The sequence below is a fragment of the Zea mays genome, chromosome 7 (genome assembly GCF_902167145.1).
Source record: "Zea mays cultivar B73 chromosome 7, Zm-B73-REFERENCE-NAM-5.0, whole genome shotgun sequence".
NCBI classification, from domain to species: Eukaryota; Viridiplantae; Streptophyta; class Magnoliopsida; order Poales; family Poaceae; genus Zea; species Zea mays.
The window spans coordinates 76,200,777-76,272,363 of record NC_050102.1 but is presented as its reverse complement, the minus strand read 5'-3'; the positions used below and the strand labels follow the sequence as shown (position 1 = coordinate 76,272,363).

The window sequence follows — 71,587 nt, the reverse complement described above, 5'->3', positions numbered from 1 at the left end:
CCACCGGATGCATAAACCTACAAAACAAATTTAGGTCTTGTTCTTAGGTACCCAAACGGTCATGGGTCCTTTGACATTAGAAACAAGCACCTTGGATACCCAAACACAAGTCTTGGGACTCTTGTGTTTGCCCTCAACATATTTGGCAACTACTCTGCCTGATTTGTTAGTTAGCACATAAGAAGCATCAAAAGTTTTAAATGAAATGTTATGCTCATTTGATGCATTAAGAATTTTCTTCTTAGGCATTTTAATATGAGTGGTATGCCTAGAACTAGAAGCCTCATTTCTATACATAAAAGCATGATGAGAAACAATATGAGGTTTTCTAGCATGAATTTTCCTAATTTTATGTTCAGGATAGTTTGCAGGATACAAAATATAGCATTCTCTATCTTGAACCATGGGAGCCTTACCCTTAACAAAATTTGACAATTTTTTGGGGGCATTAAGCCTGGTGTTGTTTTGGTTCCCCTGTTGGAAACCAATACCATCCTTAATGCCAGGGTGTCTTCCATTATAGAGCATGCTTCTAGCAAATTTAAATTTTTCGTTTTCTAGCTCATGCTCGGCAATTTTTGCATCTAATGTAGCTATGTGATCATTTGTTGTTTAATCATGGCAAGGTGATCATCAATAACTTCAACATTAACATCTCTACATCTAGTGCAAATGGTAACATTTTCAACAGAAGATGTAGAGGGTTTGCAAACATTCAATTCATCAACCTTAGCATTTAAACTAGCATTCTCATTTCTAAGACATGAAATTGAATCATTGCACATGCAAAGTTCCCTAGATAAATTTTCACATTTTTCTACTTCTAAAGCATAAGCATTTTTCAATTTAATAATTTTTTTGTTTTCCTTAACGAGCAAGTCCTCTTGGCATTCCAAGAGATCATCCTTCTCGTTAATGGTTTCTATTAATTCATTCAATTTTTTCTTTTAGTCCATGTTAAGGTTGGCAAAGAGAGAAATTAAATCATCTTCATTATCACTAGAACTACCCTCATCATCAGATGTAGTATATTTGGGGTGGCTCTAGAGTGTACCTTCTTCTTTTTGTCGTCCTTAGCCATGAGACACTTGTGGCTGACGTTGGGGAAGAGGAGGCCTTTGTTGATGGCGATGTTGGTGGCGTCCTCGTCGAAGGAGGAGTCGGTGGAGCTCTTGTCGGAGTCCCATTCCCGCCCCATGTGTGCCTCGCCACCCTTCTTCTTGTAGTACCTCTTCTTCTCCATTTTCTTCTTCCCCTTCTTGTCGTTGTCCCTGTCACTTTCACTAGTATATGGGCATTTAGCTATAAAGTGACCGGACTTACCACACCGGTAGCACACCCTTTTGGAGCGGGGCTTGTAGTCTTTCCCCCTCCTTTGCTTGAGGATTTGGCGAAAGCTCTTAATGATGAGAGCCATCTCCTCGTTGTCGAGCTTGGAGGCATCAATTGAAAGTCTGCTTGGTGTAGACTCCTTCTTTTCTTTTGTTGCTTTGAATGCAACGGGTTGCACCTCGGGTGTGGAGGTGGCGCCTTGCTCCAAGTTAACAATATGTTTGGAGTCTTTGATCATAAGTTCAAAGCTCACAAACTTGCTAATAACCTCCTTGGGAGACATTTGTTTATATCTAGGGTCTCCACGGATTAGTTGCACTTGGGTGGGATTACGAAAAACAAGTGATCTAATAATAACCTTGACCATCTCATGGTCATCCCACTTGGTGCTCCCGAGGTTGCGCACTTGGTTCACCATTGTCTTGAGCCGGTTGTACATAGCTTGCGGCTCTTCCCCTTTGTTGAGGACGAATCGACCGAGCTCTCCCTCAATCGTCTCGCGCTTGGTGATCTTGGTCACCTCGTCCCCTTTGTGCGCTGTTTTGAGGACGTCCCAAATTTCTTTGGCATTCTTTAACCCTTGCACCTTGTTATACTCCTCTCGACATAAAGATGCGAGGAGTATAGAAGTTGCTTCGGAGTTAAAGTGCCTAATTTGGGCGGCCTCGTCCGAGTCATAGTCCTCGTCCCCTACCTGTGGTGCCTGTGCTCCAAATTCAACAATGTCACATATGCTTCCGTGGAGTGAGGTTAGATGATGCCTCATTTTATCACTCTACACACAATAATCTTCACCATCAAAATATGGTGGTTTGTCTAAGGGAACAGAAAGTAGAGGAGCGCGCTTGGAAATACGGGGATAGCGTAGGGGAATCTTACTATACTTCTTGTGCTCAAGGCGCTTAGAAGTAGTGGACGACTCGGTGCCGGATGTGGAGGGTGTTGAAGAGTCGGTCTCGTAGTAGACCACCTTTTTCATCTTCTTTTTCTTCTTGTCATCCCTCCTATGTGACTTGATGGAGGAAGAGGATTCCTCCTTATACTTGTTGCCAGACTCCCTTCAGAGAGTCTTCCTCGAGCCCGTGGGCTTGTCACCGGTCACGATCTCCCTCTTGGCGTGATCTCCAGACATCACTTCGAGTTTGTTAGACTCTTAATGAAGCATTGGCTCTGATACCAATTGAAAGTCGCCTAGAGGGGGGTGAATAGGCGAAACCTAAAATTTATAAATTTAAATACACACTAAGGTTGGGGTTAGTGTTAGAATTAAATCCGAGGCTGAAGATTGTTTCTCTTGCCACGAGTTGCTCAAATAATGCGGATGACGTTTGGGAGCAAACTCAAATCAATATTGGCAAGGAAACTTTAGAGAGAGGAAAGAGGGCAAACAAATCAAATGGAAATCAACACAAGTGGACACGGTGATTTGTTTTACCGAGGGTCGGTTCCAAAGAACCTAATCCCCGTTGAGGAGGCCATAAAGGTCGGGTCTATTTCAACCCTTTCCCTCTCTCTCAAACGGTCACTTAGAACGAGTGAGCCTTCTCCTTAGTCGAACGGGTCACTAAGACCCCGCAAGGACCACCACACACTTAGGTGTCTCTTGCAAGCTTTACAATCACTTAGAAAAAGAATGAGGAAGGAGGGAAGGCAATCCAAGCAACAAGAGCGCAAATGAACACAAGAACTCTCTCACTCAAGTCACTAAGCGTTGGAGTTGATTTTGGGACTTGGAGAGGATTTTGATCTATTGAATGTGTCTTGGAGTGTAGTCTTTTTCTCTTGTATTGAATGTTGAATTTATAATACTTGGATGGATTTGAATGAGGTGGTTGGGGGTATTTATAGCCACCAACCACTTCCTAGCCATTAGCTGACTTTGCTATCGATGGGCGCACCGGACAGTCTGGTGGTGCACCAGACAGTCACTGTTAACTGTCTGGTGCGCGCCACGTCAATGCGCTCGTTAGGGTTTGGAGTTGTTCACCGTTGGAGCCCTTTGTCTTTTTGCTGCACCGGACAGTCCGGTGCCACACCGGATAGTCTGGTGACCTCTGACTTCTGCCCTCTGACTTCTGCGTGCACTGTTTGGCACTGTACACTTTTGAAGTCGACCATTGGCGCACAGGTAGTCGTTGCTCCGCTGGCTCACCGGACAGTCCGGTGCACACCGGACAGTCCGGTGAATTATAGCGGAACGTGCCCATTGAATTCCCAAGAGTGCCTGGTTTGTTGCGCGCGGGCCTGGTGCACCGGGCACTGTCTGGTGCGCCAAAGGCAACACACTGTAAGTCCTTTTGCTCCAATTTTGATTGTCTCCCCAACTGAATTTCTTTCTTGGTTTATGTTGAACCTTATACACCTGAGATAAATGATATCTAGACAAACTAGTTAGTCCACGTGGTTTGTGTTGGACGTCAACCACCAAAATCTATTTTAGGAAATGATTAGGTCCATTTCCCTTTCATGTGGTCTCCCATGATAGCTATGGTGGGTGCAAGTGCAGTCACTGCACGGTGGTAGCCAGGGTCAATGGGGCATTGCATGCAAAGGCGGTGGGCCCTGACCATGAACGAGGGATCGATGAGGACGATTGTCGTGTGTGGAGACGAAGTGCCCCTACATGTCCTGTGTTTAGGTTTACCTTGCGAGGTTAAAACTCGATTTGAATAATCTACTTCTCATAGCTAATGAGACTGTTTGACCCATTGTACTACATCGAGTAAGAAGTGGAGGAGTTTTCATGAGATAAAGTGTTGATTGCATTAAATGCTTGTTACCATGTATCCTTAGAAGGGGACAACCCTAGTTTAAGGAATATCATAGAACTTGAAAACGTGTAAACTTGATTTAGACTTAGCTAGTGCTTTTGGCAAACTAAACCCTTCAACCAAACAACATCATGGTCTAGAGGTAGAGGAGTAGACTCCTCACATCGGGTAAGTCTAGATGAGTATTAGTGTACTTAGCTTTGCTTATGACATAATTTTACAAGTCTCTTGCAAGAAATGGTTGATGGTGTGACTTGGCCTTCCACCCTGCCACCGGACTGGACGGTTGAGTGAGATGCTGCCTCTACAGGAGAGGACCAGGAGGAGTAGTGGGCCAGGCTTCCCCTACTCCCCAGTTATCATCGTTAGTTAATATTCGCTGCACTAAAAACAATGTTTCTTACTATTGAACTCTGATTCATGTAATAACTCAAGTACTTTATTAATATGTGGTTTCTTACTAAAAACAAGTGTTTTTTGATGGGCTTGGGTGTGGAGTTCAGGGTCATGTGGTGCGTGCGACGGAGCTAGAGTGCAAAGTTGATGTTTGGACTGTGGGTTAAATTTGAAAGAAGTATTTTTTCAAAAGAGACTACAATGAAAACTATAAAATTTGGTGCTTTAAAGTAGAAAAATTAGAGAATAGAAGAGATGTATGTTATGTTTTAGATATTATTTTTTGACCGTCTTTGTTCTCTTTAAAAGTGTGTCCACTCTTTTGATTTTCTTCATTATGTATACCACTATATAATCTACTAGCTTTAACTTTACACCCATCCAACCAAATTACCCTAAACTCATAACCTCCACTAAATTTACTGAACAGATTGCACCAAAACTTAACACACTATTAAAACATCAGTCCAGATCGCTAGATAACCCCTCTCTCTTACTCAAATCCAATAATGCTTAATTTGGATACCGATATTGGAGGGCATGGAATTGAATTGAGTTCAATAACAAATCAACCATATTATTCAAAATGAGATGTAATTTTAATTTTATTTTTTCAATGTCACTGATTTGGAGTTTAAAATTGTGCGTCTAATTCTACACAATTCAAAGGAGCGACACTCTGTATTGGGAGAGTAAGTTTTTAGTTATAGTCCAATTCCAGAGAATTAGGTCTCTCATTCCAAATCTCAATTTCACGTGCAACAAAACAATAAAATCTAGGAAAGCTTATTCTAATTTCTAATTCTGTGCTGCAATATCTACATCCAAACGGGATATAAATAAGGGGGTGTTTGGATCCCTTAATTTTAGAGGAATTAGAATTCACTCAATAAAATAACTTATTTAGTTTGAATTTTGACATTCCACCACTTTACAAAGTTTAGATATAAGTCTATCTCAAATTTATAGGGTGGAGGATGAGAAATGATTTTATGCATTAGTAGAATTTGTTTCTACTCTGTAACTTACATGACACTCTTCGTCTCACTCATCTATAGTAAAAATGTAGCACATAAATATCTCCGACATCTTGCTAATAATAGTATTGTCGGGGACCATAATTAGGGGTACCCCCAAGACTCCTAATCTCAGCTGGTAACCCCCATCAGCACAAAGCTGCAAAGGCCTGATGGGTGCGATTAAGTCAAGGCTCAGTCCACTCAAGGGACACGATCTCGCATCGCCCGAGCCTAGCCTCGGGCAAGGGCAGCCGACCCCGAAGGATTCACGTCTCGCCCGAGGGCCCCTCAAGCGACGAACACACCTTCGGCTCGCCCGAGGCCCAGTCTTCGCCGAGAAGCAACCTTGGCCAGATCACCACGACGACCAACCGTATCGCAGGAGCATTTAATGCAAGGATCGCCTGACACCTTATCCTGACGAGCGCTCTTCAGTCGACAGAGCCGAAGTGACCACAGTCACTTCGCCGCTCCACTGACCGACCTGACAAGAAGACAGTGCCGCCTACATCGCTCCGACTGTTGTGCCACTCGACAAAGTGAGGCTGACAGCAGCCAAGTCCGGCCTCGGGCGCCATAGGGAGCTCCGCCTCGCCCGACCCCAGGGCTTGGCCCCCGTCTCGGCCTCGGACAATGGACTCCGCCTCGCCCGACCCTAGGGCTCGGACTCAGCCTCGACTCCAGAAGACGATGGACTCCGCCTCGCCCGACTCCAGGGCTCGAACTCAGCCTTGGCTCCGGAAGACGATGGACTCCGCCTCGCCCGACCCCAGGGCTCGGACTCAGCCTCGGCTCCGGAAGACGACGAACTCCGCCTCGCCCGACCCGAGGGCTCGGACTCAGCCTTGGCCTCGGACGACGGTCTCCGCCTCGCCCGACCCGGGGCTCGGACTTGACCTCGACCTCGGAAGACAGACTCGACCTCGACCTCGGAGGAGCCTCCGCCTCGCCCGACCCAGGGCTCGGACCGACCATGTCACAGGAGGGGCCATCGTTACCCTACCCCTAGCTCGCTCAGGCTACGGGGGACAAGACCGGCGTCCCATCTGGCTCGCCCCGGTAAACAAATAATGATGGCGCCCCACGTGCTCCATGACGACGACGGCTCTCAGCCCCTTACGGAAGCAAGGAGACGTCAGCAAGGACTCGACAGCCCCGACAGCTATCCTTCCGCAAGGCTCCAGCGCTCCTCCGACGACCACGACATCACATGAACAGGGTGCCAAAACCTCTCTGACTGCCACGACGGCATGTACTTAGGGCTCTAGCTCCTCTCTGCTAGACACGTTAGCACACTGCTACATCCCCCATTGTACACCTGGGCCCTCTCCTTACGCCTATAAAAGGAAGGCCCAGGGCTCTCGTACGAGAAGGTCGGCCGCGCGGGAGGACGGGCCGGCGCGTAAGCCTCTCGCTCTCTCTCTCTCCCACGCGGACGCTTGTAACCCCCTACTGCAAGCGCACCCAACCTGGGCGCGGGGCAACACGAAGGCCGCGGGATTCCCCTTTCGCCTGCTCTCTTCCCCCCTCCGTGCTCCGTCTCGCGCCGACCCATTTGGGCTGGGACACGCGGCGACAATTTACTCGTCGGTCCAGGGACCCCCCGGGGTCGAAACGCCGACAGTTGGCGCGCCAGGTAGGGGCCTGCTGCGTGTTGACGAACAGCTTCCCGTCAAGCTCCAGATGGGTAGTCTCCAGCAACCTTTCCAACCCGGGACGATTCTCCGTTTCGGGAGTCTTGAGTTCATGTCCCTCGACGACGGCTACGACATGATACTCCTTCCTCCGCCGCGCGACAGCGACAATGGCGGCCGACAGCCCGCCTGCCGGCGGTGGAATCAACGACGTCTTCCTCACGTGGCGGAAGAACAACATTCGGGTTTATCCCGTCGCCTCCCCCGCCAACGGAGGAGGAGGCGGGGCAACCATGGCCAAGCAGGAGGCGACACCTCGTCGGCTGTCGAGCGAGTCGACGGCGCCGGCGCCCCAACGGGGGACACGTCGGGCGTCGACCTCGCGTCTGAGACGAAGACGAGCGATGTTTCCCCACAACACGCCAACTCCAAGCGAACGAGCGACACCAGCACGCTCGCGAGGGACTTGCTGGGCGTCACCCTCCTACCTGAGACGACGGTGCAGTCCGCCCCTGACGTGACTTCGTCACTGCCTGTCGACCAAGAGGTACCGACCGATTCCCATCTCGTGCCTTTTGGATTCAGCTGTGACCCACCGAGCGACCCCGCTTTGGTGGACGCTTTTATAAAGGAATGTTCAAACCCTCCGGGGTATCATATGCGGTCACCCTGGGACCGGCTGACAGCCGTCTCGACCTACGGACCCTCGGGTTCCGAGGAAGATGACGAGCCCGACTTTTGTTAGGATTTCTCTAGGCTCGGTAACCCTAGTGCCATGCGGGACTTCATTACCGCATGTGACTACTGCCTCTTCGATTGTTCCGATGGTAGCCGCAGCTTCAGCGACGAGGACTGCGTCCCAAGTCGTGAATGTTTCCACGTCGATCTAGGGGGTCCCGGTGAAGGCGACCATCTTGGTATGCCGGAAAACGGCGATCCCCCTAGGCCTACGCCTCGTGTTGACATCCTTCGGGAGCTAGCTGTGGTCCTAGTCCCTGCGGGGGGTTAGGACGCATAGCTCGAGCAAATCCGCGAGGTGCGGGCCAGGCTCGACGAGGGAGCAGGAACACTTGAGCGGTTCCGGCGGAATATCGGGCAGGAATGGGCAGACCGAGCTCCGGTCGGAGAAGCGCGTCATCTGCCCCAGGGCATCCAGCTCCGCATTGCCGATGACGTCAGGGCAAGGCCGCCACCGGCTTCCAGTGGGGTCGGCCAGAACCTGGCTGCGGCAGCAATACTACTCCGCGCGATGCCGGAACCATCGACCACCGAAGGGCGGCGTATCCAGGGAGAGCTCAAGAATCTCCTGGAGGATGCCGCGGTCCGACGGGCCGAAAGCTCTGCCTCCCAAAGGCAGGGGTACCCCTCGGAGCATCGCGCCGCGACTTCCCGATTCATGCGGGAAGCCTCGGTCCACACCGGGCGCACGCGCAACACAGCGCCTGCGGCCCCAAGTCGCCTCGGCAACGAGCACCACCACCGCAACCGTCGAGCCCACCTCGACGAGAGGGTGCGCTGAGGCTACCACCCCAGGCGTGGGGGACGCTACGACAACGGGGAGGATCGGAGTCCCTCGCTCGAACCACCCGGTCCGCAGGCTTTCAGCCGGGCCATACGACGGGTGCCGTTCCCGACCCTGTTCCAAACCCCGACTACCATCACAAAGTACTCGGGGGAGACGAGGCCGGAACTGTGGCTCGCGGACTACCGACTGGCCTGCCAGCTGGGTGGAACGGACGATGACAACCACATCATCCGTAACCTCCCTATGTTCCTCTCCAACACCGCTCGAGCCTGGCTGGAGCATCTGCCTCCGGGGCAGATCTCCAACTGGGACGACCTGGTCCAAGCCTTCGCCGGCAACTTCCAGGGCACGTACGTGCACCCTGGGAACTCCTGGCATCTCTGAAGCTGCCGCCAGCAGCCGGGAGAGTCTCTCCGGGACTACATCCGGCGATTCTCGAAGCAGCGCACCGAGCTGCCCAACGTCACCGACTCGAATGTCATCGGCACGTTCCTCGCCGGCACCACCTGCCGCGACCTGGTGAGCAAGCTGGGTCGCAAGACCCCCACCAGAGCAAGCGAGCTGATGGACATCGCCACCAAGTTCGCCTCTGGCTAGGAGGCGGTTGAGGCCATCTTCCGGAAGGACAAGCAGCCCCAGGGCTGCCAGCCCGGAAGATGTCCCCGAGGCGTCCACTCAGCGCGGCACCAAGAAGAAGGGCAAGAGGAAGTCGCAAGCGAAACGAGACGCCACCGACGCGGACCTTGTCGCCGCCGCTGAGTACAAGAACCCTCGGAAACCTCCCGGAGGCGCCAATCTCTTCGACAAGATGCTTAAGGAGCCGTGCCCCTATCATCAGGGGCCCGTCAAGCACACCCTGGAGGAGTGTGTCATGCTTCGGCGCCACTTTCACAAGGCCGGGCCACCTGCGGAAGGTGGCAGGGCCCACAACAACGACAAGAAGGAGGATCACAAGGCAGAGAAGTTCCCCGAGGTCCACGACTGCTTCATGATCTACGGTGGGCCAGTGGCAAACGCCTCGGCTCGGCACCGCAAGCAAGAGCGTCGGGAGGTCTGCTCGGTAAAGGTGGCGGCGCCAGTCTACCTAGACTGGTCCGACAAGCCCATCACATTCGACCAGGGTGACCACCTCGACCGCGTGCCGAGCCCGAGGAAATATCCGCTCGTTGTCGACCCCGTCATCGGCAACGTCAGGCTCACCAAGGTCCTCATGGACGGAGGCAGCAGCCTCAACATCATCTACGCCGAGACCCTCGGGCTCCTGCGGATCGATCTGTCCTCGGTCCGGGCAGGCGCGGCGCCTTTTCACGGGATCATCCCCAGAAAACGCGTCCAACCCCTCGGACAACTCGATCTGCCCGTCTGCTTCGGGACTCCCTCCAACTTCCGAAGGGAAACCTTCACGTTCGAGGTGGTTGGTTTCCGAGGAACCTACCACGTAGTGCTGGGGAGGTCGTGCTACGCCAAGTTCATGGTCGTCCCCAACTACACCTACCTCAAGCTCAAGATGTTGGGCCCCAACGGGGTCATCAGCGTCGGCCCCACGTACCGACACGCGTACGAATGCGACGTGGAGTGCGTGGAGTACGCCGAGGCCCTCGCCGAATACGAGGCCCTCATCGCCGACCTGGAGAGCCTCTCCAAGGAGGCGCCAGACGTGAAGCGCCATGCCGGCAACTTCGAGCCAGCAGAGACGGTTAAGTCCGTCCCTCTCGACCCCAGCAACGACACCTCCAAGCAGATACGGATCGGCTCCGAGCTCGACCCAAAATAGGAAGCAGTGCTCGTCGACTTTCTCCGCGCGAACGCTGAAGTCTTTGCGTGGAGTCCCTCGGACATGCCTGGCATACCGAGGGATGTCGTCGAGCACTCGCTGGATATCCGAGCTGGAGCCCGACCCGTGAAGCAGCCTCTGCGCCGATTCGACGAAGAAAAGTGCAGAGCCATAGGCGAGGAGATCCACAAGCTGATGGTTGTAGGGTTCATCAAAGAGGTATTCCATCCCGAATGGCTTGCCAACCCTGTGCTTGTGAGAAAGAAAGGAGGGAAATGGCGGATGTGTGTAGACTACACTGGTCTAAACAAAGCATGTCCGAAGGTTCCCTACCCTCTGCCTCGCATCGATCAAATCGTGGATTCCACTGCTGGGTGCGAAACCCTGTCTTTCCTCGATGCCTGCTCAGGGTATCACCAAATCAGGATGAAAGAGTCCGACCAGCTCGCGACTTTTTTCATCACACCTTTTGGCATGTACTGCTACGTTACTATGCCATTTGGTTTGAGGAATGCGGGTGCGACGTACCAAAGGTGCATGAACCACGTGTTCGGAGAGCACATTGGTCGAACGGTCGAGGCTTACGTCGATGACATCGTAGTCAAGACGAGGAAAGCCTCCGACCTCCTCTCCGACATTGAAATAACATTCCGGTGTCTCAAGGCGAAGGGCGTGAAACTAGATCCCGAGAAGTGTGTCTTCGGGGTCCCCCGAGGCATGCTCTTGGGGTTCATCGTCTCCGAGCAGGGCATCAAGGCCAACCCGGAGAAAATCGCGGCCATCACCAACATGGGGCTCATCAAGGACTTGAAAGGCGTACAGAGGGTCATGGGATGCCTTGCGGCTCTGAGCCGTTTCATCTCGCGCCTCGGCGAAAGAGGCCTACCTCTGTACTGCCTCTTAAGAAAGGCCGAGTGCTGCACTTGGACCCCTGAGGCCGAGGAAGCCCTAGGGAGCCTGAAGGTGCTCCTCACGAACGCGCCCATCTTGGTGCCCCCCGCTGCCGGAGAAGCCCTCTTGATCTACGTCGCCGCTACCACTCAGGTGGTCAGCGCCGCGATCGTGGTTGAGAGACAAGAAGAGGGGCATGCATTGCCCGTCCAGAGGCCGGTCTACTTCGTCAGTGAGGTACTGTCCGAGACCATGATCCGCTACCCACAAATTCAGAAGCTGTTGTACGCGGTGATTCTGATGCGGCGGAAGTTGCGACACTACTTCGAGTCTCATCCAGTGACTGTGGTGTCATCCTTCCCCCTGGGGGAGATCATCCAGTGCTGAGAGGCCTCGGGTAGGATTGCAAAGTGGGCGATGGAGATCATGGGCGAAACGATCTTGTTCGCCCCTCGGAAGGCCATCAAGTCCTAAGTCTTGGCGGACTTTGTGGCTGAATGGGTCGACACCCAGCTTCCAGCAGCTCCGATCCAACCGGAACTCTGGACCATGTTTTTCGACGGGTCGGTGATGAAAATAGGGGTAGGCGCGGGCCTGCTCTTCATCTCGCCCCTCGAGAAGCACCTCCGCTACGTGTTGCGCCTCCATTTCCCAGCGTCCAACAACGTGGCTTAGTACGAGGCTCTGGTCAACGGGTTGCGCATCGCCATCGAGCTAGGGATCCGACGCCTCGACGCTCGCGGTGACTCGCAGCTTGTCATCGACCAAGTCATGAAGAACTCCCACTGTCGCGACCCGAAGATGGAAGCCTACTGCGACGAGGTTCGGCGTCTGGAAGACAAGTTCTACGGGCTCGAACTCAACCACGTCGCCCGATGATACAACGAGATTGCGGACGAGCTGGCTAAGATAGCCTCGGGGCGAACAACGGTTCCCCCGGACGTATTCTCCCGAGACCTACATCAACCCTTAGTCAAGACCGACGACACGCCCGAGCCCGAGAAGGCCTCGGCCCAGTCCGAGGCGCCCTCGGCCCAGCCCGAGGCACCCACGACCCCCGAGGGTGAGGCACTGCGCGTCGAGGAAGAGCGGAATGGGGTCCCGCCTAATCGAGACTAGCAGACCCCGTACCTGCAATATCTCCACCGAGGAGAGCTACCCCTCGACCGAGCCGAAGCTCGGCGACTGGCGCGGCGCGCCAAGTCGTTCGTCTTGCTGGGGGGCGGGAAGGAGCTCTACCACCGCAGCCCCTCCGGCATCCTCCAGCGATGTATATCCATCGCCGAAGGCCAGGAGCTCTTACAAGAAATACACTCGGGGGCTTGCGGTCATCACGCAGCGCCTCGAGCCCTTGTTGGAAACGCTTTCCGACAAGGTTTCTACTGGCCGACCGCGGTGGCCGACGCCACTAGAATTGTCCGCACCTGCCAAGGGTGTCAATTCTACACGAGGCAGACCCACCTACCCGCTCAGGCTCTGCAGACAATACCCATCACCTGGTCGTTTGCTGTGTGGGGTCTGGACCTCGTCGGTCCCTTGCAGAAGGCACCCGGGGGCTACACGCACCTGCTGGTCGCCATCGACAAATTCTCCAAGTGGATCGAGGTCCGACCCCTAAACAGCATCAGGTCCGAACAGGCGGTGGCATTCTTCACCAACATCATCCATCACTTTGGGGTCCCAAACTCCATCATCACCGACAACGACACCCAGTTCACCGGCAGAAAGTTCCTGGACTTCTGCGAGGATCACCACATCCGGGTGGACTGGGCCGTCGTGGCTCACCCCATGACGAATGGGCAGGTAGAACGTGCTAAGGGCATGATTCTGCAAGGACTCAAGCCGAGGATCTACAACGACCTCAACAAGTTCGGCAAGCGATGGATGAAGGAACTCCCATCGGTGGTCTGGAGTCTGAGGACAACGCCGAGCCGAGCCACGGGCTTCACACCGTTCTTTCTAGTCTATGGGGCCGAGGCCATCTTGCCCACAGACTTAGAATACGGTTCCCCGAAGACGAGGGTGTACGACGACCAAAGCAATCGAACAAATCGAGAAGACTCACTGGACCAGCTGGAAGAGGCTCGGGACATGGCCTTACTACACTCGACGCGGTATCAGTAGTCCCTGCGATGCTACCACGCCCGAGGGGTTCGGTCCCGAGACCTCCAGGTGGGCGACTTGGTGCTTCGGCTACGACAAGACGCCCGAGGGCGGCACAAGCTCACGCCTCCTTGGGAAGGGCCATTCGTCATCGCCAAGGCCCTGAAGCCCGGGACATACAAGCTGGCCAACAGTCAAGGCGTGGTCTACAGCAACGCTTGGAACATCCGACAGCTACGTCGCTTCTACCCTTAAGATGCTTTCAAGTTGTTCGTACACCTCGTTCACATACAAAGTCTAACCATTAAGGAAGGGTCAGCCTTGCCTCGGCAAAGCCCGACCCTCCCTCGGGGGCTAGAAGGGGCGAACCCCCTCTGCGTCAAAATTTTCCTCGGAAAAGGTCTTTCTGCCAGAACGTCTTTCGTGCTTTTCGACTACTTCGAAAGTGGGATCCTGAAAACGACGGAGTACACGTAAGCAGCCAAGGTCGACCGAGCCGAGGGACTCCTACGCCTCCGGGATACAGATACCTCACTCATCACCTTCTGCGATAAGTAACTCACGCTCGGATAAGCGATTCCGCTGACCGAACAAGTCTTAATGCTCGGAAACTTTTCTGCCGAAACGATTTTTCGGGCCTTCTCGACTATATCGATAACAGAATCCTACGGTCGAGTAAGAGTACACGTAAGCGGCAAGGCCGACCGAGCCGAGGGACTCCTACGCCTCTGGGATACGGATACCTCACTCATCACCTTCCGTGAAAAGTAACTCTCGCTCGAACAAACAATTCTGTTACCGACAAATAAGTCTTGATATTCAAAACAAGAGGAAAAGAAACGCGGCTTTACAACACAACGACAGTATGTTTGGGCCTCGGCGGCCGCAGAAAACATACGCACACTACAAGATAAACCGATCCTGCAGGCTCGGACCTTGACGGAGGGGGAGCAGCAGCACCCTCGGCATCAACTCCACCTTTGGCGAAGTTCGACCGAGCCTCAGACGGCAACACGGGCGAAGGATCTTCGCTCCCAAGGACGACGTCAGCGCCACGCCCGGGCTATCGCCGCCAGGGTCTCCTCCAAGAATCCGGCCCGAGCAGGCAGCTCGGCCGGCCGCCACGAAGCCTCAGCCAGCTGTCCCTCGAGGACATCAGCCCGGCTCATGGCCTCGGCAACCCGACTCCGGCGCTGGTCCCGCCAGTGGACGGCCCGGCCAGGCTCCGGCCGACGAAGTCTTCTTTTCGAGCCAACTCTGCCTCTGTCCACACTGACACCGCTGCCTCTGGCTCTGGCTCATCGAAGAGCGACCGAAGGTTCCTTTAACTAAGCAAGAGAAGCCTCGGGCGGCAAGGCCGACCGAGCCGAGGGACTCCTACGCCTCCGGGATACGGATACCTCACTCGTCACCTTCTCACGAGGCAACTCACACTTGGTTAAGCGGTTCAGTTAGCCAACAGGCGAGTCCTTGTGCTCGAAATGAGGAAAAAACACGGCTCCGTGCCAAAAATACATACATGTTCAGGCCCCGACAGCCACAATGAACAGACACCGACATTCAAGGTGCCATTACAAACGGAACTCCGGTTCCGCCCCCGCGGGTATGAACAACCTCCACACCGGAGAGCCTGCGAGGCGACAAGCTCCAGGCGACTCGCCAGCGACCTCTGCAGCAGCAGCGATGGTCCCAGGACGGACGCTGCAGCTGGAAGGCTCTCGTTCGCGTCCACACTCAAGGGACGCGAACCAGACATTAAAGCCAAAGAGCCAGAGGTCGGTCCGCGGGTAGCGCTGACGGGCTTGTCGGCGGAGAAGCTTTCTCCAGCTGCCACCACGTCAGCACCGACGACGACGTCCACCTGTCCACCAGCGCCGCACCAGCGAGCGTCGGCCGCCCCAAAGCGCACCGGCAGGTCCTCACTCCCGTCCTCACCACAAAAGCGAGGACAGAGGACGGAATGTTGCATCCTAGTTGGGCAGCAACAGTTTGCCTTCCCCGGTATGGCTGGAGGACGCCTCCTCCGCAGAGCTGGAGGATGGTTTCCACCCCCAGAAGCTGGAAGAAGAGGTGGCCAGCCGACCCGTGCGGGAGGTAGAGCTCCGGCTCACCTCGCTCTCCGCCCTAGCAAGGATGATGAAGATCCTTGAAGCTGAGGGCGGGGCACAGGCCGCAGCCCGGCTCGCTTCTCCCCACCATCAAACTGGTGGTCACCGTCTTGGGTGACCACCGGCGAGGGGATGCAGTCGGGCTGTCTGATGAAAATCCTTGAAGCCGAACGATGGCTGAAAGGTACCAACTTCCGCGAAGTTGCGTTCCTCCAACGACGACAAGGCGGAAGAACCGCGGACGCTCCCCATCCGGGGGCTAGGAAGGTGGAAGGACGCGATGCATGAAGGGAGTGCGAAGACATGGTTGCCTTCCAAGGGGGTCACCCTCCTTTTAAAGGCAACTCTCCCCACTTGCGTCCTCAGCCGGCGTGAACCGATTCTTCTCCAACACGCTCCAAGGTCCTCCCCCTACGGCACGGGGCTAGGTCCCACGCGTCATGCAAGCTGGCCCAAGGCGGAAGAAGCCAAAACCGCCGCGCGCGGTGCGCCTAACTGCCCAGCGGTTACAAGTGCTTCTCCACTTTCGCCCAGACCAGCAGGTGAAAGAGCGGACCGCCATGCAGGCGGTATGCAACCGCACCAAGGGGGCGCACCCTTTCGACCTCGACGCGTCCAGCATGGAGGCCCAGGCCCACACGTCATGTAACCGGCGCGCCGGTTACTACGTGCGACAAAACTGCACCGCCACTCGCGCCACTACCGTGCCTTCTCGACTGCGGAACCGGTACCGCGACTCGAGGCGACCCTGCGCATGACCCAACAGTGCCAGCCAGGCACATCGGTCATGGGACAGTCAGCCACGGGAGAAGGTGCGACGGTCGATACGGCCAGAAATGGACCAGCAGTAATGGCGGTGGCAGGCGGGCGGAAGCAGCGGTCAAGTCGTCAGCAAGCTCACGTCCCCTCCTGGGACAACGAGAGAGCCCTCTCCCACGGCATGAAGACGACGTGCCTGTGTTCCGTTCCTCGAACGGCTCGCGCACGCGCAACGGCTGCCCCGCAAACCACTTGTCCCGTCGCATTAACTCTGCGGCAGGACAGGCGGCACCTTTGGCAGGCGAAGCAGGCGACGCTTCACCTCCGCCATAATGACCGCGACAAAAAAGGTGCGCCACATCGTTTGATTTGGTATCCTTTTCCTCTTCCTCTTTCTCTCTCTTACAACAGGGACCGGGAAAGGGGATACTCCGAAAGGGATCCTTCTCCGCGAAGGAAATGGGCCCCGAGCCCCCCTACTGATCAGAGGTTCGAAAGCTGGCCCCTCGGAAGGGTTCAACAGCCGCCTCAAAGCACTCGGGCTCCGCGCCCACTACTGGTCAGAGGTTCGAAGGCTGGCCCCTCGGAAGGGTTCAACAGCCGCCTCAGGCCACTCGGGCTCCGCGCCCACTACTGATCAGGGGTTCGTAGGCTGGCCCCCGAAGGGTTCGACAGTCGCCTCAGACGCAGAGCGAGGGATGACCCTGGGTACGTTCGATACATAACCAAGGCTCGGGCTACGCTCCCGAGGTACCCTAGGACATTTCCGAGACCAACGGGAACGATTTTGTAACGGAATCCCACCAGAGGGAGGCATCGAGCCCTCGGACCCCGTCAAAAGGGGACCGGGTCCGGCAAATCACCCGCAGGTACTTTTGGAGCGCGCCTTCGGGCCACTAGCCGACCCCTAACGAACGGGGCACGGGCGTCCACTCGGATTACCCGTTAGCAACTCACTGGAGACACCATGTTCGGCGCCCTCCGAGGGCAACATGGCGCTTTCCCCCCTCCTCCTTGCGGAAAGGCGACGCAGGAGCGTATGTAAAAAGCCGAGTCTGTCCCTGACCATCCTTTCGCTCTATGCGGAGGCTCGGGGGCTGCTCTCGCAAACCCGGCTCCGGACAAACCGTTGACAGCGTCAACATACCAGCCCGAGAACTTGGGACTCGACTATGCACCCGGGCTACGACCAGTTCGCATGAGGGAACAACCAGACCGGCCGAAGCATCACGAAACGCGCTAAGACCTCGAAGGAGTCAAACCACTCCTCCGAGGCCTCGGGGGCTACACCCGGCGGGTGCGCTCGCGCGCACCCACTGGAACGAAACGCAACCGAGAAAGGCCAGTCCCCTTGCAAAAAAGTGCGACAAAAGCCTCCAAGCGAGTATCAACACTCGCTTCGAGGCTCGGGGGCTACTGTTGGGGACCATAATTAGGGGTACCCCCAAGACTCCTAATCTCAGCTGGTAACCCCCATCAGCACAAAGCTGCAAAGGCCTGATGAGTGCGATTAAGTCAAGGCTCAGTCCACTCAAGGGACACGATCTCGCCTCGCCCGAGCCCAACCTCGGGCAAGGGCAGCCGACCCCGGAGGATTCACGTCTCGCCCGAGGGCCCCCTCGAGCGACGAACACACCTTCGGCTCGCCCGAGGCCCAGTCTTCGCCGAGAAGCAACCTTGGCCAGATCGCCACGACGATCGACCGTATCGCAGGAGCATTTAATGCAAGGATCGCCTGACACCTTATCCTGACGAGCGCTCTTCAGTCGACAGAGCCGAAGTGCCCGCAGTCACTTCGCCGCTCCACTGACCGACCTGACAAGAAGACAGCGCCGCCTGCGTCGCTCCGACTGCTGTGCCACTCGACAGAGTGAGGCTGACAGCAGCCAAGTCTGGCCTCGGGCGCCATAGGGAGCTCCGCCTCGCCCGACCCCAGGGCTCGGCCCCCGTCTCGGCCTCGGACGATGGACTCCGCCTCGTCCGACTCAGGGCTCGGACTCAGCCTCGGCTCTGGAAGACGATGGACTCCGCCTCGCCCGACCCCAGGGCTCGGACTCAGCCTCGGCTCCGAAAGACGACGAACTCCGCCTCGCCCGACCCCAGGGCTCGGACTCAGCCTTGGCCTCGGACGACGGTCTCCGCCTCGCCCGACCCGGGGCTTGGACTCGACCTCGACCTCGGAAGACAGACTCGACCTCGACCTCGGAGGAGCCTCCGCCTCGCCCGACCCAGGGCTCGGACCGACCACGTCACAGGAGGGGCCATCATTACCCTACCCCTAGCTCGCTCAGGCTACGGGGGACAAGACCGACGTCCCATCTAGCTCGCCCCGGTAAACAAATAATGATGGCGCCCCGCGTGCTCCATGACGACGACGACTCTCAGCCCCTTAAGGAAGCAAGGAGACATCAGCAAGGACTCGACAGCCCCGACAGCTGTCCTTCCGCAAGGCTCCAGCGCGCCTCCGGCGGCCACGACATCACATGAACAGGGTGCCAAAACCTCTCCGGCTGCCACGACGGCATGTACTTAGGGCTCTAGCTCCTCTCTGCTAGACACGTTAGCACACTGCTACATCCCCCATTGTACACCTGGGCCTTCTCCTTACGCCTATAAAAGGAAGGCCCAGGGCTCTCGTACGAGAAGGTCGGCCGCGCGGGAGGACGGGCCGACGCGTAAGCCTCTCGCTCTCTCTCTCCCACGCGGACGCTTGTAACCCCCTACTGCAAGCGCACCCGACCTGGGCGCGGGGCAACACGAAGGCCGCGAGATTCCCCTTTCGCCTGCTCTCTTCCCCTCTCCGTGCTTCGTCTCGCGTCGACCCATCTGGGCTGGGACACGCGGCGACAATTTACTCGTCGGTCCAGGGACCCCCGGGTCGAAACGCCGACAAGTATACAAATATATTTTGCATAAACCCGAATTAGCTTAATTGATATATGTCAAAATTACTATTATTATAATGGAATTCAATTCCAACGATCCAAACAGGGTGTAATATTATTTGTATCATCCCTCGTTTCTTCACTTCTCATGCCTCATGACCTCGACGCTCTCCGGCCCCCTCCCCGAATCCCTAGAAGGGCTAAAATATCAATTTTTTCTTTCTTTTTGGGAATTTGCTATTTCGTCACTCTCAGTTGTGGACTTCTATATTTTACCACCAAACCCACAAATCATAGACATAAATGGTCCCACAAGTCATAGATAGAGGGTCCCACGTTAGAAGGGCTAAAATATCAATTTTTTCTTTCTTTTTTTGTGTCGTTGTCATTGCCGTTAAGGCTGTCTCCAGCAACGTCCCCTAAATTTCGTCCCCTAAAGGAATATTCCCTGTACTTTACAGAACACTCTAAAAGATTCTGTCCCCTATATATTCTGTGTCTCCAGCAACGTCCCCTAAATTCGGTCCCCTAAAGCTACAGTGTTAACAGAATTCCTTTTTCCATTTCTTTTTTTGTTTTCTTTGATTTGTACCCATTTCATCAAATTGTAAGGATGATAAAAAAAATGTATTCAATATTTTTACAAATAATAATATAAAAAATGGTTCATTCATACTTTCGAATTGTAACAAAAAATAACATTCCATTTTTTGATTTCTGTAATTTTTGTTCAAAAACGTGTCATATTCTTTAAATTGTACGGAAAATTTGTTTATAAAATGTCATGCTTCCACCGTAAGCCACGACACTTATTCAAGAAGCCATCGACTAGCTTCGGCTGCACGACAAGAGTATGGCTTCTCTCCGAAGCGTATCCCTTCTATAAATACTCACAACCTCAACACATCACTCACACTTCGCATACACTGCTCCACAACAATGAACCCGTTCATAGATTCCAATATTTTTGTTCGCATGGTGCAAGACATGGAAGATGAAGACCATGACCTCGAGGTTGCGACGTACCAACATCGTAGGCGTCGTGCACTTAACGAGCGTCGGTATGCTGGTTCCATTCCCGGGCGTGTTCGCATCCATCGTGACCATATCAGCGGTGATGCAAGAATCCGAGCCGACTACTTTTGCGCGCAACCGGTGTACACGGATGCACAATTTCGGAGGAGGTATGTTTTTTGTTACGCACATCTATTCACGTCCATAGTACGTACTTCACACTTGTACTGAAATATAGGTTTATCCAATATAGGTTTCGCATGCGTCGTCATGTGTTCGAGCGGCTCGTTCTTGCGGTGCAACAAGTGGATCCCTACTTCGTTCAATGTCCAAACTGTGCAGGTGAGCTTGGTCTATCTGCCCTTCAGAAAGTTGTTGCTGCCGTACGTATACTTGCATATGGTGTTCCTGCGGATGCCGTTGACGAATACGTACGCATTGGTGAATCTACGGCACATGAGGCTTTGAAACACTTTTGCACAGCCATCCAAACCGCTTTTGGGGGGTACTATCTCAGGAAACCAACTCGTGCTGATATCGCTAGGCTTCTCCAAGTTGGAGAGGCACGCGGCTTCCCCGGTATGCTAGGTAGTGTCGATTGCATGCATTGGGAGTGGCGTAACTGCCCAACTGCATGGAAGGGGATGTTTACTGGTCGGGGTAAACACCCTACAATGATCCTCGAAGCTGTTGCCTCATATGACCTATGGATTTGGCATGCATACTTCGGCATGCCCGGTAGCTGTAACGACATCAATGTTCTTCAACGTTCTAACCTGTTTGATTCGCATCTTACCGGTGATAGTCCACCAGTCACTTTCTCTGTCAATGGACACACGTACAACATGGGATATTACCTAGCAGATGGTATTTATCCGGACTGGCCAGCGTTTGTCAAGACAATCCGTCACCCGTATGATGTCAGGACACAACACTTTGCCACTATTCAAGAGTCCGCTAGAAAAGACATTGAAAGAACATTTGGAGTACTACAGAAGCGATGGGCCATAGTTCGTGGTCCTGCATATGGTTGGTCTCCACAACACATTGGAGACATCATGAAAACTTGCATCATCTTGCACAACATGATCGTAGAAGATGAAGGTCCTTCGTCTTTGAACACAAGCTTCGACAACATCGGAGTTTTGGCCGACACCTCTCATGGTTCCATGTCCGAGCGCAATGAGTTCATAAACAATAGGTACGACCAACTACATGATGCAGTTAAATATAATCAGTTGCAGGTTGATCTAATCCACCACCACTGGGCGCGGCTTGGATCGGGAGCTACTTAAGTATGTAGTTTATGTTAGTACCATCAATAAAATGTCGTAGTGTCATGTGTAATGTCGTATGTTCTGTTTGTCTGAAGGTAGTATGCAGTAATGTCCTAGGTTATGTTTGTCCCAAGCTATTATGTGTAATGGTGGAATGCAACTACTGCAATATGATGAAGCAAGTCTACTATTATTATGCAACAACATTATTGTACAACCCCTACAATGCACAAGTGCAGAAACATAAACTTGTTCTTCATTCTCAGAAAAATGACAAGTGCAGAAACATAAACTTGTTCTCGAAACCATGACACAACAGGAAAATGTCAAGTGCACAAGTGCTGTAAATAAACTTGTTTTCGAAAACAACTAACATTACTTCCTCAAACACTACAATGTCTTCATGAACATTCACTTGCTTGACGACGAGCTTCCAGTCACCCTTGCCAAAATCTCCTGTTGTTTCGCCTCATAGTACTGTCGAAGGAGGGGGTTACATTTTGTCAAATCCATGCTCAATATCAGTACCTCCTGTTCCGTCTCCTCCTTCACCTTTTGTCGTTCCATCTTCATCTTCTCTAGATTAAGCTTCTTCCTCTCTAATATGAGTTTCTGCCTCTCCTGTTTCTTCATGAACTCCAACTTCTTCTCCTCAGTTGAAGCTACTGATTTGTACACAGATAACCGTTCCAAAGAAAGCTCACCCATCCGTGTTAGGTACTCCGAATCAGTGGATGATGTGTTCTCTGATCTTTGCTTCTTTGCCTTTTCCTTGTCTGAATCACGACCAAGCGGTCTCTTCGAAGTAAAACTTGATGGAGCTGAGTCTTCACCACCATCTAAGTCAATAGTATTGGATTGGGTTCCAATAGGGTTCGGTGGAGGAATCTGGTTACCCATGTGCTGGTCCATCCATTTTGGTTGATCCTTCAATATGGACCAACAATGTAAGAAATGGAAGGGCTTCTTTTCAACAGCAGCAAACCGAGTAGCCGCAAGAGATGTCTGCAAAACATATAATGCATTTACTCAAACCGCTGGGATGTAGTAAAGTACATTGATGAAGAACATATGCATAATACAACATACACTTACCTTATCTGCATCAGTCATGCCACTTGGGTTTTGTCGAAGCACAGCCATCATGTATCCAGCAAATGTAGAACATTGAGTTTTGATACTGTCCCACCTGTTCATGAGAGATTTTGTAGACCTCTCTGGCATTGATCCTCTGCGAGAGTTGTATGCCTCTGTAATCCGATTCCAAAATCCTTGACGCTTCTGACCAGTGTTGACAATGGGATCACAACTCACAGCCAACCAAGCTTGACAAACCCTCATATCCTCTTCAGACGTGAAATTTGCTAGCTTTGTGCGTTGAGGAGCCTTCTTCACAGGAGGTGGTGCTGGTGATCCCTGGGCTGGTATCTCAGGCGTAGGAGCAAATGCAGTGTTCTGAAACTGAGTGGCATCATCCTCGGAGAGGTAACTTCCATATTGTGCCATAACTTGGTTCCAGTCGGTACCCATGCTGTACAATGAAGGTACTCGCACAAAAATAGAACATATTTAACTAAATAAGTGTACTACATTTCAGGCAACCATATGAAATGAATACAAACCATGACACTGTTATCAGTCTCATGCACAACAAAGTCAGTAGTGGCGAGGACTACATATATTGCAAAGTTCATAACATTAAGCATTACCAAAGATAGGTATGGACAAACATAACCAGCATATGAACTAAAGCAGGTTCTTGTGGCACACATCAGTTGTGTTCACATACAAAAGACTAGTACGACATACATAAACCTAGCACATACACCTAATCTAGTAGGGATAGGTGTCGTCGGTGGAGTAGTCACGGCCGTCGTCGTAGCCGACGATATCGTCATTGTTTAACTCTGAATCATAATCAATCAGAAGCTCATCCTCTGTTTGTGATGATTCAGCAATTGGTGTAGGGGTCATGTGCTCCATCTCCCAGTCTTTTCCAGTGCAAGCTGATCAAGGTCGTTGGCGAGGTCCTCGATCTGAACTAATGCACGATTCATTTCATTCAAGACTGGTCCGCTAACTGGTTGGAAGGCACCGTGGACGACATCGACGATGTCGGCACAACGCTCCTCCACTACTCTGATTAAATGAGCGAGTGCTCTTCGGAGCTTTGCGTTCTCCGAATCCATGGTCTACATAAAAGATATGGTTCTGTTAATATCTGTAGGTCAAAATTTTATGTAAACCGTGGCCTAGTTCATAATTTATAATGCTAGAGAGTGTATACAAATGGATTGTGAATACCAGTCCATATGTTTTTGTCAATACACACCGCATTCAAATGTTGTGACTGTCAAAATCAATAATGAAGACACAACCTAGTGCTGATCATTCTGTGTGTCGAAACCCTAAACCTAGTGATGATGATTTAGTGTGTCAAAACCTATCGCCAAGTATTTGTGAATACACATCGATTCGCACAACAACAAGTATTTGTAGCACATTCAATTTTTGTCACTGTCAATAGCAATAATCAAAACTATACCAACTGGTCAATGAACCCTACAAGCATGGAATGTGTGTTGGCGTAACCATAAACCCTAGATCTGGACGAGTTCTACAAAATCAACTACTTGAATCATACAAACGACAATGGATCTGCAATGGATACCTTTTTCTCTTCGGATGTGGAGCACCGGAGCTAGTGGAAGCCGATGAAGATGGCGGCGACGAGATGCGCTTGCGTTTCTGCGCACCTTCCTTCGTCGGCGCCGTGGATCTTCTCAGCTTCTTCGCGATGGCGGTTCGACGGCGACGAACACCGACGGTTGCACCGGACCCTTGGATCTCGGTCTCCTCGCGGGCCACCTCCTTGCCTGCAACCACCGAGAGCGGTCCGCCGCCGGACCCGCTCGAGCACGGCCGCTTTGAGCCCAGCTTGCCCGGCTCCGTCGACGAGCCGCGCCGTGAGGCCCCCTCGCCGAGATGAATCGAAGTCGCCAGCGACGGGACTACAACGCGCTCGGATTTTTCACCCCCGCGCGAGCCCGACGACTCGCCCGGATAGCGCACGTCTCCAAGTCTCCACATCTAGGGTGCGTGCGACGTCCTCTAAAATTTAGAGTGTCATTTAGAGGACCTTGCTGGGCGCCTAGAGGAGGCTTCTGAACTCTAAATTTAGAGTACAGAACGCTTTACAGTGCGTTGTTGGAGCTAGCCTAACTAATCCCCTTACATGGTAGTCGTCGATCTTTTACTATTTTTTTTAACATTGTAGTGTTAGCAAGAGCTATACGATATTAAAAAAATGAATTCGTTTCTGTTCTATAGAATCGTCCCATCATGACCCAAGTCAGGCGCGTATAGCAGCGTCCTCCGGCGGGAAACGGTAAATAAAAAGAGATGGGATTTGAGGGCCCCAAAACTTCCCTCCCCAAATCCCCCAAACCCCATCACCATTGTCACCATTGCTCGCCGAACCCTAGAGAGGGCGCGGGGGCGGATACCTTAGCTAGCCATGGTCATCGCCGTTGAGGGCAACGGCTTCGTCCACGACGACGAGGAGGACGACGGAGACCGCCCCATCCGCTACCTTCCCCTCGGCCATATCTACTCCTCTTCCACCCCCGCCCCCGCACCGCGCCCGCCGGCCCAGAAGAAGCCCCGCTTCGACGACGGCAGACCCCCCATGAAAGTATATTACCGCCGCCGTCGCAAGAAGCTGCGGGTCGATGAATCGCTGTCGCCGCCCTCGCCAACGACGGCCCCACTCGCGCCGCCCGAGAGGGACGAGAAGGCTGGGCCCTCGCGCCGGAAAGACTCCCTCAAGCACGAGCTGCTCAGCCTGGGCCCCGCCTCACCTGCATTGGATGGGGAGGAGCCGGAACGGCGTCTAGGACGAACGAGGCGCTGCGGAGGGGCTGAAAAGACGGTTTGCTTCTCAGAACCTGAGAGGCGGCGGCAGCCGGCCAGGCCCAAGGGGTCGGTCGGGAGGAGATGGGTCGAGTGAGTTGGATACGCGCATGCATTTTGCTTGATGGCTTCAGCTGAAATAAATCCGCTTTTAATTAAAAATCGAGCAGTATTGATGCTGGTTCTGGCACAGGTTGGATATTCAGACTGCGGATCCTAATGCCTTTGTCGGATTGGTGTGCAAGGTGTGAAATCTTGACAATTTTGTCTTCTCTTGGAAATGCTGGGATATTGTGATTGGAGTTTTGAATTGTCAGTGTAGGTTTTCTGGCCGCTGGATGATGATTGGTACAAGGGCTCCATCGCATGGTACAATGAGGCAACCAAGAAGCATTCAGTATGTTCTCTGTTCTTGGCGGTGTAAATGCTTTTGCTTCCTGCATGTTAAAATTATTATATTAGTTGCAAGGACCCTCAAATGTTTGCTGAGTTAATTGGATGAAAGGCTTGCTTATGTTTGTATTCCTTCTGTATGTTCATAAACATTCTTTATTTTTATGGTATCAGATGCTAGATACAGCTGATATTTAATTGTTTGCCACTCAATTTGGCATCCATTGTCTGAGTTAGAAATGTGCTATCCTAGATATCAATAACTGTGTCTACATTACTGCAGGTAAAGTATGATGATGGTGAAGCAGAGGACCTTAGCCTTGCAGATGAAAGGATAAAGTTTTTCATCTCCTCTGAAGAGATGAAGTCTTTGAATCTGAAACTTGGAATTTCCAATCAGGATAAGAAGGGGCATGATGAGTTGCTTGCACTTGCTGTTAGCTTTCATGACTATCAGGGTCTCGACCCAGGTGACCTTGTGTGGGCAAAAATTACAGGTAGTCTGGACACTTGAGTTCTCTATTGCTGAACATTGGTGTTATCATCTAATTAACTTGAATTCAATGGTGATGCTTTTTAGTTTGTCTTAGGTATCATTCCGTCAAAACTTCAATTCTATTCAAATATACCAGGATACAGTTGTGTGGTGCTTCACATATCTGGTGTTGGGTGATTTTTAATTATATTCCCAACACAGTTGTCTTTTGAGCTCCATGACATGTGCTAGATGATTTCACTGAGTCTTTCATAGAAAATGTTTTCAATTAGAGTATTCTGTATGGCCTTCATAGCTTTGCCTTTTAGGGTATTTTTTGATTTCCTGAAATGTTATTGTCTTGGTCACTTTCTACTTTAAATTGGAGTTTTATTCTCGACTTACCTCATAGTTTCCCTTCCTTTTGAATTATGGACTCATGTGTACGCACTTGCCTTTCTCAAGGGCTTACATTCATGATCTTTGATCTATTGATTTATTTTGTTTCATCTGTGGCAATTTCCATTTTTTATTGGTTAGTGGTGTGCTGGCTTTCTCAGTCACCCAAAATTATTTGGTCTTCTCAAATGTGGCCTGGTGTGCTTGAACAGGTCATGCAATGTGGCCGGCGGTTGTGGTGGATGAGTCAAATGTACCTGCAACTCGAGCTTTGAAGTCAATTCGGTTGGACCAATCAATATTGGTCCAATTCTTTGGCACTCACGATTTTGCAAGGTTGGTCCTTTATATTCAATTCTGACATCATTTAACTTCTTTTTCTTGGAACTACCCATTGTGAATTATCCTCAGGATTAAATTGAAGCAAGCTGTGCCGTTTCTGAATGGTCTTGTTTCTTCTTTGCATCTCAAATGCAAGCAAGCAAGTTTCAGTCGGAGCTTAGAAGAAGCAAAAGAGTATGTATCCCTAATCGACTTACAAAAGGAAATCATCTTTCAAGTTTTCTTGGGAGCAGAGCACATAGATGGATCTCGACGTTGTTCTTTTATCCTGTCTGATACTTTTTTGTTGTGACCATTTAACTTTTTTGTTCTGTAGATTTCTCCACACACAGCAGCTTCCTGAAATTATGTTGCAGCTTCGGAAATCTGTTCAACATGATGTCTCTGATGTTAATTCCTATGAGGGCAAGGTAGACTCTTGCAGTAATTTATCAGAAGCTCTAGCATTGCAAAATGGAGAGGATGCTGAGATGACTCAAATAGAACTAGGGAACCTTCGTGTGAGCAATTTAGGTATGTGTTCAAACATAGAATGTAGTACCTTTTCTATTTCTGTTCCTGCATACATTGTGATTGTTTTTTTAAAACATAGGGCCTGCTTGGTTGGCTACCAAAATTTGCGATGTCAAAGATTTGGCAAGAAAAAGTTGTCAAAACTTAGGCAAAAATATTTGACATAGATTTGGTATGGCAATTAGAGTTGATGGCTAATAGCAAACCAAATGGCTGCCAAAATCTTGGTTTGCCTAAGTTTTGGCAATCAAATTTTGGCCATCAATCAATCAGGCCCATGGTGTCCATTGAAATTCCACTTTCAAATAGTTTTGTTTATGACATCGTCAATATAGCAGATGGAAATGGTAATAGCCGAGTTATTTATGTAATTATGTACCTCATATTGAAAATTGAGCTAAAAAAGTCATAGAGCATGTTATCCAATCCCATTCTGTTTGATTTGTTATATGATGCAAAATTTAAATTCGTCCGCAATTGTGACACCCTCATCAGTTCCTTTTTTTTCTCGAAAGCGCAAGAGAGCTGCGCGAAAATATATTAAGAAGGAGATAAAGGTCCAAAAGGACCCCAAGATACATGGTACAAAAAAGGCTGCCCTACGACCCTCATCAGTTCCTTGATTGCACAGATCAATTAGTGTTTGCATCTCCGGCCATTGTGAATCTTGGTTATTCATATTATATCCTGTCATGCAAAATTTAATATCAATTTGTTCAAATGTGTTTAATGGCCAGTAAGGTCGAAATATTTTATTTTCTGAGAACAAGAAAAAATTGGTTCTCCATAGTGGATACTGCATACCAAACATATTTATGGGATACTGGATATGCTATATATCCGTTCTGTTGAGACTTGGACCACCAGGAGTGACTAAATGTTGCCCAAGTGTCCTAGCACATGCAAAGATATATCTGCGTATAAACATTGAGTAGGCATCACTGGAACCCTTTTAGTTAATTTTTACTGGCACCTACCTTCTATACAGTTCCTATTGCTGACACAGGTTGGTTGAGGAATATACTTGTAGAGTTGTAGGTGTAGTATATATTTAAATGTCTTTTGCTCTTCCTTACCTTTTAGTTCTTTTTGGAACGTTTTATTGTCACTTCACTCTGGCTATTCACTTTGCAGTCCACTCTTACCTTGCATGAGCTTTACTTATGTAACAAAAGCACTTGAGTGAATAATTTTGTTTGCTTACCATAACTTGAACTTAGTGATAGGTTATAATGTTGTGCGATATTTAACCTTTTCATGTTAACATTTTTATCCCAATTTATTAATTTACTGTCTAATCCTTCCTTTTGCTGTATGACCAACTTCTGTTTTGTGAGCTTTTTCCAGGTAGGATAGTATCTGACTCTGACCATTTCCATAACAAAAAGGATATATGGCCTGAAGGATATACTGCTTTCAGAAAGTACATGTCAATAGAAGGTAATCATCTTTCAAACTTGTCTAAAACCGTCTGCAGCATTTATTAACCCATTTTGAAACTTTTATACTCATCAGATTATGCATTTTTTTTATTTATATATCAAAATGTTATTGCAGACCCACATGCAGTAACATTGTACAAAATGGAAGTACTTAGGAACTCTGATACAAAAGCACGCCCGTTGTTTAGGGTGATCTCAGAAGACGGGGTGCAGGTAATTAAATGAATAACCTTGTCTTGTAGATGCTGTTCTTGTTAGTAAAACTATGGAGATAGTTTTGAAAAAGAACTAGAGTGTCATGTGTTGCATAGACATGTACCGAACATGAAATGTCCTGTAATCCAAAGTATTGGCATCATTGAGGACTGGGAGTTTACCCGTATAGCAAACTAATTGGTTTGTTTTTTACTAGCTAAAGTTTTTTGGGTATTAGAGATGCTTATGAATAATAGGCTGATGATAATCTATATATACTATTGTTTTACAATTGCAGATACATCTATAGAAATCTAGTGTCTTTATTCCTAAGATATTGTTCGAGAAAAAAGTATGCATAAGATATTGTAGTCTTGCTGTTGTGACTAATGTATTTTAAGCTCCATTGTTTAGCTGCTCCTTCATGTCTCTATATTAGTTCCGTTATCATGGTGGCATCAATGCCATTTAACCTGTATATTCTTTTAGGAATGTGCATAAACACTTTGATGAGCTGATCTGATTTTAATTTTTATGTAGAGAGTGCCATATAGAAACTTTTTCTGACGCTGTTTTCATTTTCAATAATGGTATGTCAAATTGGATGATTAAAGCTGTTCTTGATATTTAGGCTCTGGATTGCCTATTAAATCGTATCTATAAATACTAACATATCGGGTACAGTTAAGGCACTTCACTTGAATGTCTGTTTCTCATGATATTGCTTAAGAAAATAGCTTAGTTTTATTTTTTATAAATATAAATAGCAAGTTAAACCTTGACTAAGATCTATATTTTATGTTTTACTCCATTTAGTATGTCTGTTTTTAGTTATCAGTTTAGATGAAAAAGTAGAAAAATGTATAAAATCATTTTGATACATGGGGTTGAAAAATGGTTATGAATTCAGCTTGACAGTGTCTTAACCATTTTCTAACTGCATTACGAACGCCAAGTTAAACTTTAGTCAAACTCTTTATTTAACATATTTCTATTTCTCTGGTGGAAGTCTATTTCTGCCATTGAGTAACATTTATGTTTTTTATAAATAATTACATTGTCATTTTTATGGAAAGACCAGATTTTGATGATTATGACCAAAATTATTTTGTATGCCGTGGATATAACAGCTTTGTGACAAACTTTGTAGTTCCAAATATGTACATTTCCCTAATGTTGAGCCTATATGATGTTTAGATTGATGGATCTACCCCAAATGCGTGCTGGAAAGAGATATACCGCAGAATAAAGGAAAAACAGTGCACTGAATTGGAAAGAAACGTATGCCAAAGTTCTGGTTCCTACATGTTTGGCTTTTCAAATCCGCAGATAAGACAACTTATTCAGGTATGAAACAAAATATCTGGAAGATATTTTCTTTTATATCAGTTTAAATTTTATTGAGGATTGCATTGGGTTTGGGCTAGACAATTATTTGTCTTTGGTTGATCCATGTATTTGTTTTGTACCCTTGGCTTACTTTTTGTAGCCATCCCTATATCTAGAAGCTTTTTTCATCAGTTTTCCGAACCATTATATAGCCCCAACTATATTACATTCAATTTATTTCTTGTCTTATACTCCCTTCGTTCTTTTTTATTTGTCGCGGTTAGTTCAAAAATGAATTAGCGGGCGACAAATATTCGACAACAGATAAATATTTGTCGCCCGCTAGTTCATTTTTGAACTAACCGCGACAAATAAAAAAGAACGGAGGGAGTAGTACTTTTCCCAAGAAGAATTTGAAGGATCGAGGTAGATTTTCAGATTTGGAATAGAAGTAGTTGTAAATTTTGGGGATAGAACTTGTTCCTTCTTAAATCTCATCGTCATCTTTTTCTTTTCTTTGCATTTTAGTCCCTAACTATATTCATATTTTTACAACACACACAACACCCCCTCAAGACGGTGCAAAAATATCATAGAGACCCATCTTGCTACAAAATGTAAAAAAATACCTTTTTAGGCAATCCTTTAGTCGAGACATCATCAAACTAGCTGATTCTGATTGTACATAGTGCAAGCAAATTATTCCTCTATCCAGCTTCTCCTTAACAAAGTGACGATCAATCTCAATATGCTTGGGTCTCTCATTGTCACCCCCTCGCTCCTCATATCTTTGCTGCTTGCGTGTCTGGCTTTCTCCACATGATGGCCGCGGACAAAGAGATGAGAGAGAAACTGAGCTCAAAGCCACGTCTTCCTCGCTGCCCCTTGTTTATTTTGTCTTTCATTTTTCTACAAAGGAGAAAGGACATACTGTTTTTGTTTGCCTTGGGTAGTCATTTATGCCTTTTGAACACATCATTTTGTTCTCTACCTCTAGATCTTGCTCCCAGAGAAAAAAAATCTAGTTTAATCTTCTTAGGCAGGCCTAGCGCCTAGTGTTTTTTACAACTTTGTTTGTGATATTGCTAATATACAATGAGTTTGTTCATCGACTCAACTCTTTTTGATCCTTGGGAAAGAATATGGCACTCTTGGGCTCCTTCGAAGTGTAAATTCTTTTTTGTGGCTGGCTGCTCTAGGGAGGTGTTGGACAACGGACCAGTTGCAAAAAAGAGGGTTACAACACCCTGAAAGATGCCCACTTTGTGATCAAGAACATGAAACCATTGATCATCTCCTCATTGGATGTGTCTTTGCAAGGGAATTATGGTTCAAATTGTTTGGACAAATTAATCTACACTACCTTGCTCCGCAACCAGGTGAACATAATACCATTGAGTGTAGGGATGAAAACGGGACGGATACAGCCGGATATAGGGTCATCCCGTATCCTACCCTAATGTATTTCTCTCGGATACGGGACCGGATACGGGTAGTTAAGATTCGGGACGGATACAGGACGGGACCGGGTAATAATCCGGACGGGTAAGAAACGGATAACGGATACTACTCGGGTAGGTACCGGATAATTGTCGGGTAGTTCATCCGATGATATTAATTGTCCAACCATCCATAAGTTAAGCAATACATAATCATGTATATGATACATCAGATGTAAGAAAGGAAACCGGTAAAATTGACATCATGCAGTTCAAAGTTGCTTATCACAAGAACATTGTAGAACCAACACCGCAATATTTAAAATTCATAAAATATTCTAGTTCTAAAAATTTGCAAATAAGTTACAAAAACTAATAAACATTTTATATGAAGATAACTCAAGTCCTCGTATGAAAATGATAAAGTGAAGTACTGATTATATTGAAACTTGGATACTTACACTAATTTCACATGTAACTCATACAAATAAGTGAAAGTGAAAGGAAAGAAATGTGGGCATCTTATAGATCTTATGATCCAAATATTTTTTATGGTTACATATGGACATACGTTGTATCTCCGTAAAATTTCACAATTTTTTGAGGCTATTTATGTATTATTAATTTCTTGTCATAGAAAATCATCAAAATACAATTAAATCATTAAAATATTGTTTAAACAAAAACATGATGTATTACAAAGTCATAGATCTCTTCAAGCTCTACAATTTTCATATAAACTTTATCTTCATCCGATTTCATATGTAAAAGTTATGATTTTATAACTATATTATGCAGAAAAAGAAAAAACGGGTACCCGAATTCCGGGTACCCGTATCCGACCCGGGATTTTCGGGTACTGACCGGGTATTAGTGATTCCGTATCCTACCCGTATCCGAGGTTCAATATCCGGGTAATACCCGTATCCGTCCCGACAAACAAAATACCCGTATCCGTATCCGAAATTACGTCCCGTTTTGGTATCCGTATCCGATACCCGTTCCGGGTACCCGTCCCGTTTTCATCCCTAATTGAGTGGTGGCGAAAGGTGACTGATCAAGTGCAGGGCTTAGCAGCAAAGGGGCTGAATACCTTGATTATTCTTGGTTCCTGGACAATCTGGAACCACAGAAATGGGTGTGTTTTTGATAGACTTTCCCCTAGCTTAGAGCTGACATTTAGAAGTGTCGGGGGCAATAATTAGGGACACCCGAATTATCCCCCTAACAAACGCACCTAGAGAAATAAGGACTAAAACTCCCGAGGGGTGACAGCCGAGCCACCTATAAAAAATCGAGACATCCCCCCCGAGAGTCTCCCACCTCGAGCAGGGCTCCGCCTCGCCCGAGGTCGACGTCGTTCACTCCGCCACGCCCGAGGTCGCCGCAACCCAGTCTGTCTCGTCCGAGCCAGCCTCAGGCAGATAGGACAAGGGCGCCCGAAAACATGTAGGGAACAGGCGCATTTAATACATGTGCCAACTCGCGCTTTGGCAGCGGAGCACTGTGACAGATGAGACAACGATCACGTCCGACGCAACGACATGATTACGCCTACAGAAACAGTGCACGCACACCGTCTGACGCCCTCCGATGGGACGCCTAATACGACAAGCCGAGCGGACAGGCCTTCGGGCGCAACCTCTTCGCCTCGCCCGACCCCGAGTCCAGCCTTCGGCCAATTTCTCTGCCTTGTCCGACGTCAAGCTCAGCCCTCGAGCGAGTTCTCCGCCTCGCTCGAGCTCGGCCTCGGCCACCTACTACGCCGCGAATCCCGTAGACAGCCACTCCGCCCGACTATATCGCACGTCGAGGGATGGCTCGTCTAACGCCTAGGGAAGACTTCCGCATCAACCAAGCAAGGGCTCTGATCTCGATGAATGCAACAGAGAATCTCGACGTCATCACGCGCCAGGACAATAACGCACCCCGTAAGCAGCCTTTGGCCCATACCCCGACGTTGTTACAACCACTACGGCGTGGGCGAACTCTCCCTCGGGAGCTCGGGCGTACAGACGACCCCTCGGTCTCGGCCTCGGCTCTCTACGGGAAGTCAGCAGGCACGTATCAACTGCGCAATTCGCCGTCACGTCAGACGCCAGTGCATCTCTCCTTCGAATACAAGACTCAACTTCAATGCGGATGCTCCCCTTGGTGTATAAATAAGGCAGTGGTCCCTCCACGGACGGGGGATCAAGATCCAGACATCAACACACATAGACGAACGCTCACTCCTCCACTCGGTCTTAGATATTGACACTTGCCTGAATCATCTCTAGGGACTTGGGGATTTCCCCTCTCCCGTTGTGCTTGTAAACCCCTACTACACTCACCACAGTGTGAGTAATATAAGCCTCATCCTCTCTGCTAGAAGTAGGGCCTTGAGTAGCCCGAACCAGGATAATCGCTTGTGTCTCCTCGCACACCATCTAGAGTCGGCCACGCGACACATTTACTGGTTGGTTAAGGACCCACGGTCCAAACATCGACAGTTGGCGCGCCAGGTAGGGGGTCTAGTCGCGTGAAACACTCCCAGTTCTTGCCAGCACTCTAGATGGCAGGTTTCCACCACCCGTTCAGGCTTGGGGCAACGATTAGGTTTGAGTCTTGAGTTCATGTCTCTCGGCATCGAGTACGACATGGTACTCCTCCCGCCTGTCCCTCTTGAGCGTCCAAGCTCCCGTCGCCGCCCTTCTCGTCGCAGGAGGCAGAGACAACAACCGCGATCGTACCACACAGGGCACTCCATGCATTGGCGGTACCGCCGTGATGGATGACAGCATTGAGTCCCTCTCAAGGGACTCGGCCAGCGTCAACATTTCACCCGGAGTGCCGCCAGCCGCACCTGCACAAACATTCCTGGCACCACCTCCTCCGACGCGGGAGACACCAGTCCCCCACGACGCTGAGCGAGCGGTGTCAGCTACACCACCGGCCCTCCCACCCGTGGGTCAGGAGGAGCCGGACGCTCCCTAGAGAGACATGGAGTGGGACGGGGGAGAACCGCCGTGTTCAACCCCATCCCCTTCCAGCCAAGCTTCGACACCAGCTCCGTCACCCGGATGTACGCCGGGCTTCCGTTCCCCTTAGGGAGCCTGGACTTATCCGGGCTAAGGGATCTCGAGTCCATGCTGCAATTTCTGTATGCTTGTGAAGAAATGCTCTCCGAAAGCTCGGAGGGTTACAACTCCGGTGGTGAGGGCTACGATCCGACTCGGGAATGCTTCCATGTCGACCCGGAAATCCCGGAGGAAGGAGATCACCTCGGCATGCCGCAGGAAGGTGACCAGCCTCCACCACATAACCCAGATGGGGCCCAGACTCCTCCAGGGAGCCATGAGGATCACCTCGAGCAACTCCGGGAGTTGCACAACATGCTCAGAGAAGAGCGGCAACGCCTGCAGCAGCTGCGACAAGCTTTGGAGGGAGAGGCTGCGGGCAAAGCCCTCGATGGGGACGCGCGAGCGATGACGCGCGATGTCCTACGTCGCATCGAGGAAGACGCCGACGCCGCCGAGGCCCCCATCCTCAATCGAGCGAGCCAAAGCCTTGCAGCGGCTGTGCTCTTGCTCCGCACCATGCCAGAGCTCTCCACCACCGAGGGACGCCACATCCACGACGAACTTCGGGGGCTTCTAGAATGCGTCGCGGTCCAGCAGGCCGAGAGCTCGGCCTCTCGGCTTCGAGAGTCGGTTTCGAGCTATCAGCCCGGGCCCTCTCGCTTCGAGAGGGAAGCCTCCTGTCGGGAGGGAAGCCTCCTGTCGCTTCGTGAGGGAAGCCTCGGTGCATCCCGCGCATACCAGGCAAAGGGCACCCACTGTGCATGACCGTCTCCGAGATAACCGCCAACCCCAGACAGTCCATGACCATCTCAGTGGACGCACTCGACAGCGCGAAACATTCGGCTACCGCCCCCGGCGGGGCGGATGCTACGACAGAAGGAAGGACCGAAATCCTTCCCCCAAGCCACCGAGCCCTCAAGTTTTCAGCAAGGCCATTCGTAGGGCACCATTCCCGCCTCGGTTTCGAGCCTCGACTACAATCACCAAGTATTCGGGGGAGACGAAGTCGGAGCTCTGGCTTGCTGATTATCGGCTCGCTTGCCAGCTCGGGGGGACAAACGATGACAACCTCATCATTCGGAACCTCCACCTCTTTCTCTCCGACTCTGCTCGGGTCTGGCTCGAGCACCTTCTGCCGGCGCAGATCCACGACTGGGAAGACCTGGTCCGTGTCTTCGGAGGGAACTTCCAGGGCACGTACATTCGCCTAGGAAACTCTTGGGACCTCCGAAGCTGCTGACAAAAGCCTGATGAAAGCCTCCGTGATTATATTCGCATGTTTTCGAAACAACGCACTGAGCTCCCCAACGTCACCGACTCTGATGTCATTGGGGCATTCCTCGCCGGGACCTCCTGTCGGGACCTGGTCAGCAAGTTGGGTCGCAAGACCCCGACCAAGGCTAATGAGCTGATGGACATCGCCACGAAGTTTGCTTCGGGGCAGGAGGCGGTCGAGGCCCTTTTCCACAAGGACAAGGGGGACAGGAAGCGAAAGGAGGGCGCCCTCGAGGCGGCCACCCAACGCAACCGGAAGAAGGGCAAAAAGAAGAAGACGCAGCAGGGCCCGCCCGAGGCCCTCGTCGCCGAGCTCGTCGCCGCCGCGGAGAAGCGTAACCCTCGGCCCCCCAAGGGGGGCCAGGTGTCTTCGACAAGATGCTGAAGGAGTCGTACCCTTATCATAAGGGCCTGGTCAAACACACCCTCGGCGAGTGCGACATGCTCCGGCGCTTCTACAACAAGCCTGGCCCCTCGGCGGAAGGGGGAAACAAGAAGGCCCTGACAGCGAAAACGACAAGAGCGACGACTTCCCCGATGTGCATAACTGTTACATGATCTTCGGGGGAGACACCGTCAACATGTCCTCAAGGCAGCGCAAGCAGGAACACCGGGAAGTCTTCTCGGTCGAGGCGGCGACCCCAGTTTACCTAGACTGGTCGGACCGCGCCATCACCTTCGACCGGGATGACCACCCGGACCACGTCCCAAACCCTGGGAAGTATCCACTCGTTGTCGACCCCATCATCGGCAACACGTGCCTTACAAAGTTGCTCATGGATGGAGGCAGTAGCCTCAATATCATCTATGCAGACACTCTAGATCTCCTAGGGGTCGGGCGGTCTTAGATCCGACCTGGGGCCACGCCATTCCATGGGATCAGCCCCGACAAGAGGGTGCATCCCCTCGGGCAGATTGACCTGTCTGCTTCAGGACCCCCACCAATTTTCGAAAGGAGACCCTCACGTTCGAGGTGGTAGGGTTTCGAGGTACGTACCACGCTGTGCTCGGGCGGTCATGTTACGCCAAGTTCATGGCCGTCCCAAACTACACGTACTTGAAGCTGAAAATGCCTGGGTTCGCGGGCATCATCACCATCGGCCCCACTTACCGTCATGCCTATGAGTGCGACGTCGAATGCGTTGAATACGTCGAGGCGGTCGTCAACTCTGAGGCCCTCATTGCCGATCTGGAAAACCTCGCTGGAGAGGTGCCCGACGCCAAGAAGCACGCCAACAACTTTGAGCCAGCCGAAGCCACGAAGGTCGTCCCCCTCGACCCTAGCGGCTTTGGGGAGAAGGCGCGGCAGATCGGATCTCAGCTTGAGCCCAAATAGGAAGCAGTGCTCGTCGACTTTCTCCGTGCGAACGCCGAAGTATTTGCGTGGAGTCCCTCGGACATGCTGGACATACAGAAGGAAGTCGCCGAGCACTCCTTGGACATCCGAGCCAACTCCAGATCAATGAGGCAACACCTGTGCTGATTCGATGAAGAAAAACACAGGGTCATCGGGGAGGAGGTCCACAAGCTATTGGCGGCCGGGTTCATCAAGGAAGTATTCCATCCAGAATAGTTAGCAAACCCTGTATTAGTTAAGAAAAAAGGGGGGAAATGGAGGATGTGTGTAGACTACACTGGTTTAAATAAAGCATGTCCGAAAGTTCCTTACCCTCTTCCTCGAATAGATCAAATCGTAGGCTCTACTGCAGGGTGTGAAACACTTTCCTTCCTTGATGCGTATTTTGGTTACCACCAAATTCGGATGAAAGAGTCCGACTAGCTCGCGACCTCTTTCATCACCTCGCAGGGCATGTATTGTTACACAACCATGCCCTTCGGGCTGCGCAACGCAGGAGGCACATATCAACGTTGCATGAACCACGTGTTCAGCAACTACATAGGCTCAACAGTTGAGGCCTATGTCGATGATATAGTGGTTAAAACCAAGAAGGCTGACAACCTTGTCGCCAACCTGAAAACTGCATTTGCTTGTATCCAAGCCAAGAACGTTCGACTCAACCCTGAGAAGTGTGTCTTCGGCGTCCCCCGAGGCATGCTCTTTGGGTTCATAGTCTCGGAGTGAGGAATCAAGGCCAGCTCGGAGAAGGTCTCGACCATCACCAACATGGGATGCCTCGTGGCCCTGAGCCGCTTCATCTCACGACTCGGCGAGAAGGGCCCGCCCCTGTATCGTCTCTTGAGGAAGACCGAGCGCTTCGCCTGGACGCCCGAGGCCGAAGAAGCCCTCGAGAACCTCAAGAAGCTTCTCTCCAACGCCCCTATCCTGGTACCCCCTGCCGAAGGGGAGCCCCTTTTACTCTACGTAGCCGCAACCACCCAAGTGGTAAGCGCCGCTATCGTGGTAGAGAGAAAGGAGGAGGGACATGCCTTGCTGGTCCAAAAGCCTGTTTACTTTGTCAGCGAGGTACTGTCCGAAACGAAGGTACGCTACCCACAAGTCCAGAAGCTGCTGTACGCGATAGTCCTAACTCGAGAAAACTGCGCCATTATTTCGAGTCCCATCCCGTAACGGTGGTGTCGTCCTTCCCTCTAGGGGAGATCGTCCAGAGTAGGGAAGCCTCGGGCAGGGTAGCCAAGTGGATCGTCGAACTCATGGGAGAAACTCTCTCGTTCGCCCCCAAGAAGGCCATCAAATCCTAGGCCCTGACTTTCTGGCCGAATGGACCGATACCCAATTACCAACGGCTCCGATCCAGGTCGAGTTATGAACCATGTATTTTGACGGGTCGCTGATGAAAACCGGGGCTGGCGCTGGATTACTTTTTATCTCACCCCTCGGTGTACATATTCGATACGTCATACGTCTCCACTTCGCTGCGTCCAACAACGTTGCCGAGTATGAAGCCCTGGTCAATGGTTTGCGCATCGCCATCGAGCTAGGGGTCAGGCGCCTCGACGTCCGAGGGGATTCCTAGCTCGTCATTGACCAGGTCATGAAAAACTCGAGCTGCCATGACGCAAGGATGGAGGTTTATTGTGAGGAAGTTTGGCGCCTCGAAGATAAATTCTTCAGCTTGGAGCTCAACCACGTTGCGCGAAGGTACAACGAGGTGGCAGACAAACTGGCAAAGATCGCCTCGGGAGGGATCACGGTCCCCCCGAACGTCTTCGCCAGGGACATCTTCAAACCCTTGGTGGTCCCAAGGAGGTGCCCGAGCTCACCTCCCACGAAGAAACGCCCCCGGCCGATGGGCCCGAGGCGATGCAAATTGATGGCGACGAGGACCGAGCCGCTCCAACCTCGGACTGGAGGGCACCTTACCTCCGAGGAGAGCTCCCTCTAGGGAAGACCGAGGCCCGACACCTCGCCCGCCGAGCAAAGACCTTTGTTCTGATAGAAGGAAAGGAGCTGTACCGATGCAGCCCCTCGGGAATACTTCAACGATGTATACCATTCAGCCAAGGGCAGGAGTTGCTGGGAGAAATCCACTCGGGGGCTTGCGAGCACCACGCCGCGCCCCAGACCCTCGTCGGCAACGCCTTCAAGCAAGGGTTCTAGTGGGCGACTGCAGTAGCGGATGCTATCACGATCGTGCCGAGGCTGCCAGTTCTACGCGAAGCAGACACATATGCCAGCTCAAGCCCTTCAGATGATCCCAATAATGTGGCCATTCACCGTGTGGGGATTGGATCTCGTCGGTCCTCTGCCGAAGGCACCCGGGGGCTTCACCTGATGGTTGCCATCGACAAATTCTCCAACTGGATCGAGGTCCAGCCCCTCAACAACATTAGTTGCGAGCAGGCGGTTACCTTCTTCACGGATATCATTCATCGCTTCGGAGTCCCCAACGCAATCATCACCGACAACGACACCTAGTTCACAGTGCAAACGTGGAAATAAATGGGTGGAGGCACGAATAAAGCCTCTGCCAGGATTCGAACTCGAAACCTTTGGCTTTGATACCATGTTAGAGTGGACGCAATAACCAGTTTAACCAAAAGTTGAAGCTGATAGGAGAAGGTAGGCAATCCATTTATATACTTCAACAAATACAAGAGAACCCTAACCTAACCCTAAACATGAGTCTACCAACTATTACCAACTGCTACAGAGTGCTGTCACTGTATAGGTTTTAAAACCCTTTTTTTTTCTTTAGATGATTTTTTATTTTATTTAAATATGAAAATCTTCTGGCTCATGCATTTGTCTCTTGATCATGGCTTTTGCTTGTCTCTTTTCATCCTGGACTTTTGGTAGATACTGAATTTCATCCTTAACTTCGAGTTCAATTGTGTATTTATCAGGAACTGCCCAATGCAAGGTCATGTTTGAAATATTTTGAGAATGGTGGGGACACTATCCTGGGTTATAGAGCGGTTCAGGTTAATTGGAAAGATCTGGACTATTGCAATGTTTGTGATATGGATGAGGTAAGCAATCTTGTTCCTGTTCCTACATAGGTTATTCCCTAGGTTATAATCAATCTGAAACTTACTGATCTTTGTTTTGCATCTAGGAGTATGAAGACAACTTATTCTTGCAATGTGACAAGTGTCGTATGATGGTATGAAAGCCTTTCTTGCTTAGCCCAGGTTATTGAATGTGGAAGTGTTTCCAAATGCCTTAAAACATGATCCAGGTTCATGCTAGATGTTATGGTGAACTTAAACAATTGGATGGAGGACTTTGGCTTTGCAACTTGTGTCGACCAGGTGCACCTCGTGTGTCTCCAAAATGCTGTCTATGTCCAGTCACAGGTACAGACTTTCATCCCACATCAATGCATAATGAAATATTAGTATATTACTAATGGGTTGTAAAACATTCTTTAGGTGGTGCAATGAAACCTACAACAGATGGCCGTTGGGCTCATCTCGCATGTGCTATATGGATCCCTGGTAATCATTTGTCCTAAATCATCTTGATGTTGTGACGTAACATGCTTTTAGTTTTCTCAATCTGTTATTCTGTCACAGAAACATGCTTAAAGGATGTAAAGAGAATGGAACCTATTGATGGACTGAGCAGAATCAACAAGGTCAACCTCTGTCTTTTGGTGTGAACTGCTTATTTCAATCTTTTAGTACTTCTGTAGAAACATCATTGCTCATCATTGTAGTTTGTCATTGCAGGACCGTTGGAAACTTGTATGCAGCATTTGCGGAGTTTCATATGGAGTTTGTATACAGGTACTTTACAGTTGGTTGAATCTACTGTTATGATGATTAAAACATGTTATAACTCTTCTTGTATCAACATAGTGTTCTCATCCTACCTGTCGTGTTGCGTATCACCCTCTTTGTGCACGTGCTGCTGACCTTTGCATTGAGGTACCGAACTAGTCTTTTTTCTTCAGGTTATTTACTCAATGATTACTTTTTTTTTGCCTCGACTAACATGCATTTCCATTATGGGGACCTGTTTCGTTAATATTAGCTTGAAAATGATGACAAAATCCATCACATGTATCTTGATGAAGACGAGGATCCTTGTATTCGTTTACTCTCGTACTGCAAAAAGCATAGACAGCCTTCTGCTGCTGAACGTCCATCTTTAGAAAGTGATCCTCCTGAACCCATTCAGGTAGTTCAGACAGATATGGCTTCATCATCTGGTTGTGCAAGGACCGGTAAGAGAACAAGCACTGCTAATTTGACAAGGACATGGAGCTTCTTATTGTTCTCTGTATGCAAAGTTTAATCTGCATTAAAAAATCACCTCACAATGATATTAATTATATTTTTTTGGCCCCATGTTTTATTTAGGAAAAAGTCCAATTTACTCCCCTCACTGGACAATGTTCACATAACCAACTAAAGTATTTTTAGTTTATTTTACCCCTCTACTCCTTTGAGTTGGTTCAATTTACCCCTTAAAAAAATATGTATTTTTTATTTATTTATGTACAAACTGAGTTTTCAGTTCAAATTTTGTTGGTTAGTAGCTAATAGCATAATTTAGCCTAGAAAATATATTACGATTTTTATAATTATTTTGATAGGTTAGGGATCAGATAAGGTAATAACTTTAATAGTACTGTTAGAGTTGTTGTGCTTCTCCTATTGTAATGGGCTGACTTTTTGTATTGGGCTTAGGCCCAATTGTTCTATATAAATATATTTTCCAACCCTAGTTAGGGTTTCTACTCTAATATGGTATCTACAACTAGGATTAGTCTTCTTCATCCCCTCCCCATCCTTAGCCCCCACTATTGCCGTTGCCGGCTACAGTAACTGGGCTGCCGCCCCCCCTCGTGCCTAGCCTCGCCCCCGACGCGCGTGGTCGGCTCCCCCGCGCCCGCGCTTCCCACTCCGAGCGCCGCCTCCCGATATCCGCTCCCCCGCGGCCCCTCTTTGTCGGCTCCTAGACTCTGGCGCGGCTCTGCTCGGCCCGTGCCCGCCGGTGTTCTCCAACGGTTGATCGCTGGACTGCCACCCCTCTCCCTACGACGGCCCAAGTCGAGAGGACCACATCTCGTTGCGTGCCCGTTCGCCCTTGCTTGCATCATTCGTTCGCACTTCGCTGGTCGTTGCTAGAGAGCGACCAAGAATACTCCATTAAGACAGTGTGGAGCTGCAGTGCATGCCATTGCCACTACTACCACCAGTCATCTACCTAAACCCAATGCATTTTTGTAGCGGGTGCTTTGAGAAGGAACAACCAGGGTGCCACAACACGGACTCTTCTCTCGGTCGGTCGCCACGACCCTGGTGCCTCTCCTCCGCGGACAACCCTGTGCTCCCTCCTCGCCAACCTCGGTGCTGTCGCGATCGTCCTCTCCACGCCCGCGCCCGCGTCCGCTTGGACTTGCACCGCCGTGGCACCCGACGCTGCTGCCATCGCCGCGTTACCCCTCTTTGTCATCCGCGCTGCTATGCTGTCCCTCCCAGGTGTCCACGCGGGCACGCTCGCGCTACCCACCCTCCTCGTCACACCCATCTCCGATGGGCTTGTTGCCGTGGATGGGGGCCCCTTCATCGCCCATGGGCTCGCTACTGAGGCCGTCGTGCATCCGCCACCCTCTACCGCGCCGGCTGCACGCCGTCTTGGCCCCGCGAGTACCGTCGTGCCCTCACCACCCTTCCTTCGCTCCGACGTGGTTTACATGCCTCCCTACCGTGTGCGCTTCTCCCTACGTGATGACCTATTTCTTCGGGGCACATTCGTGGCTTGTTTAGCTTCTCCAGGAGATGCACAGTCCGCTGACCACTCTTGTCTACTGTGACAACGTCAGCGCCATGTACCTCTCCACCTACCTAGTCCAACATCAGCGCACTAAGCATGTTGAGCTCGATCTCCACTTCGTTCGCGAGCGTGTCGTCGTCCGTGATGTGCGAGTACTTCATGTCCCGACCACTTCTTAGTTCGTCGACATTTGGGCCTCCCTACGTCGGTGTTTGAGGAGCTTCGGTCCAGTCTTAACATTTGCCGTGGCTAGAGTTGCGACTGTATGGGTTGTTTTGTGTAATGGGCTTAGGCTCAAATGTTCTATATAAATATATATCCCAACCCTAGTTAGGGTTAGGTTTTCTAGTCTAATAAGTACGAAACTAAATATGAAATAATGATGAACAATAGTATGTGGATTGTGGAGACAAAAAGGTAGATCTTACTAGGGGGAGATTTGTTTTTTGTTTCTCCACGTAAAAGTTAAATTTCAAGTTAATATTTTTCGAAGTCATTGAAAACATCATAACTTATGTTAGAAAAATATGTTAAATTTTTTTCATCATTATTTCATATTTAGTTTTGTATCATTAAAGTTATTATTTTATATGATGCATAACCTATCAAAATTATTATAAAAATTCATAATATATTTTTAGGCTAAAATATGTTATTAGCTACTAACCAACAAAATTTGAATTTTGAACTGAAAACTCAGTTTGTACATAAAGAAATGAAAAAATATAAATTTATTTAAGGGTTAAATTGAACCAGCTCAAAGTAGTGAAGTAAAATAAACTAAAAAAAATACTTTAGGGGGTTATGTGAACATTGTCCATAGGTGTGGGGAGTAATTTGGACTTTGACCTTTTATTTACTTAAGGGGTTGTTGTTCAGGTGTTGTTATGGTGTAGGTTTGCTGGTTAATATCGTCGATTCCTTGCAGTGCCATCTTGATTGAAGCTGCATTTTTATGCATATGATATAAATTTAATATTTTTTTATTTTACTAAAGATTACCCTGTTTAGATTGATTACCTATCTTGTTCATATTTATTTCATATCTTAATTCCCTGTTCCTTGGCCAGAACCCTATAATTTACACAGGAGAAGGGGCCAAAAGCAGCCACAAGTTGTCGCTACTGCTTCTCTGAAACGTTTATATGTGGAGAATAGACCTCATATTGTCAGTGGCTACTGCCAAAACAGAGTAGGCAATACATGCGGAGAATCAATTCAACCGTTTGGTTTGTCAGATGCTGTGCAGCAAGAAGCTATTGGCAATGTGTCTTCTATGGTTGAAAAATATACAATCGTGAAGGCTACATTTAGGAAGAGACTAACTTTTGGTGAGTTCTATTCGGTTTCTTATCCTTTTGTATTTCCATATCTTCTGGAGTTGGTCAAGTCTTCATACCATTTTCCAGGAAATACGTTCTGAGCCAAGATAAGATACTAGTTTTGTAATCTTAATCACTTGTGTTTTTCCTGTCTCCAATTTATTTTTACTAGAAAAACATATCTTTTTCCTGAATATGTTGTGTTGTTTCAAGGGAGGAAGCTTTTGTCCTATTTCACACATTGCTTCTTCTATACCATTTATCAATATCTGTGCTTTGTCAATGATGGACACATTTTTTGTCTGCAGTAGCAGTGGAGTTTATAGCAATAGATTGAAAATTTTATTGATACAAATCTTTCACTTTTTTGTTGCTTAAAGTCTAATGTTAAATTGGGTGATAGTCTGTAGTGGAATTGGATTTAGTTTGTACCAGCTGTGAGTATTACAGATCGGGGTAGGGATTGTTTTATGATTTTGAGGATGTGATCTGTATTGCCCCTGCATAGGAATATCAGAACTATGGTATTCTATTTTGTTGAATTGTTGGATTTGAATGAAACAATTTGGCAATGTTATGATATTCACTTGTACTTCAGTGAAATGTTCATCATATATTGATTGTATTGTCTTTTGATAGGAAAATCAAAAATTCATGGATATGGTGTCTTTGCCAAGGTTGCACACAAGGCCGGAGATATGGTATATTTTTCTGTTTTCCTTTTATAAATATTTTATTCAGATGCGTATGTTTTGGAGCTGATTACTTTGAATGCAAAATCTGGTATGAAATTTCACAAAGAAGCAAATAAAACAACACGATATAAAAGAAGGAAATAACACTGCTAAGTCACCTGGAATGTGGGTCCATGCCATGGTTCCTTTACTAGGCCCATGGTCCCGTAATGTGGGTTGTGGACTTTGTTGGTTGCCACCAGATCTGGACGGTATGGGCCGTAGGAGCATGGTGATCATGTTGAAGTGTATAAGTGGATTGACTACCTTCTCCCATCTGTTTAAACTTTTGGGTTGAACTGGTTAGTGCGTCTACTCTAACATGGTATCAAAGCCAGATGTCTCGAGTTCGAATCCTGGCAGAGGCTTTATTTGTGATTCCATCCATTCATTTTTCATGTCTACGCCTTTCTCTCGATCTGCACGTGAGTGGATGTGTTGAAGTGTATAAGTGGATTGACTACCTTCTCCCATCAACTTTTAAGTTTTTGGGTATCTTCTCCCATCAACTTAAGCTTTTTGGGTTGAACTGGTTAGTGCGGCCACTCTAACAAATGAGACCTTTTGTTATGGAGGCCGAAAGGAGTGCTCGAGAGAGCATGGTGATGTTGGTACTTGGCTGACATACCAAGTGGTCTCCTAGGAACCAGACAAGACCATGGTTGCTAGGGTCAGAGAATGAGATTAGGGCTTTGATGTTTACCGGCTGTGAGCCACTAACTATAGCACCTTTTCCTTTTTTTGTTTTCCCTTCCCTTCTTTTATGCTATTCTGATAATACTTTATCATCAATTATCATGAACATAGCCTTTTAGTCCCAAGCAAGTTGGGGTAGGCTAGAGTTGAAATCCAACAAGATGTCACCAAAAAGAGAAAGAGGGAGAAAGGGGAGGGGAAAAGCTTTTGAGAGCACTAAAAGGAAATCACGGTTCGGGCGCATGGATAGCATCTTTCCAAGCACTTCTATCCAAACACAACTCCATTGGGATATTCCATTCTTTCAAGTCCCTTTTGATTGCCTCTTCCCATGTCAAGTTTGGTCGACCTCTACCTCTCTTCACATTATTGTCCAGTCTTATGATGCCTCTATGCACCGGTGCTTCTGGGGGTCTCCGGTGGACATGCCCAAACCATCTCAACCGGTGTTGAATAAGATTTTCTTCAATTGGCGCTACTGCTTTTCTTCAATTGGCGCTACTCCTAGCCGTTCGCGTATGTCATCGTTTCTCACTCGGTCCAATCTTGTGTGCCCACATATCCAACGCAATATACACATCTCTGCGACACTTAGTTGTTGGATATGTCGTCTCTTAGTAGGGCAACACTTAGCCCCATATAACATAGCAGGCCTAATCACTGTCCTGTAGAACTTGCCTTTCAACTTCCGTGGCACTCTCTTGTCGCATAGGACTCCCGATGCTTGATGCCATTTCATCCACCCCGCTTTGATTCTATGGCTAACATCTTCATCAATATCACCATCTCTCTGTAGCATTGATCCCAAATAACGGAAGGTGTCCTTTGGTATTACTTGTCCTCCCAAGCTTACATTTCCATCCTCACTAATTGTAGTACCAAAGTCACATCTCATATACTCGGTTTTGGTCCTGCTAATTCTAAATCCTTTTGACTCTAGGGTCTGACGCCATAACTCTAGCTTTCTATTTACCCCTTCGCGGCTTTCATTTACTAGAACTACATCGTCAGCGAAAAGCATACACCAAGGGATATCTCCTTGTATATCCCTCATGACCTCATCTATCACTAAGGCAAATAGATAAGGGCTCAAAGCTGAACCTTGATGTAGTCCTTTGTTAATCGGGAAAACATTTGTATCACCATCAGTTGTTCGGACGCTAGTCAGAACCTTGTCATACATGTCCTTGATGAGCGTAACATACTTTGTTGGGACTTTATGCTTATCCGTCCACCACATGAGATTACTAGGTATTATCACAGGCCTTTTCCAAGTCGATAAAAACCATGTGCAAGTCCTTCTGCTCCTTATATCGCTCCATGACCTGCCTTATTAAGAAAATTGCTTCCATGGTTGACCTTCCAGGCATGAATCCAAATTGATTCATGGTGATATGTGTCATTCCTCTCAGACGATGCTCAATAACACTCTTCTATAGCTTCATAGTGTGGCTCATGAGCTTAATCTCTCGATAGATGGTACAACTTTAAATATCTCCCTTGTTCTTGAAGATTGGTACTAATGTACTCCTCCACTCATCAGACATCTTGTTTGATCGAAAAATATGGTTGAACAACTTGGTTAGCCAAACGATAGCAATATCCCCAAGGCATTTGCACACCTCAATTGGGATACCATCTTGGCCCATCGCCTTGCCCCATTTCATCCTCTTTAAAGCTTCTTTGACCTCTGGTTCTTGGATCCTGCGTACAAGGCATCTATTTAAATCATCAAATGAGTCATCCAATTGGGTGTTTATAGTCTCATTCTCACCATCGAAAAGATTGTCAAAATACCTCTGCCACCTTCGTTTGATGTCTTGTCCTTTCACCAAGAATTGATCCATCTCATTCTTAATGCATTTAACTTGGTTGAGGTCCATTGTCTTCTTTTCCTGAATCCTAGCTATCTTATAGACATCCTTCTCCCCTTTGTACTTAGTCTTCGGTAAAGATCATCATAGGTTCAACCTTTTGCCTCACTCACAGCTCGCTTTGCAGTCTTCTTTGTCACCTTATACCTCTCTATGTTGACCGCACTCTTGTCATGGAACAAGCTCATGTAACATTCTTTCTTCTCCTTTATTGCCTTTTGAACATCCTCGATCCACCACCAAGTATCCTTAGGTTCATCGCTGACCCCTTTGGTCACTCCAAACACCTCTAACACCACCTTTCTAATACAAGTTGCCATCTTCACCCACATGTTGTTTGCATCTTCTTCTTCGGACCAAGCGCCCTCCACAAAAACTATTTTCCTAAAACTTCGGATGTCTCCCATTTGAGTTTCCACCACTTCGTCCTCACAATTTTGGCTTGTTTATCCCTATGGGTACTGATCCTCCTTGTACCTGGACTTGGGACTAGGTTATGCTGCACCAACATATGCTGAGACAACATAGGCGGAGTTGCTATTCTGATAATACTATTCTTACATATTTTGCTTACATAATAAATGGCTAATAATTAAGTTGTCCTTGTCATCACCTTGGATTTGTTTGATTCACAATCAGTGTAGACAATTATAATCTATTTTGTTAAATTTGCACGGGAAAATGCTATATGTTCTGTTAGACTACACTAGTCAATTGTTCGCGCATTGCCATAGTTTCTATATATCATATGATAAGGTGGGAGCTAAGCATCTTGACAGTCTGAGGCTTATTTTCGCCTTAAATAGGGTCTACTCGGGCCTGTCGGCCCTCTCCTTAGTTTTGTTTCGCCTTATATGTTGTTGGAGAGGAGGCATGGGTGTTAGGATCTTGGTGATCAGGTCCCGTGTTTGTTTTTCTGCCCTCCAGGGCTTTGTATTTCGGTCCATTTTGGACCTTTCCTTTCTTAATATAATGATGCACAACTCTCCTGCGCGTTCGAGAAAAAAATATATGGTAAGACCGTTTCCACTTTGCAGCAGTTCACCCATATGGTCACCCAAAACATTGTTTTACACTGTAGACTACACTGTTCTCAGAGTGAAGTTTGAATATGGGAATAAGGATGTGTAAGCTGCTGGAGATAGCCTAAGACTTTGTTTTAATAAGACACAAAAATATGTGTGTTCTATTGGTTAGGTGGTGTAAATGTAGAGCCAACAACCAAGGTTCAAACCCCCAATTTGTGCAGAATTTTAATTTGTTTTTGCATTAAGCGGGAAGCGTGACGCGGAACGACTGTTGAAACTGATGCTTTATATATTAGAGATTATTAGGGTTTCACTCATTCTAACATGGTATCAGAGTCAAAGATCATGATTTCGAATCCTGGCTAGCGCAAAATAAAATTGTTGTTGCTTGCTCGTATTCCACATCTGAGACCCAAGAGACGCTTGACATGATGGGGAGTGTTGGAATATAAGTGAATTGCCCAACTTTTCCTATCAGCTTAAGCTTTTGGGCATTCCAACATGTTCAACTGATTTTTTTGATTCGGTACGATCATGCCTCTGCTGGCAGCTTTTGTGCCCAATTCAGATGTCGTGATATGACTTGAACAAATTTTCACATGTATAACAGTACTCATTTACATCTATTTGTGCTGAGCTAATTTATCTGAATTTCGACTTACTCCTACAGATGGTTGAATACATAGGGGAGATTGTTAGACCACCGATATCAGACACTAGAGAGCGGCGAATTTACAACTCACTAGTGGTAAGTTTTCTTTTGGAATTTAGTTCATTTTTCCATCGAAGATATTTTTATATAGATGTGGATAACTAGACCCGCAGATTTAAATAAGTGCTCTTCTGGTTCTCCGTGAACCGATTTTTTGCTTCACAGTTAATTTTCACCTGTACCTGTCTGGCTGGTCATACGTAACTCTGCTCTACCCTAATATTGCAATGGATTCGAGTTTGCCCCAAGTCAAATATGCTACGTTTGATCAAAGTTATAGAAAAAGCAAGACTATTAAAACATCAAACGAGCACCATTAGATTATGAGATATATTTTGATATGGTACCGTTTTTTTCATGAACATGTAGGAGAGGTGTGCTTTATTTCATTACAGGAAGAATAGAGTGTACATAGAGTACAAGGGGGAAGAATCCTCAAACACGCACACACACGCACACACAAAGAAAACACAGCCCACATCTCGCCCTTTGAGAAAAAAAACATGACTAACACTACCGGAGAGCAAGATCAGCCACTCCAAGTCCACGACTGATCAGAACCTCCTGTAGTCTCTTTGCCCCAACCGAACACCATAAGGAAGTAAGGAACATTCATTTGCAATGATCTGTAGCACCATCATCATATTTGTTCTTGCTCCATCAAAGACATGTATTTCGGTGTTTCCAAATCTCCTAGGTCACGAGAATGATAAGAGAATTGAGATCCTTCCTGATTTCATTGGGCATCATCTTAGTTGAGCAGCATCACCAACTAGAGAACATAGTATATGGTACCTCTTTGATGTGGTAGATATTAATACTCTTTTTTTTGTAAACTAGGTCAAACTTAGGACGGTTTGTGTTAGGATAAACTCATAATTTTTAGTATAGAGGTAGTGAGTACTTAGAGCAACTCCAGCAATGGCTTGCCCCTAAAATAGGGTTCTACTTGCTTTTGAGGGCCTTGTTTTTCTGGGCTCAACTCAAGTCAAGCGGCAATTCTCAAATCAGGGCCCCACTTTCTTTTTTCCTATTTTCTCAATGTATTCTACCTATTTGTGCCAACAAAAATTCAAACAAATAATATTAAGAGTCCATCCAAATGGAAAATATTTAAATACACCGATTTAAAATGTCAATTCAAGATGATATTATGGCTGCCCGGTTGTTTCTATAAGGAGTGCTGGCTCATTATTAAAGATGATATTATGGCTACCCTGGTTCAGTTTAGTGTGGTAATTTTAGAAATTTGCAACTCCTAAACACAGCATTATTAACACTTTTACCAAAGAAGGAGGATGCTACCATGGTCAAGGATTTCCAGCTGATTAGCCTCATTCACAACTTTGCTAAACTTGTTGCAAAGCTGCTGGCCAATAGGTTGCCTGGGAAACTTAATGAAATGGTGGCAGCAAATCAGAGCGCTTTTGTCAAGGGTAGATGCATCCAGGACAACTTTGTCCTGGTTCAACAAATAGCCAAATATCTGCATCAACAAAAGCAGCCCCATATTCTTCTGAAGTTGGATATCTCTAAAGCTTTTGATTCGGTGTCCTCGCCGTTTCTGCTGGAGGTTTTTCAAAGAAAGGGTTTTGGACTCAACTTTAGGAATATGATCAGCAGAATCCACTCCCTCAACCCGAGTCCTCCTCAATGGGATTCCAGGAGACATCCTTTACCACTGTCGTTGTCTAAGACAAGGTGACCCCCTTTCTCCTATGCTCTTCATATTGGTGATGGACGTGCTTAACTGTTTGATTGAGAAGACCAGCATTGAGGGATTCCTCCAACCTCTTGCTTCTCGGAGTATTCATCATCGGGTTTCCCTTTAGGCCTTTACGCTGATGATGTGGTGTTATTCCTCCATCCTGTGATCCTGTCGCCCCAGATCTTGAAATGATAAAAGACATCTTATATTTATTTGGGGCAGCAAGTGGCCTTCAGACCAACATACAGAAAAGTAGCATTCTGCCCATACAATATTCGAGGGGAGGAAATGTCAGTACTCCAGAATTATCTTCCTTGTACGTTCCAACTTCCAAGAGTTTCCTTGCAAGTACTTAGGGCTCCCTCTCTCCATCAGAAAATTGTCTAAAGCACAAATGCAACCATACATTGATAGAATTGCTTCACAGCTGCTGGGATGGAAGGCAGACTTATTGAACCGGGCAGGTAGAGCACTTCTTGTGCAACACGTTATGACGGCCATGCCCATCTACATCGCCACTGCCTTGGACCTTCCCCCATGGTATTGGAAGGTGGTTGATAAGATCCGGAAAGGTTTTCTTTTTCTCGAACGCGCAGGAGAGGTGCACATCATTATATTAAGAAGATAAAAGGGTTCAAAATGGACCACTATAAGAAAGAGGAGCCACCTTACGGTGGCCAGTAACACTGATTTCAAGTCGGGCGACCAGCTGGTCGTCCCAGAGGACCGACCAGGCGCCTAATCGCGATTAGGGCGACGATTAGGACGCCTAATCGGTCCTGGTCGACCTTAAGTCGTCTCCTAATCGTCCTATACAATTTCTGGACACACACACACACACACACACACACACACACATATATATATATATATATATATATATATATATATATATATATATATATATATATATATACTGAACTGAGTCTGAAATTACAAGCAGTGAAGCAGCAGAAACGAAAGTCTGAAATTGGAACGGAAATATAGCAGTAGCAGCAGAACAGAAAGTCTGAAACTGAAATATTGGGAAGAAAGTACAAGCAGTAATGCTAATGCAGTACCTACCTGTATATTTCCGTTCTGAGTAAACCCTAGCCGCCACTGGACGACCAGAAATCAACTAATCGGATGCCTAATCGGACGATCTGGACGCTTAATCGACGATCTGGACGACCAGAACGTCTGATCGCGTCGTCCGGCTAATCGGCCACTTACAGGCGACCAGCTCGACTAATCGCGATTAGTCGGACGAGTTGCAAACAGAGGCCAGTAATGAAAATAGAGAAATGTGTCCATTACAACACCAACCTTTTCGGAAAGGTTTTATCTTGTGAGGTAGTAAAGAGGCAAGTGGGGGGGGGGGAGCATTGCCTGCTCACTTGTTCAAAAGTTACCTGCCCTAAAGAGTTTGGGGGCCTTGGCAATCTTGGTCTCCAATGTTTTAGTTGGGCACTCCGGGTAAGGTGGTTGTGGTTCAGGAAAACAGAACCTAGAAGGCCTGGGCTGCTCTTCCTGTGCCAGTTCACTGCCGCGCACAAGATCTTTTTGCTGCTGCTACTATCTCAGAAGTCGGCAATGGTGCAACCACAAAATTTTTTAGACAGATAGATGGTTAAATGGCTGCTCTATTGAGCTATTAGCTCCCCACCTATTTGATTGCGTGCCTAAGAGATGTGCTAAAGGAGGACTGTTCAGGAAGCGTTGGCCAACCAAAGATGGGTGCAAGACCTTAAGGGGCACTACTCAGTTGAGGTACTCTGATTTTTTTTGAAAGCTGGGATTTACTGCAAGAGTTTGAGCTTCAGCATGAGGTGGAAGATGCACATCAATGGAAATTGGAGCCATCTGGTCAATTCCCAACCAGATCAGCCTACTTGTCTTTCTTCCATGGGTCAGTACAGTTCTCACCAAGCAATCTGATCTGGAAAACCTGGCTCCCAAGGAAATGCAAGTTCTTTCTTTGGTTGGCTGCACCTAACTGTTGCTGGACAACTGATACACTTGCTCGCTGCAGCCTGCCTCACCCAGAACATTGTCTGCTTTGTGACCAGCAAGAGGAGACCACTAATCACATCATATCATCATGTGTCTTTGCACGACAATTTTTGCACCACCTTTTGGGCATTGTCGGGGTGCAAGCATTCACCCTGCAAGGAGACACATATTTCTTTGGTCGGTGGCAGCAAACTAGTAGCTTGGTGGAAGCAGGAGCTACAAAAAGGTTTTAATACTCTAGTGGTCTTGGGGGCCTGGACAATTTGGAAGACAAGAAACAATGTTGTGTTCAATAACCTCTCCCCTAATATTGGTCAGGCTATCCTCCAACGCCAAGGAAGGAGCTGGAGATCAGGATCTGGCAGGAGCTAAAGGGTTGAGCTTACTCATTTTTGGTCCGGTTGGTCCATAGAACCTAAAAGGGTGTGGTCATGTTTCTTTTTCTTTTTCTTTCTTCCTGAACCCCATTTGGGCCCTTGAGGCAAGGGGTGGGTATGTTGTATGGCTATTTTAGCCTATCTTCTTTGCTAATGCAATGATATGCATCTCTCCTTCATATTCGAGAACAAATGTCAATTCAAATAAAAAGCCCAATGGTGCTTGACATTAGAATCAATGCTATAGTGAGACAAGGATATTGATGATGTTAGCTATATAATCAAAATAGGGTGGATGAAGTGACGTCAAGCATTTGTCATTCTATATGACGAGGGTACCACAAAAGCTAAAAGGCAAGTGTTATATGACGACCATTGAACCAACTATATTGTATGGCGCAGATTGTTGGTCAACAAAAACAGAAATGCGTATGTTGCGTTGGATTTGTGGCCATACATTAAGGGTTCGTGTCCAGAATGATGACATACGTGATAGGCTAAGGGTAGCACTAAATAAAGAAAAACTTGTCCGATATCGGTTCAAATGGTTTGGACATGTCCAACGAAGACCTCCAGAGATGCCGATGTGTAGTGGGCATAGTTATTAATGCGTCGCTTAAGAGACACATAAGCGGTAATGCGGAGCTTGAAACACAAGGCGACCTGTCGCCTTTGCTCGCGAGAGTAAGGCGCGGGAACAGAGGCGGCGACGCGCAGGACTCCGAGCATCGAAGGAGGGAGAGCTACGGTGGAGGGATCGAGGGAGAGCTGCATGCAGGGAAAGAGAGCGGAGAGATGTGGGGAGGGAGAGAGTTGGAATGAGTGAAACCCTAACCCTAATCTTGGGTTGGGTGAATATTGTATAGTAGAATTAGGTGGGCCAAGCCCATTACAATAGGGGTAATTGGGTAATTATATGTAAACCCTAATCCAAACCTTAACCGGAGTCTAACATCCCCGCAGTCTCAACTCTATCTTTTATAGATGTTGAGATTGGATTGGAACTCCGAGTACACTCGACGGTAGCCCCTTTGTGAAGATATCAACAAACTACGAGGTGGTCGGGACGCCGCTTCGAGGCCTAGAAGATGAGGTTGGCTCCCAGAACACGGCGTAATCAGATGTGGACCGACGTGTGTCCAGGCAACCAACCCAGTCGCTGTAGACCACGAGCTCCAAAGTAGAAGTCCGTAGTCGATGGAGCCGTGGAGTTATCGTAGAATCCGCTTGAGAGCGGTGAGGTGGGGCTCCCGCGGGGTGTGCATGTAGAGGCACACCTATTGAACCGCATAGACGATGTCGGGTCGAGAGAATGTTAGGTATTGTAGGGCATTGATGAGACTCCGGTAGACTGTCACGTCGACGACCGGGGGCATGTCGTCCTCGGAGAGCTTCGCTTGAGTTTCGACAAGCGTTTAGTAGGGCTCGCAGTCGGACATGCCAGCCCACTCCAGAATGTCGAGGGCGTACTGGCGCTGGTGAAGGAAGAGGCTTTGGGGCCGTCGCTCCACGGTGATCCCGAGTAAGTGATGGAGAGGGCCCAGGTCTCTCGCGAATTTGCAATGAAGGGCGACGATTGTACCCTGAAGCTTGGCACCACTGGACGACGTGAGCACGACGTCGTCGACGTAGAGGAGGTAGACGATGTCGTCGCTGCGTCGATGATGAACAAGGACGTGTTTGACTTGGCCTCGACGAAGCTGAGGTAGACCAAGTAGGAGGAGAAACGACTGTACCATGCCCTCGGCACCTGCTTGAGGATGTACAGAGAGCGGTTCAGCCGACAGACCAGGTCCGAGCGAGCGGAGTCGACAAAGCCGGAGGCTGGCTGTAGTAGACCGTCTCTATAAGAGTGCCACAGAGGAAGGCATTCTTGACATCAAGCTGATGGACCGCCCAGTCTCAGTGCAGAGCGAGGGATAGAATGATCCGAACGATGGTGAACTTGACGACGAGGCTGAAAGTCTCGTTGTAGTCTCCTCTGGGGCGCTGAGTGAAGCTCCGAAGGACCCAACGAGCCTTGTAGCGGTCGAGCGAGCCATCTGAGGTGAGTTTGTGGCGGAAGGTGCACTTGTCGGTAACCACGTTGTTGCCTGGTGGACGCGGCACCAATTCCCAAGTGTGGTTGGCCAGCAAGGCCACGTACTTCGCTAACGCATGACACCAGTCGGGATCGGCGAGAGCGACGCGAACGGAGGAGGGGACCGAGGGAGACAGCAATGACGGGCGTGAGAACCAGCCAGTCGACGGGACAGAGAATTCCGGTCGAGCGACGTGTCACCATTGGGTGGACATGGCCAGGGTCACGGTGGATGGTGACCGGATGGTGCATCGACGGCTTAGAAAGGGAATGAGCCGGCGGAGTGGGTAGGCCGGGGGGTCAGTCCACCCGTGACGGTGGCCAACAAGGACGGGGTCGGTGCAGCGTGTTCAGTGGGACGCATGCGATGGGGCCGTGTATGGTGGTGGGGCCACACTTGTCGACGGTGCCACACATGACGCAGGTGTAGGCAACGTGGTCGCGCGTGGCGAGGGCGGGGTCGACGGGGCTGCCACGGCGCGAGTGGAGTCGGGAGGGGTGGAGGGAGGGGGTCGGAATCGAGGAGAGTGTCAAGGTTGGTAGGCATGGATGATCCACCGATTGGAAAAACATCCTCATCAAAGACGTCATGACGAGAGATGATGTGGTGAGTGAGGAGGTCAAGGCAGCGATACCCCTTGTGGTTGGGGGAGTAATCGAGAAAGAGACAACGAGTTGAGTGAGGGGAGAGTTTGTGAGATGCAGCGATGGAAGTGTTGGGATAGCATTCACAACCGAAGACTCGAATGTTGGGCATAGGAGGGATTGTACCATACAGGGCGAAGTGTGGAGTGGGATGATTCACCGCCTCGGAAGGAAGGTGGTTGAGGAGATGGGTAGCAGTGTTCAGGGCCTCTGCCCAATAGCTGGCACAAAGGGACGCCTGAAAGAGGAGGCAACATATCATCTCCTTTTGAGGCCTGGTCTCACCCTCCAGCCAACGGGGACCAAGAAGTCGGAGCAGGGGTCCCTGGAGGTGGGAGAAGAGGCGGAATCAGAACTGGAATTGCGAGTGGCGAAGGGATGCCGTAGGATGGCATTGCCAGGAGGGTCGACTGAGGAGGATGCGACGAGGGGACACCCGAGGTTGAGCCTGGCCACATGGAGATGGTCTCGGTCCAGAGGTAGTAGAACGATGGCCACGTTGGGCCGCCGCCACGCTTGGAAGGCCACCCCATTAGCGATGGTAGATTGTCGAGGGGCTCCAATGGTAGGAGTGGTGGGAGGGCGCGTAGGGGCCCCCATCGGTGGAGGGCGAGGGGCCTGGCCTTTGGAGGACGCCTGGTTTTTGGTGGGCGCATCGTAGAGAGCCGTGGCAAGGGTGGAGGACTCAACCTCCATGGTGAGCTCATCGAGTAGAAGCTCGTTGCGAACGTCGCCGAAGGAGGGGAAGGGCATAGTCCGCTTGATGAGGGACTTCAAGTGGTTGTAGTGGGGCTAAGACCACACAGAAGGTTCAGCACGAGGGTGCGATTAGGAACTGGTTCGCCGAGATCACAAAGGGAGTTGACCATCCCCTTCATCCACCGTCTGTACTCGCCGACAGAGAGATCCCATGGGAGAATAGGCGGAATGAGGCGTCGAGGTGGAGAGCCCGAGCCTCCCTGTTGCCGAGGAACTAAGCCTCGACATTGACCCAGGCCTGGCGAGCGATGCCCTCCTGCTCACGGACGATGTCCTGAAACTCGACGGTGAGGGTGCCGATGATCCATGAGACAACGACGTTGTCCATCTGGATCTAGGCGAGAGCCATCAGAGTGATGTCATCGTCGAGGACGTGGTTGGGGAGGGCGTAGCGCTGGAGTGTGAGCACCTGATCGCGCCAGCGAGCGAAGTGGGGTGACGTCAGATATCCAACACAACGGAGACCATAAAACTAGATGTTGTGAACTCCGACCGTCTGAGCGTGAAGAGCAGCGATGGTGGATTGGTGGTGTTACGTCAAGCCCAGGAGTGGGGTGGACCACAAGGGTCGTCGGAGTGGGCAAATCGACACGGCCGAAGAAGAGGCGCTGAGCCTCGAGCCCTCGACCATCTGAGCGGTCAGGGCTGTGAACTTCGGCCGCTGAGCGTGAAGAGCGGCGATGGTGGCAATGTTTAGCCTGGGAGTGGGGTGGACCACAGGGGTCGCCGGGGTGGGAAAATCGACGCAACTGAAGAGGAGGTGCTGAGCCTCGACCATCTGAGTGGCGTGTATAATGCGCTCGTGCTCCTAGGCTTGGGCCGCAACCTGTTCGCGATCCCGAGTGGTGGCGATGGTGGACTGGATGGTGGCGAGAGCCGCGACCAGCGAGGAGGCTCCAGTCGGCTGAGGGAGCGACAAAGCCAAATGGAGCGGTGAAGCCAGGGTGGCGCCCACGATGTGTGCTGTAGGGAGCGAGTGGGGATGTGTGTGGGGGAGACGACACTAGGTGGTGCAGTGAGGCTGCCCATGTCGGCAACAGCAACAAGGTCGCACGTGGTGGCGCCTGCAGCGGCTGCCGTGTCCACCGGAATCGGGAAGGCCGAGGCCGTCAGCGGCTGTAGCAGTGGTAGTGTCGGGGAGAGAAGAGGCGCCAGGATCGTCGGAGGTGGATCCATGATGACAGTGGGTGTCGGGGCGGCTGGGAACACGACGACGGTGGCCTGGAGACCTGGGGACGGCTCGACACGGGGTAGATCCGGCGGCAGGACGGCGGGCGGATCTGAGCTTGGGCGACGACCCGGGGAGGGGAAGGGCGCAGCAGAGCGCGCGTGGCGTCGAGCGCTCTGTGGGGGAGGAGGGAGGGGATGGGCGGAGGCCAAGCCCGAGGATGGTCGACGGCGGGGGGAGCCTGACAGAGAGAGTTGGAATGAGAAAGAAAACTGAAGAGAGATCTAAACCCAGCTGTGGTACCATGTTGGAATGAGTGAAACCCTAATCCTGGGTTGGGTGAATATTACATAGAAGAGTTAGGTGGGCTATGCCCATTACAATAGGGATAATTAGGTAATTACAGGGAAACCCTAATCCTAATTTTAACAGGAGTCTGACAGAGAGAGTTGAAGTGCTGGTGTTGGTGGCTGCTTGTGGGTGGGTGCTGGCGGCCGCTAGGGTGTGGGTGCTGGTTTTAACCTAAAACTAGTCTGTTGGGCTAGGCTGACTCACTGTGGGCTTTTTTCGTTTTGTTTTTTTCCTGCTTCAATTAGGCTAAAATGGGCCTACTAGGGCTTACTATTGTGCTAGCTTGCTTATTGACTTCGAATTACTGGTATATAAATAATATTTGGTCTAATTTTTTATATTTATCTATATAATTAAGGCGTCACTCAGGCGCGGTAGCAATGAGAAGAGAGGAGGAAGAAGACCGAAGTTGACATGAGAAGAAACAGTAAAAGGAGAATTTGAAGGATAGATATACCCAATGATTTAGCCTTAAATATGAGCGTATGGAAAACAACTATTCATGTGACCGAACCTTGACTTGTGCGTTCTATTGGTTTTTTTTTACTCTAGCCTACCCTTTTCTAAATTCTAATAGCACTGTGTGTTGTGTGTGTGTGTGTGTGTGGGGGGGGGGGGGGGGGTGGAGAAATCGAACACCCTAGATCAAGGCTAAAGTTTACCGTCTTTTTGGATGTTTTGTAGAATTCTGTTGATGCTTGGGGAGGCCCCATCAAAGACATAGGAATTCCTGTGTTTCCATAACCACCAAGCAACCAGAATAACTCAGGAATTAATTCCTTTTCTCTGCAGTTTTGGCACTTTAAGCTCCACTTACCTCTACCACTCCTGGAGAACAGCATCATTTGTTCTAGGAGATATAGATTGCAACCCCACCTTGCTTAGAACCCTCGACCTGGTCTCTCTAGCGAGAACACATGACAAAAGGATGTGTTGGGCTGTTTCATCCTGCTGATTACAAAGACAGACCCCGACATGCTAACTTATCAGTAGTCCAGCATCTATTAAGTGTAGCTAACCAGATAAAAAACATGCATTTCGGTGGTGCCCAACTCTTCCATATCCTTTCAGTTGGTTCAAAAAGTACTGATCCAGCATGGAAGCGGTCATAAGCCGACTTTGCTGAATAATCCCCTGTCGTAGATGGCAGCCAACGATGCTGATAAGCTATGCCAGGTTGCAACTGCACTTGAGTGAAGTCCAAGATGAAGAACTCTTGAATGACTATGGTAGTCAGGCTGCCAGAAAGACCATTCACCCATCTGTTATTCAGCAGAGCTTCACGAACAGTTCTGGTCTTCTGAGCTCTCTTGGCCTCTTGGGATTGGTATTTTCTGTTTAGCCGCCTCTTATGGCTGCTTGTACTTGGTCTATTTAGACCTTTCTTTATCTTCTTAATGTAATGATGCACAGTTCTCCTGCGTATTCGATAAAATAGCACTGTGCTGTAACTCTATTACAGACATCTATAGGCATGACAGCTAGAACACTTTAAAATTCAATACTTGTACAATGGTCCAAATAATTGTAACTGTTCAACATAACAAGCATGGTCCAACAGCTCACCGCGACTTAAGACTTTCAGCTGGGTCTCATTCAATGACAACTATGTATGTACTTCTATATTTATCACACACAAGTCATAATACTCATGCATGCAGGGTGCTGGGACATATATGTTCAGGATAGATGATGAACGTGTTATAGATGCCACTCGGGTTGGAAGTATAGCCCGTCTGATCAATCACTCATGCGAGGTAAGAAATTATGTGTTTGTTCTGCATCATTTTTTGTTTGGAGCTTAGGTCACTTATCTCTCAGATGCTAATGAATGCACATCAACGTATCTACACATGGATAACTGACAAAAAATTCATCAGGCTCGTGTTGACCTTGCATTAGGCCTATTCTTGTCATGCTTTACCCTTCTCAGATACGTAAAATATAATGTTATATGAGCACTCTTTACTCAAGCATGGACCTTAATATATTTGAAATATTTGTATTTGTTCTTTAAGGAATGGGAATAATCTTTGATTAGCTTAGTAGGCTACATGGTTTGATCTTAAATTTGAGGTATTGCTTTTGACAAACATAATGGCATACTGCATCTCTTAGATAGCTGTCAATGTAAACCACATCGTTGTACTGTGTTATGAGTTATGATCAGGGGAACAGTAGCTGTCAGCCGATGAGTATCCTTTCCCAATTTACTATGCTTAGTTATACCATGATGTTTACTTGTTTAGCACTTAGTAAGGAGAATAACAAAACAAGTTAGTATGCTATTTCATCAACACATCATGTTTTCATAACAATCCCTGTTTACCATTGCAGCCTAATTGCTATTCACGTGCCATAACTATTCTTGGAGATGAACACATCATCATTTTTGCGAAACGGGACATAGATCCATGGGAAGAGCTGACATATGATTATAGGTCAGAAGGTTAAGATTTTGCTTTTTGACCTTTTGAACATCATAGTTTTGTACAAAATGTTGTCCATGCTTTCTTCAGGTTTTTTTCAAGTGATCAACGACTTCCATGTTTTTGTGGATTCCCCAAATGCCGTGGAGTAGTTAATGATGTTGAGGCAGAGGAACAGTCGGCTAAAATCAGAGTTAAGAGAAGTGAATTATTTGAAAAAAGTGAAAAGTAAAGGTCAGTGTACAAGAGTTGCTTCGCTGTCCTTGTGCTAATGTAATGTTGCTGCTGAGTAACAAGGTGCTCAATTTCTTTTTTGGATTTGAGAAGGAAGTTTCTAGGTAGGCTGGTTCGATCCGAGGACCACCAGACACAGTTCTATAATTGCTCTTGGCCTGATTTTCATGGATTCATTTTTATTAGGGAATATGTGTAGGCTAATAGGAAAGGATAAGGATAAGATCTGTTAGATTAGATCTGTTTCTGTTATTAGGAAAGGATAACCATAATATCTATTAGATTAGATTTGCTTCCGTAACTTCCTTGCACAACAAGCCAACACCACTATATATGTGAAAGCACCCCCATTCATGGATGTGAGGTGTTCCCTGTTCTCTAAATGGTATCATGAGTTCGACCCCACTCCCGTGCTCCCATCCCTTCCGCAACCCAAACCTAAGCCATGGCCCCCTTGGCCATTGCCCCCCTTCTCCCTCTGATTAGATCCAATCTTAATCTATGCCGATCGCCACCTTCCCTTCATGTGTTGACCCTTCCCCATCTCTCCTGCAGCGCCATGTCGGCCGCCCCCTCTACCACACTACCATCTCTGCCACCTCTGGCTCCACGGAGATGGACACCAACGACCCTCTTCCTTCCTTGACATAACTGGTGGCTATTCATCTTTATGGCACCGCCTGCGTCAAGTCTCACGTCTCAGTCACCCTGGACTTGGCACACTCCAACTACTCAAAGTGGGCTTCCCGCTTCAAATCTACTTGCGACAAGTTTGGCCTCAGGTCGCACATCGACGACTCTATTCTCCCTCGTCCCGATGATCTGTCCTGGGATCAGGTGGACTGATGCATCCATAGCTAGATCTCTGGTTCTGTCAGCGACTTTGTCCTCAACCTAGTCATCGAGGATGATGATTAGATCGCTCGTGACCTATGGACGGTCATCAAACACATCTTCCATGCCAACCTGGCGTCAAACACCATCTTCCTCGCCACCGAGTTCCACTTCTTGCAACAGGGTGGCTCCGTCATCGCCGACTACTATCAGCGCATGAAGGTCTCCGCCAATGTCCTTTGTGACATCAGCCACGTTGGCCACCATGTGAATGACGATCAACTTGTTCTCAACCTGTTGCGTGACAACAACCCTCGCTTCTCCAACACTGCCGACGACATCACCAACGCCATCGTGCTCCTTGACTTTGCTTGGGCTTGCGACATGCTGCTCCTAAAGGAGCTACACCTCACCAACGACGACAAAGTCATCGCTGGTACTGACCTCATTGCTACCAGTTCCTGCACCTCCTCGGATAGGTGCCAATTTGCACTGCAGCCCTCGTGCAGGGTGACAGGAGCAGTTCAGGCGGCGGTAGACTACCAAGAGTGGTGACGACGGTACAGCCAAATGGGCCAATGGTGACAAGCGTTGGAACAAGAACAAGGGTGTTGGCCAGACGTCCAACACGATGCACCTTTTGGAACCGTGGGTCTGCATCAATTCGTGGGCACCCTAGCCCCTCTACAACGTTGGTCCTAGCGGGTCTGGAGGTCTAGGTGGCTGGCTGCCACAACTCCATGGCCTCCTTGGCTCTACTCCCTAGGCGCGCATCACCTTCACACCACTCTAGGCATCCTTGCCAGCCCAATCCTAGGATTAGGCCAGGCTGGTCGCTGCCTTGAACCAGCTCGGCCTTGAGAACCCAAGCCCCTAGGTCATGGATTCCAGCGCGACAAACCACATGTCCCTGACGGATGGTATACTCCTCTCCTGCCTTCCATCTTCTCACTCCATCACAGAATGCCTACCATCCTCGTCTCCTCATGGCTCTTCTATCCTCTCCTTAGGGCAACACTCCTTTTCCTTAAACAACGTCCTCGTAGTTTCTTCCATTGTTCATAACCTTCTCTCTGTCCATCAATTTACTCGTGACAATCCAATGTTTTCAAGTCGGACGACTTGTTGGTCGTTCTGTCTGACCGACTTGGGCGATTATCTTCTGCAAGAAACAACGAAGGAGCTAGCTCTGAGAATAGGCCATCTTCTCTCTAAAAGTTCCACCAAGTCACGACTGGGCATGAAGAGAAGATAGCTCGACGACGAGGTTTGCCGCAGCATTAAAGAAATTTCCTCCATTTGTAGCTAGCAACTTTGCAATTTCTAAAGTTGGAACCAGGTCTCGATCACTTATAACCAACAAAAGAATGGCCTTTTGGAGATCATCTTCTGCCCGGGTCATCTGGTGGCTCCACCCCAAGACACACATGTATGGGCCTGTTTGGTTCAGCTTTTTTCTGACCAGCTTTTCTGAAAATCTGGCTGTGGGGATAATCTGGCTGTAGAGAGAATCTGAGTATCATTACGATTACGTGTGGAGGAAGATAAAGTTGTTCATAGGGCTCAGGATCTAGAAAGTGACGGATTCCTACTATGACAACGACTTAACCGATTATGTGTTTACGTTGATTTTGGATGGTTTTTGCTCCAACGAATTCTATAGAAGCTGGCTGAAAAGCTGAGCGTTTGGCAGTCCACAACAGCTTTTGGTGGCCAGAAGCTGTCAGAAGCCGAAACAAACAGGCCCTATGTGTTTGGAGATGGAGTCACCGTGGAAGCCGTCGACAGCAAAGGACCACTAGAAGGCATAGTTCTAGAACGCCGCCTTCGGCCCTGATGCCTTTTAGTCTGAACACAATTCAGCTCCTGAACATTGGAGGGAACCTCAACTGTTGTCCTCGATCCTGGAATCACACCGACGTCTTGGTGTGGGGAGATGCGTCTCCACACCTTATCTCTTGCCTTGACCACAGGTGCCGTGTCCTGGTCCGTAGACACAGATGTCGAACTGATCCTTCTCCAGACTGAGTCACGAGCCTCGGGTCGAGAATGAATGCTTCCACCACCAACATTGATCATGTCATTCTTCGGAAGTTTGATCCTTGTCCAGACCGAGGCAATTTCCTCAGGTCGAGAAGGATCACCACGACATGCTGTCGTCAAGTGCTGGCCATTTGATCCTCCTTCAGACCGAGCCGGAGCTTCAGGTCGAGAAGGATCCCCATTACTGGCACTCCTGACAGGCGCCACCTCTGGAGCTAGTCTCTGCCCTACAGGGAGATGAACTGCCTGCATTCAAACGATCGGTGGCCAAAAGCCCATCATCGGAAACATCTAGTCTTCTGTCATCATTGATAGGCGAGGTGGCTCTAAGAAAAGCAATTAAAACATCTTCCAGCGAGGTCTACAGGCCTCAGTCTTTGTTGCTTCATCTTCAGGCGTTGCTGCTTCGTGCGCTTGGATTCCACTACCTTCCAGGCGCCATCCTTCTCTCCTGATGTTTGAACGTCCTGAGACGCCCCACACAACCTAACCGACAATCCGCCCGCACTCTCCCTTTGGGCGTGACTTGTCCGCACGGAGGGAGCGTCTGCCACCTTAGGGACCGCTTCAGCCGGTTGCACATCAGGCGTAGCAATCACCGCATCACGATACGAACAGTGAGATACTGCACGTCGAGGGGGAGAATCCAAACATTCAGGATCCAGCGAACCATCAATCCATCTTTCCACGCGCGAAGTCGGGGATTTGGCTTGGCTAGGGCGGTTGGGGGTTAACACCGACGCCGGAGGGGGGGGGGGGCGAGAGGGAGGTGGCTGTGATGTGGGTGATTGTCGGCCCCGGAGTAGGTGCTGACGTGGGCTGGTGGGGAGGTGAGGCACCGACGGGAGAGGAAAGGTTGGGGACGAGAGCCATTTTTATACTCGCTACTATTGCATTGAACCTCTAGGGAGAATATATAGGAGTGCATGACTTGCAGGGCAAGAACCCTATCCTAGAGATTAGGAAGGTTATCCTAAACATAAGGAATGTTATCCTGGGATTACAATCAATCCAATCAACCCTAAACCAACTATATCAGGAGTTGCCTAATATACTCTAATACCCCCCGCCCCTCGCGCAGTCGTAGCGTTAGCAACACGAACGGCTAGACTGGAGAACAATGGGGTTATCCCCCCTCGGTCGGAACATCTGTGCGAATGTTGCGACTGGAGTAGCCTATGCAGATGATAGCCCTTTGTGTCGATATTGTCGAGGTAGCCGAATGCAAGGGTGTGGAGCCATTGTCGAGGTGTCGCTGTCCGTAGGGAGCTGTGGTCGATGAAGCTATTGTTGACGACGAAGAAGATAAGCCGCACAAGTCGCAGACGCATCACGCGGGAAGACCCACGACGCTCCAGGGTGATGGTGGCGCAGAAGGAGGCCGCCATAGATGAAGACGACGACGCAATCGAGGCAATCGTAGAGGAAGAAGCTGATGTCGAGGACGATGTTGTCAAACCGTCGTGGATGAAGCGTGCTCTAGGTTTGCCATGCCTGGAAACGTGTCGTGGACGAATGCACGTGCCGGTGTTGCCAGTACCACATGAACTAGGTAGAAGGCCCCAACCAAGTGTCAACATCTGAAGGGACCAGCAGAGAAGACCTCCACGATGGTTGTGGCACGGTATGGCGAGAGTGCCGTCATTGCTCACGATTGTCAGAGCGGAGTAAACGAAGTAGTCGAGGATGAGACGACGACGCTGGCAACAAGGTTATGCTAGGCGAAGGCAAAGAGGTAGGTGTGGTGACATATCGAGGTTCCTGGAGTTGCAGCGGCGGGAGAGCCACGACGCATAGGAAGAAGGTACTCGAGGACACCACTGTAGCGCGACGACGGTGCTTGAAGTCGACGAAGAACTCGAACGCTTGAAGAAGACCATGCACGAGAGACGTGCACAGACAAGCGTTGACAGCGTGTAGATCCACGACGACAGGCGAGGACACTGCTGTCCGAGGAGGTGACGCATCGACAACCCTCTTGCTTGGCGAAACATCGTGCGATAGATGACATACGTCTCAGGAGGGTGGTTTGCTCACGATCGGCTGATCAGGCCGATGACGTGTAAGGTGGAGACGACGATGGCTAAGGCAATGTCGAAGGTGGAGCCTCCCGATCGGTGGTGGCGACGACAAGCCGACGTAGGTGGACGTGCAGACGAAGAGGTGCGGGACAGGCAGTCGTTTCGGTTATGCCGCAGGCCATGCCCGCTGCATGGTCGAAGAAGATGAGGAAGTCGGTGTTGTCGAAGCCGTTGTCAATGACGCGTGAGTCGACGAGTTGGAGGCGATGGGGACACAAACTCGATCTCTGGTCGGGAAGGAAAAAACATAGCACTAACAGACTGGGTACATCACTGAGTATCCCTAGCCCATCTCATCTTAACCCCTCTATCGCATCAGCAAAGTAACACACGACAGAGAGGAGAGCCCTTCGCTTGTGTCTCTAGCAAAGACGGGGGACAGAGGGGGTTAGAGAGTAGATCAAGCAGGGGCAGGGCACCCACCAGCGTTGGGTGGCACGACTAGGACGAGCGGTGGTGGCCCGCGATCCCGCTTCCTCCTAACCGGCGGCGGCATGGTCCTTAGCCCCCGGTGGCTCCGGATCGGTGGCGAGATGGCCTGTAGCTACCGGATCCCTAGTGGCGAGGCAGAGGAAGGTGAAGACCAAGGGTTTGAACCTAGGCTCGTGATACCATGTAGGAAGGAGAGATTGTGTATAATGCTTGGAATGTATTGCATTGAGCCTCTAGGGAGAATATATAGGGGTACATGACTTGAGGGCAAGAAGCCTATCCTAGAGATGAGGAAGGTTATCCTAGACATAAGGAAGGTTATTTCGGGATTACAATCAATCCAATCAATCATAAACTAACCATATTAGGAGTTGCCTAATATACTCTAACACTTACGCGCTCCTGTACGTCGACAACATCATCCTCGCCTCCTCTCCTCCAGTGTGTCATGGCTCTTCTGCATTCGGAGTTTGCAATGACCGACCTCGGCGACTTGCATCACTTTCTAAGCATCCCCATCATGTGCTCTTTGGCTAGCATGTTCCTCTCTCAGCGTCAGTATACCGTGGATCTGCTCCAACGTGCAGGCAATTTGCCGAGTGTCACTCTATAGCGACATCTGTGGACACTCGGACCAACCTGTCCGTGACAGTCGGTTCTCCGGTTGTTGGCCCCTCTAAGTACAGGAGTATTGCAACTACTCTTAAGTATCTGACCCTGGCTCGCTCGGACCTGGCATATTCTGTGCAACATGTGTGCTTGTTTATGCACAATCTCCGTGAGTTCCACCACCTTGATAAAGTGTATCCTGCGCTATGTCAAAGGCACACTTTTTATCGGTCTCCACATCGGCGTTTCGTCACCTCGTTCTCTCATGGGTCACGTCATACTTTGATGCTGATTGGCGGGCTGTCGAGACTCTAGGCTTGGTCTCTGGGTCCACCAAGTGTCAAACCACAGTTTCTTGCTCAGGCCGAGTACCGTGTTGTTGCATATTTCGTCGCCGAGTGTTGTCAGCTTCTGCAGGAACTTCATGTCTCGATTGCTTATGGAATCGTCATGTGTTGCAATAATGTTAGTGCTGTCTACATGACTGCTAATCTGGTGCACCATCGTTGTACTTTGGGACATGTTCGGTTGTTTCATGCTCCATCTTCGCATCAGTTCGCAGACATCATGACTAAAGGCTTAATTGTACAGTTTACTAATTTTCGGTTTAGTCTTTGCGACTGAGATCCTCCCGCTGTGACTGCGGGTGGGTATTAGGGAACATGTATAGGCTATTAGTAAAGGATAAGGTGGTGTCTTGAGCAGCCTGATTTCGAAGGCTGAGATTGACGGTCTCCTTGAGCCACTCCCATCAAGGCCCTTGCAACATAGAATTTCACTGTATATGGACAACGTGGTCCTCTTCTTTCACCCTGATCAAAGTGATATCCAAATTGTGCTCCAAGTTTTGAACCTTTTGGGGAAGCTTCTGATCTGAAAAATAATGTTCAAAAGAGCAGTGTGTACCCTATAAGATGTTGACATGATGAAATTGCAGTTTTACAGGATCATCTCCCTTGTGCTGTCCCTAGCTTCCCCTGCAAATATTTGGGCCTTCCTCTTTCCTTGAAAAAGCTCACTAAGAATTAGGTTCAACCTATCATTGATAGAATAGCGAGCAGCTGTCGAGATGGAAAGCAGATTTGATGACAATGATGGTTCGAAAAGTTCAAGTGCAGTTTGTCTTAACCGGATTGCTTATCTACTTAGCTATGGCAGTTGAGCTGCCCCCTTGGGCTTTTAAGGAAATCGACAAGATTATGAAAGGGTTCCTTTGGTGGGGAAGGAAGGATGTTAAAGGTAGTCACCACTTAGTGGCCTGGGGAAGAGTGTGCCGGCCTTTGGAGCTTGGAGTTCTTGGGGTTTTCAGCCTCAAAGAGCTTGGTTTGTTACTCCGCATGAGATGGTTGTGGCTTGTCAAAACTGATCCCTCCTGGCCTTGGCTGAATCTGCCCCTCCAAATTTCTAATAAAGTTAAGGTCATGTTCCATACTGTTGTGATCTCTGAGCTTGGTAGTGGTATCTCAATAAAGTTTTGGCATGATAAATGGATTCATGGCCAATGCATCGGTGACTTTGCTCCTAGACTTTTATCTGCTGTCCCCAAGCGCATTGCCAACATCAGGACAGTTAGACAAGCCCTCACTGACAGATGGATTTCCAATATTAGGGGAGCCTTACAGTAGGTGTTCTTGCTGACTTTCTATCTCTTTGGGATGCTTTAGAAAATACGGAGTTGCAGATGGATAGTGAAGACAAGCACATTTTCTGGTTTGCTAGTAATGAGGAATATTCGGCCAAGGCTGCCTATGACAGCATGTTTATAGGTTCAACACAGTTTGCTTTCTATGATATCATTTGGAAACCTGGGCACCCTCGACGTGCAAATTTTTCATGTGGCTTACTGCTCTTAGGTGACGCTGGACGACGCATCGTTTATAGAGGCGTGGTCTTGATCATTTGAACAGATGCCTCCTTTGTGATCAGGCTCCCGAAACAATTAATCATCTGCTCACTGATTGCCCTTTTGCTAGAGAATCCTGGTTCCGCTTCCTAGGACTTGTTAACCTCCAGACCTTGGCGCCTCAGCCAGGTGATTATGTCTTCATGGACTGGTGGAAAAGTGTCTGAGCAAGTGCAGGGCATCGCAAGGCAAGGCCTTAATTCGTTAATCATCCTAGGAGCTTGGACCATTTGGAACCACAGAAGAAACAATTGTGTTTTCGATTAGACAAACCCCAACATGGAGACAGCCATCAGAAAAGCTGAGGAAGGTGTCATGTGGGAGATGGCGGGGGACAGGATTTTTTCCCTCATGGTGCCTATTCCAGGTCTGCTGTAGAGGGTTCTTAATCTAGTTCAATGGATAGAGATGCTTTCTTGTACTCTCGTATTTGGCCATCATGAAGGGGCTGTTTTGTTCTCTGTACTGGTCTTCTTTGGACTGACTTTTATTCATTCTTAATATAATGATGGACAGTTCTCCTACGCGTTCGAGAAAAAAAAGATTTGTTTCTGTAACTTCTTTGTGCAGCAAGCTTATACGGATATATATATGAAAGACATTCATGGGCGTGAGGTGTTCCTTAATTCTCCACAATTTTCATTTGAACTCAGGGTATACGTATGAATCGGGATGTGGGCTCTAAAGAAATGAACACGATGATAAATACAAACTTAGCGTTTGACCATGGCAATTGGTGAAAAAAGAGTGGTAATCCATTATTTCTACCTTTTGGACTTCGTTTCTTTAGTGAAAACTATACAGATTGGTGTATATTGTAAGCCTAGTTTTTGTTTGTTTATTGAAGTGTTTATGATGAGATTTTTAGCTGTTTTTTCCTTCTGTAGTTGTGCCATTAATGTCAATATACTTTTTTTTGGCAGGTACATCATATTGGTTGGGATATGACATGCTTGTGTGATATGCTTGCCAGTGCCTAAAGGCAAATTCTAAAAAATGGTTGAGTTTCATTCTTGAATCCTGATAATTCTTCTCATTATTTGAGTGGAAGACGAATCTAATTGTATAGGTACCCAATATAGGATCGGCAATCCAATTTGGGGACATAAGTTGAATCAATTGTCGTGTACCATTGAAATGTTAGTTGTTACACATATTTCGGCCATTTATCTTGTTGAACCTACCCTATTTTCAACCGTTGGAGCTGGGAATCGGAGGGGTGGTTTGGTTAAATGATTTGAGATGGCCTGCCATGTGTAATGTAATCGAAGTACATGGTTGCACTTTTCGGTGTTGCCCATATATTATCCATAACAATATGTAGTTTCAGCTGTTCTGCATTTACGAAAATGCATTGGAAGAGAAACGTCCACTTCAACTGAATGTATTCTACGAAATCTTTATTTATGGGTATCCGTCTGTTGTGCATTCTAACCTTTGTGAATATAGAGCGTGTATCTTATACTCCTTAAGTTTCAATTTACAATTTGTTTGACTTGACTGACTCGTCTTATTTTTTTATAATAATTATTAATTTTTATCGTGATATAGTTTAGCATATAATATATTTAAAGTATGGTTTTATTTTTTTAACTTTTTAAATAAGACGAGCCAATATTAATAAAAAAGACAAACACGGAGACAGTACTGTACTGTCTGGACCTTAATTAGCGCTTGGTGAGCTACCCCATTCTTTGTTGAAACCTCTACCGCCACCTGTCGTTGCTGCCTGTGCCGCCCACTGCAATGCCATCCGTCGCCGTCCCCTAATCCACAGCACATCTTGATGCGTCGTTGCTGCTGATCTTGCCACCATCACTGGTTAGCGATGGCATTCACCCTTGCAGTGCCTGTTCGGTTAGCATGGATTTAATTCATAGGTGGAATTAAGGCATGTTTGGTTTGCTGCCTAACTTTTCATATTTTGTCTAACTTTTTTTGTCTAAGGTTAGTTCTTTAATTCGAACGATTAGCCTTAGTTAAAATGTGACACAATTATCCACGAACCAGGCCCTTAATCTACAAGATGATTCAATGGATCACCACTGGCACTCTTTCCCTGGATAGTTTAATTCCTTATTCAACAGTTTCCAGTCTCTGTTTTTTTGTTCGGTTAGCTCCAACCACCAAAATAGAGAATACTGGATGTTTTTCAGCCTATG

General features: G+C 48.8%; 2 protein-coding genes across 6 annotated transcripts; one reads left to right on the top strand and one right to left on the bottom strand.

The window, feature by feature from the left end:
• Positions 1-21,899: 21,899 nt before the first annotated feature.
• On the bottom strand, positions 21,900-23,018 carry LOC103633927 (glutathione S-transferase T3-like). The gene is made up of 2 exons (XM_008655585.2): positions 22,584-23,018; positions 21,900-22,493 (listed from the first exon to the last, which is right to left on the bottom strand). The coding sequence occupies exons 1-2, from the start codon at positions 23,016-23,018 to the stop codon at positions 21,900-21,902; spliced, it is 1,029 nt and encodes a 342-aa protein (XP_008653807.1).
• A 1,801-nt stretch (positions 23,019-24,819) lies between these two features.
• Positions 24,820-70,911, top strand: LOC100501309 (uncharacterized). Of its 5 annotated transcripts, XR_002263333.3 has the most exons (27): positions 24,843-25,493; positions 25,594-25,645; positions 25,723-25,797; positions 26,077-26,290; positions 26,880-27,003; positions 27,079-27,183; positions 27,326-27,522; positions 28,870-28,962; positions 29,080-29,177; positions 30,357-30,506; positions 31,688-31,867; positions 40,531-40,656; positions 40,743-40,790; positions 40,866-40,983; positions 41,059-41,124; positions 41,203-41,264; positions 41,359-41,415; positions 41,488-41,556; positions 41,663-41,855; positions 44,482-44,742; positions 45,373-45,434; positions 49,736-49,813; positions 60,522-60,617; positions 61,198-61,301; positions 61,380-61,523; positions 70,079-70,175; positions 70,349-70,911. XR_002263333.3 is itself a non-coding variant. In XM_008653567.4 (26 exons), exons 1-25 carry the CDS (start codon positions 25,006-25,008, stop codon positions 61,519-61,521), a joined length of 3,258 nt encoding a protein of 1,085 aa, XP_008651789.1. In that variant the 5' UTR covers positions 24,843-25,005; the 3' UTR covers positions 61,522-61,523; positions 70,349-70,911. The 5 variants fall into 5 exon arrangements, 3 of the variants coding, with proteins under 3 accessions (XP_008651793.1, XP_008651789.1, NP_001182990.2); XR_002263334.3 differs by lacking the exon at positions 31,688-31,867 and having other exon boundaries at positions 24,820-25,493; XM_008653567.4 differs by lacking the exon at positions 70,079-70,175.
• The last annotated feature ends 676 nt before the right edge of the window (positions 70,912-71,587 follow it).

Excerpts from the sequence above, each read along its gene's own strand:
- LOC103633927 (XM_008655585.2), bottom strand. The coding sequence starts at position 23,018 with ATGGGTACCGACTGGAACCAAGTTATGGCACAATATGGAAGTTACCTC. Across the intron at positions 22,494-22,583 it reads GCATGACTGATGCAGATAAG|ACATCTCTTGCGGCTACTCG; the intron begins GTAAGTGTATGT and ends TATGTTTTGCAG.
- LOC100501309 (XM_008653567.4), top strand. The coding sequence starts at position 25,006 with ATGGTCATCGCCGTTGAGGGCAACGGCTTCGTCCACGACGACGAGGAG. Across the intron at positions 25,646-25,722 it reads TTGTCGGATTGGTGTGCAAG|GTTTTCTGGCCGCTGGATGA; the intron begins GTGTGAAATCTT and ends TTGTCAGTGTAG. Across the intron at positions 60,618-61,197 it reads TGATCAATCACTCATGCGAG|CCTAATTGCTATTCACGTGC; the intron begins GTAAGAAATTAT and ends TTACCATTGCAG.